The sequence below is a fragment of the Oryctolagus cuniculus genome, chromosome 6 (genome assembly GCF_051225735.1).
Source record: "Oryctolagus cuniculus isolate XC-2025 breed Fujian yellow rabbit chromosome 6, ASM5122573v1, whole genome shotgun sequence".
Classification (NCBI taxonomy): Eukaryota; Metazoa; Chordata; class Mammalia; order Lagomorpha; family Leporidae; genus Oryctolagus; species Oryctolagus cuniculus.
Window position 1 is genome coordinate 126,537,519 of NC_142872.1, and position 60,948 is coordinate 126,598,466.

At 47.9% G+C, this 60,948-nt stretch overlaps 1 protein-coding gene, 1 long non-coding RNA gene and 1 pseudogene across 8 annotated transcripts; all 3 read right to left on the reverse strand.

The window, feature by feature from the left end:
• Positions 1 to 16,912: 16,912 nt before the first annotated feature.
• ANKRD46 (ankyrin repeat domain 46) lies at positions 16,913 to 59,706 on the reverse strand. 7 transcript variants are annotated; one of them, XR_016236536.1, is made up of 7 exons: positions 59,648 to 59,706; positions 58,961 to 59,017; positions 32,260 to 32,597; positions 30,766 to 30,924; positions 18,060 to 18,115; positions 17,656 to 17,787; positions 16,913 to 17,340 (listed from the first exon to the last, which is right to left on the reverse strand). XR_016236536.1 is itself a non-coding variant. In XM_089336400.1 (6 exons), exons 3-5 carry the CDS (start codon positions 32,568 to 32,570, stop codon positions 18,079 to 18,081), a joined length of 507 nt encoding a protein of 168 aa, XP_089192526.1. In that variant the 5' UTR covers positions 32,571 to 32,597; positions 58,961 to 59,017; positions 59,648 to 59,706; the 3' UTR covers positions 16,913 to 17,340; positions 18,060 to 18,078. The 7 variants fall into 7 exon arrangements, 6 of the variants coding, with proteins under 6 accessions (XP_089192526.1, XP_089192524.1, XP_089192525.1 ...); XM_089336400.1 differs by lacking the exon at positions 17,656 to 17,787; XM_070075370.2 differs by lacking the exons at positions 16,913 to 17,340; positions 17,656 to 17,787; positions 18,060 to 18,115 and adding exons at positions 21,932 to 23,870; positions 42,401 to 42,544.
• LOC149126287 (uncharacterized) lies at positions 25,887 to 26,967 on the reverse strand. The gene is made up of 2 exons (XR_016236537.1): positions 26,566 to 26,967; positions 25,887 to 26,082 (listed from the first exon to the last, which is right to left on the reverse strand). It is a non-coding gene; the product is annotated as an uncharacterized LOC149126287 (long non-coding RNA).
• Positions 54,704 to 56,025, reverse strand: LOC100341930 (large ribosomal subunit protein bL35m-like; annotated as a pseudogene).
• Positions 59,707 to 60,948: the final 1,242 nt, after the last annotated feature.

A 60,948-nucleotide genomic window follows, 5' to 3' on the forward strand; every position in this document is an offset into this window, starting at 1 on the left:
CCGGCCCCGCCTCGCTCCTCACCACAGCACTGGGATGGCTTGCGCCGCCCTGCGTTTTGCCAGTGGTGCCCTTTCCACCTGTCTTCCCTGGCCTGGCCTTGCTGACTTCCAGGATGCCACCCATGATCCCTTGGGGCTGGCTCAGCACTTCTTCCCTGCGCTCCCTGGGGCTGCCTGCACCCTCCTCTTCCCTAGTGCGTTCCAGGTTGGCTGGAATTTGTGTTCATCTCTTCGCTGGCCATCGGCTGGTTGAGGACGGTCATCACCACCTCCTCTGCCATATTCCCCGACGTGAGATGAATAGCAAACTGACCTGAAGGCTCCTCTGCCACCCCCGCCCCGGCCTGGCCCTTTTAACCTCCACGCACTTGAAGGAAGGGTGTAGAGCAGTAACGAAGCTCCTCACTCATGTGTTCCCAATTCAGGTCACGGCAGGTCGGGGATCCCCAAGCTTTAGGCCTGAAACCGTGGGTCTCAGATGCCGGTCGGAAACTTGGTCCCCAAGGAAAGTGGAGGCGTTTGGCAATCACAGGTGCACAAATGAATGAGTGTTTGGTGAGTGACTGTTAAACTGGAAGCATCTGGGCTTCTCCAACTTGAATGTGCCCACGAATGTCTGAAGAGCAAACACACCCCTTCGCGCTGGACACGCCCTGAATCACAGTCACTCCGGGTGGGGCCCGCGCACCAGAAGCAAAATTCCAGGTAAGGGAAGCCAGGCTCCGGGCATCGAGGACGCGAGGGAAAGCCACAGCGGGAGATGTGCCGGTGGCGGTGTCGAGGCTGACGGTCACAGCGCGTTGGTGCGCGCTGTGGGGGCTCGAGGGCCACGCCTGTGTAGGTGTGTGCGGGCAGACGTGTGTGAGGAAATAGGCCGAGACGCTCAGAGTGGCCGCGGGGGAGGATTTTCCCCTTCTCTTATTTAAAAGTAAATATTTGTGTGACTTGTCAAATAGAAAAATACATGTATTCATTTTCATACTAGCTGGATTATGAATCATTTCCCTCCTTTCTGCAATTTAAACACACATAGTTGTATGATTTATATAATAGAAAATGCATGTATTCGATTTCTAAACTCGGTTCTGATTTTACACTTTCAGGGGACAAGGGGGCTGGGCAGGGGTGGCTGCTGGTGCCGCCGAGACAGCGAGCTTAGGCCACTCTCAAACGACGTGGGGGGCCAGTAGGCAGGTGGGGTGACCATGCGGGCAGGGTGCTTACTGGAATAACATTAGTGAATGCGACCAAAACCAACCTCCAAGGGGCCTAAGCCAAAGTACATAGGAAAGAGAGAGTGAGGCAGGGGAGGGAGGGAGAGGGAGGGAGGGATAGAGGCCAGGGCGGAGGGGAAGGAAGGGACTGTTGAAAGACAGAATTATATGACATTTAATGAAATAATCTAGTTGGTTTTTATTTGTGATTCAGGAATCAGGGCTTCATCTCATAAAAATGTAGAAAACAAGCTCCAATGAGCTGACCAGAGGAGGCTGGCGTTGTAAAGGTTGGGGAGAGCGGAAGGAGGGGACACCAAGCAGACTGGTTAGCATCACATTCGTCCTGGCTACAAGCAGACTGGTCAGCGTCATGTTTGTCCAGGCTACATCTCCCCCTTCTACAGAGTGGTTGGTGGTCTCCATCCCGCCTCGTGGGGACAAGCTTGGTGCTGCAGGAAGCCGTCTGCTTCCTTGGGGGCGGTGTCCAGCAGCCCGGAAGTCACGAATCAGATCCTGCTCGCAGAGGGTGCCTCTGTAAACAGGGGCCATCGGCTTCATCCTGATGCTGCCGTCCGTCCCCATGTGCAGAGTAGTTCATCCCCTGACTTCAGGTTAGCGTGGCCTTGTGCAGTCCATGGGGGCACTGTCCACACACCGTGGTCCTTAACCTCATCCTCAGCGTGGGAGCTGGGGCCTTGCCAGGCTTCTCTGGGGTGCCACTGAAGATCAGGCAAAGAGGCCGCCATGCCCTTCGGATGCCTGGGCCCACAGCACTGCACCGCTGCCCGCCTGGCCCTGCAGCCTCGGCCCTACTGCCCGCTCCTCACGCTGGGGCTTCGCTTGGCCGCAGCCACGTCCCCTCCTTGCCTTGCGAAGCAGCTCCTGGGCTAGCTTCTTTCTCGGGAGCTGGTCTTGAGTGCTGCCAGACTCCGTCGCTTCTTCCCAGGGCATCTGGCCCTGCCGCAAGCTGCTGCTTGTCTTCTGGCACCTTCTAGGACTCAAGCCGAAAAGCGGACCTTGGGAATTTTATTTGACAAAGACAGGCGGGAGGGAGGGAGGGAGGGAGGAAGAGAGGGCCTCTGTCTATAACTGGAAGACCACTGGGTAAGGGAGCCTCAGGGCTGGGTCTGTTCTCTGGCGGGCCCTGTCCCACCCTCCAGTCTAGCACACAGACAGAGGCCAGCAGAGCCGCTGTGGCTGGAGGGAAACTGAGGACCGGGAAGCTCGGCAGAGCGCACAGTGACCGCATCTCTCTGGTCAGTCGGGTGTCGGGGCGAAGAGTCTGGCAACACCCAGGGTCTCGGCCGTGCAGGAGCGAAGCTGCCGTGGGAAGCGTGGGGCCCCCGTGCACTGCTCTCCGTGGCAGTGGGATTTCCCCACGGTGGGCTCCCTCCCCTGTGTAGTGAATGACTCTCTTGAGAAACCCGTGGGCAGCTGCTGGAGAGAGGGGTGTTCTCTGAATGACAGGGAGCTTGCCACCTTTCTTCCAATGGTGAGTGTTTTGCTGGTGTCGCCGCAGGGTAGGGGCTGACTCAGACACAAACAGACCCCACACTGCTGCGTGCCCGGGAATCATCTCTGTCACTCAGCATGACGTCACTAATGTCACAGCCATGCTCTCCGCCATCACCTCCTGGTGAGACTCCCTGTGTGGTAGGGGTTGGAGAGGCTGGGAATGGGGGCCAGCGACCAGCTGGCTGGTGGTGGCCAAGGTCCCAGCCCGTGTCTGTCCCAGGCTGCTCTCCTGGGCTGTCTCTTCCACCCCTGAGTTCCTGACCCGTGCCTACCAGGTCTTTAAGCTCTCGTTCCTCCTCTGCCCTGGGGGGCTTAGGGTTACCGCCTCCCTGAGCTCTCCACCCAGGACTAGAGCTCTGGCCACGGTCATGAGTTCCATCCTCCTAACAAGGGCACGGAAGAAACACAGGGCCCTCTGTTCTGGGTCCTGAGTTGGAGCCAAGGAGCTCCATCTGCTGTTTCCTTCCCTGAATTCTCCCTCAAGGACCCGCGGCCACAGCTGCCCCAGGCGCCCAGGACAGCCATCCGGCCCTCGGCTGCCCCAGGCGCCCAGAACAGCCATCCGGCTCTCGGCTGCCCCAGGCGCCCAGGACAGCCATCCGGTTCTCGGCTGCCCGCGGGAAAACACCGGCTCTTCCGCGGCCCTGGAATTCCCCTGCAGTGCACTCCCGGGGCCCAGGGGCCGGGCAGTGTCAGGGGTGCGGGTGGGGGCAGGGGCTCTCGCTGGACGCCCAGACCTGCTGCCTAGCTCCGTGGGACTGGCCCCAAAACCCCTGTCTCGACCCCATCAGGGCCTCCGACTTCCCCCAGGACCTAAGGAAACTGAGTCATGGTGAAAAGCGGGTTTTTAAAAGGTGTGGTGGACATCTGACAGTGAAAAAAAAAGTCAACATTTGCTGAAGAAACTAAAGAAACTTTCTCACATACACACACACACACACACACCCCTTTCTGTTGGATCGTTTCCATCAACATACAACAAGCTGTTGCTTTCCCCATTTTTTAAAGCTTTCTCTATATAGATGATTCAACAAATTAATATAGGAGAAGGCAGGAATCTCCCCAACAGAATTCTAAATAGTAAATACAGTCTCCCCCTCCCCTCCAAGGACTTGGAGCCTAAATCCTGCCTCCCTGTGGCTGGGCTAGACTCAGCATGGGAAGGGAAGAATGAGATTTCTCTAGGGGAGATATCTGAGCGACGCCATCCCAGCCACGTGGCGGAGGTGAGCAGCCCCCGTGCTAAGCTGTGCTGCTACCCTCCACGCCCCCATCTGATCTAATGAGATGGTGCTGTCTTCCTGTGGCATTCCTCCTTTCTCTCAATCTAACATGATTCAAAACCCTATTAAAAAATCAGAAAACCTTCCTCTAAAATTTAAAGATTCCCAACATCAGGTGGCTGGTAGATCTGGGGAACAAATGGAACTGATACACCATGGTGAGAATTTAAAGCTATGTTATCATTTTGGCAAAGCTTACACTTGGTAGTTTCTTATGAAATGAAATATACATTATTACGTGACCCCAAAATTCTACCCCTTGCCATCAACCCAACAGCAAATCTATGTAAAGACTTGAATACAAATGTTCACTGCATCTTTAATCATAATAGACACAAACTGGAAGCACCTTGAACGTTCAAGAAGTACTGGGTAGTTAAATTGTGGTATATCCACACAAAGGAATACAACTCAGAACTAGGAGGGGAGAAACCACTGGTACTTACAGCACCATGAATATATCTCAAAAATACGTTGATCGTACATCCTATGATTCTACTTGGATGGAGTTTTACAAGAGGCAAACTAACATCACAGACAAAAAGTAGCTCCGTGGGGTGATGGTAACAGGGGAGACTATCAAGAGGCAAAAGGGAGCTTTTTGGGGTGGTGTCAGTGATACATATCTTGGTTGTTGTGCTGGTTACATGGATGCATACATTTGTCAAAACTCATTGGACTCAATTCAAATACTCCACATGTTAAGTGTGCCTCACTAAAGTTGGTTTTTAAGCACTTTTTATTTTTTTATTTTTTAGTTATTTGAAAGGTAGAGAGGCAGTGAGAGAGACAGAGACAGACTGAGGGATCTTACATTTATTTTTATTTTTATTTATTTATTTATTTTTTGACAGGCAGAGTGGACAGTGAGAGAGAGAGACAGAGAGAAAGGTCTTCCTTTTGCCGTTGGTTCACCCTCCAATGGCCGCCATGGCTGGCGCGCTGTGGCCGGCGCGCTGTGGCCGGCGCACCGCGCTGATCCGATGGCAGGAGCCAGGTACTTTTCCTGGTCTCCCATGGGGTGCAGGGCCCAAGCACTTGGGCCATCCTCCACTGCACTCCCTGGCCACAGCAGAGAGCTGGCCTGGAAGAGGGGCAACCGGGACAGAATCCGGCGCCCCGACCGGGACTAGAACCCGGTGTGCCGGTGCCGCAAGGCAGAGGATTAGCCTAGTGAGCCGCGGTGCCGGCCTACAGGGATCTTACATTTGCTGGCTTACTCCTCAGATGCCTGCAGCCAGGACTGGGCTGGCCACAGCCAGGAGCCTGGAACTCACTCGGGGGCTCCTCTGTGGGCGGCAGAGACTCAGCTGCTTGAGTCACCAACTGCTGCCCCAGGGCGCACATCAGCAGGAAGCTGGCATCAGGAGCCAGTACGCACACCCGGACACTCCAATACGGGACGTGGGGGTCCCAGACAGCACCTTAACTGTTGTGCCAAACGCCCCCTCCAAGGAAGCTGATTTTTCTAAGGTTTCTCCGTGCCTCCACTAACTCTGCCAGCAGCCCCTCTGTGAGACTCCTGAAGGAGCTGTCTACACTCACTGCCTCCACTTTCACCCAGTGCATTCCCTCTGAAGCCCACCTGGGCCAGGCCTTTGTTCCCATTGCGCTCTCGGGAGGAGAGGAGGTGACCTCTGTGTGCTAAGTCCAGGGCTGAATTCTCGTTTCTCAGACACATACTTGACCCATCAGGAGCATTCCAAGAGGTTCACCCCTCTCCCTTTGGCTTCTCCACACAGCAGTCCTGCGGTTTTCCTTGTACGGGATTCTTCTTTGTAAAACTCCATCTAAGTAGAATCATAGGATGTACGATCAACGTATTTTTGAGATATATTCATGGTGCTGTAAGTACCTTGGTCTCCTTATCCCCCCAACCTCGTATTGTCGGAGTGCCACGGGATTCTCGTCTCAGCACCCACTCCTCCATGAGTTTACTGAGGCCCAGAGCTCTGAATTCTACGGACGTGTGCACACGCTGAGAGCCCTCCAAATCCCTCTCCAATTCTCAACTCCTGATTCCAGTGATCTCCTTGACATTTATTTCTCTATGGATGTTGAATAGGCGCCTTAAACCCGACATTCCCAAAACCAACTCCTGGTTTTCTCCCATAAGCCTGTTCCAGCTGTCGGCTTTCTGTCCGTAGACACCCCTGACATCTTACCATTGGTTCCAAAAAAAAAAAAAAATCCTTGATTTTTCACATACAACTGACTTGACTTCAAAATATATCCACAAGCTGTCTGCTCTTTACCACCTGTGCTGGCCCTGCATCCTGCTGCAGTCGATTGTCACCATGGACTTCTAACTGGTCCCCTCCTCTACCGTCACCGTCCTCTGTTCTCAGCACAGCAGGGGGGAATCCTGTGAAAATCTGCCAGGCCACGACATTCGGAATTCTGCGGCACTTCTTCAGTTCTCTCACTAAAGCCGAGTCCTCGCGAGGGGCCCAAGGTGGGTCACCATCCCCCACCCTGTCTGACCACTATCATGCCATTTCCCTGTGCCCTATCTCCAGACACACCCGTCTTTCCCAGGGGTGTCCTGGGCCTCTGCACTAGCTATTGTGTAGGGAATGCTCTTCTGGCCAACTGCCTCACCCCCATCAACCCTTGGGACACAGACCTGTTCAAATCTGTCTTCCACGACAGGCCGGCTCTGATCACAAAACATAATGTCACCTGCCCCACCCCCAGGTCCCCCCTTATTTCCTTACCAGGCCCTATTTTTCCCTCTTTTCCACAGCACTTGCCACTTTCTAATATACCACTCGGTCTACTCGCTTGCTGTCTACATTTTCTGTCTATTGAAGGGCAAGAATCTGTCTTGTTCACTGCTGCATTCCAAGTCCTAGAACAGCGCCTGGCACTTTGCAGCTGTCCGGTATTACTGAATGAATTAACGAAACTATACCAGAGAGAGTCCACTTCTACCTCTGGCCTGTTAACCCAGGTCTCACCAGACTGACTCAAAGACAACAGAGAACTAGAAGATCTGGAGGAATGCTCTCCGACCTCAGGGCTGAAGACACCGGGAGGCACTCTGGCCGCCTCCTGCATTGTTTTTGTTGTGCCTATGACCTCAGACAGGGCTGCAGCTGTGTGCGCAGAGCCACTGCCCACTTCCCGGAGTCCTGTCTCACAGGACAGTATTACAGGAATACACCCATAGATGACATCTGTCTAAAACAGCACGGTCCAGGGTACCAGGCACCAGTCTCACGTGGCTACTGAACGCTTGAAATTGTAGTCAGTTTGAATTGAGATGCACTGAAAGGGTAAAATTTCAAAACTCAGCACAAAAAAAAGAATGTTAAACAGATCCCTGGGGCCGGCGCTGTGGTGTAGCGGGTAAAGCCGCCGTTTGTAATGCCGGCTCTCGTATGGGCACCGATCCAAGTCCTGGATGCTCCACTTCCGATCCAGCTCTCTGCTGTGGCCTGGGAAAGACCTTGGTCCCTTGCACCTGCGTGGGAGATCCGGAAGAAGCTCCTAGCTCCTGGCTCCAGGCTTCAGATGGGCACAGCTCCAGCTGTTGTGGCCAACTAAGGAGTGAACCAGTAGATGGAAGACCTCTCTCTCTCTCTGCCTTTCCTTCTCTCTCTGTGTAACTCTGACCCTCAAATAAATAAATAAATCTTTTAAAAATAGATAATTAATAATTCTAATATTTATTGTATATTGAGATATTATTTTGCATATACTGGGTCAAAATACACTGTTAAGTTTACTCATTTCATATTACTTTTTAAAACTCTAGAGCCTATAGTCCAGCTTTTTTAGTTTTAATTTATTTATTTGAAAGGCAGAGAGACAGACGTACAGAGATCTTCCACCTGCCGGTTCACTTCTCTAATGCCTGCAAGGACCCAGCAGCCTAGGCTAGGCCAAAGTCAGGAGCCAGAACCCGATCTAGGTCTCCTACCTAGACGGCAAAGGCCCAAGTACTTCAGCCATCACCTGCTGCGCCCAGGCCCGAGTGCATTAGTAGGAAGCTGGAAGCAGAAGCCGAGTTGGACCTCAAACCCAGGAATTCTGAGATGGGGAGTGGGCATCCCAAGAGGTATCTTTTTCTTCTATTTTTTTTTAAAGATCTATTATTTATTTGATAGGCAGAGTTACAGACAGAGAGGGAGAAAGAGAGAGAGAGGTCTTTCACTCCATGGTTCACTCCCCAAATGGCTGCAATAGCTGGAGCTGGGCTGATCTGAAGCCAGGAGCCCGAAGCTTCCTCCAGGTCTCCCACATGAGTGCAGGGGTCCAAGAACGTGGGCCATCTTTTACTGCTTTCCCAGGCCACAGTAGAGAGCTAGAATGGAAGAGGAGCAGCCGGACAGGAACCAGTGCCCATATGGGATGCCGGTGCTGCATGTGGAGATTTAACCTACTACGCCACGGTGCCAGGCCCCACCAAGAGGTATCTTAGCTGTTGAGTCAAATGGCCATCCCTCTTATTACTATTTTAATGCGACTCTTAGAAAACTCAAGTGGCTTGCACTATATACTGACATCTAGGAATCAAATCCCAAGACTTTGGAAATTCACAATTCCTAAATCCAACTGGCGGCTCCTTTATTTCAAGTCATACCGAGTTACAGTTCAAATTCCATTAAGACAACAGCCCCTTTGGGATTTGACTAATTGGGTTAATGGAGACTTTTAAAAAAGCTTTGGCTTTGCTTTTATGCTTATATCATCTTGCACGCTTTGCGTGGGGGGTAGAAAGCCTAATCCTCTCCACGGGCTGTCCCACACACACTGAACTCCCACGGTCTGCCAGGCGCTGGGTTAGGAGTGGAGGACCCAGGGCTAAATGAGGCCAGCTCCTGCCTTGCTCTGCCCAGCACACTGCAGCGCTGGGTCACCTACGCAGGCTCTAAGCGGGCAGCCGCACCGTGCCCGGGGCAGGGCCACTGCAGGCGTGGAAGTGGAGCAGGAAGCCCTGAACTCGGGCCTTGGGCTGGCCAGTGGACTCGTGGACATCTAGAGCGCTGTGGGGGGTTCCAGCGGGAACCTTGTGCCGTGAGGGGGTTCAGGACAAGCCACGGGGCCCCTAGGGCTACGCTGAGCTGAAGGCACTGAGAACCAACAGCTGCGGGAAGAGGGGTATTTTTCTGAGCTCCTTTTATTTTCCTAGAAGCAAAGGTTCCCAAAAGAAATCACACTATATTATAGAACCCATCCCTGGAAGTTTCACAATCAGAGAAGACTGACTCTTACCACTGAGAGGAAGTCAACACAAGCCAGTGCCTGGATAAGAAATCACCCAAACAAGACAATGTCTGAAAACTATCTTATCTCCATCTACTCTCCGAAGGGTGCATTGACTTTTTCCTGAGTCATGTGTTCTCCCGGAAGTGCACGCTGGCCTTCCCTGCTCCATACTGAGACGGATTTAAGTCTCAGATTCTAAATGCCTCCTTGATCACCTACAGGCATACGTATAATAAAAGATCCGTCTTTTCTTTTGCCAATTTGTCTTTTTTTCAGTTTAATTTACAGGGCCCTGTCCGCAGAACTTAACAGGGTGGAGGAGAAGTCTTTTTTTCTGCACCGAAGTTGCACGAGGGCTGCCCAGAGACCAGCAGGTGCTGTAGGCCCAGAGGAAGGGGCTTGGCATTCAGGACTAAATGCAAGCGGCCTGTTGACTCTAGGAACTGATTTTGGGGGGTGAAAATAAGAGGCGAAGGCAAGGTTCCAGGGAGGATCCAGAGCCTGTGGCGCTCTGTGGCGCTGTGACAAGGGGAGGAGGGTGCCGTCCCCCAGTGGAACAGGGAGGACAGAACAAGGGGCTCCATGACTCAGCTGGTCCGGGCACCTGGAGGACACACTCTAGAAAGAGGGACCGGGTTAGGAAGACTTTTGTCCATTTTCCAGAATGCTGTAATCTTGCCAATATTGTTTTGATGTTATAAGGGAAAAACAAGCGTGGAAGGGAACCCAACATGAAAAGTTGCTCCCTGGACGTAAGCTGTTTGTCCCTGGGCCTTCCTAGCCCTGGCCAGGGGCTGCTCCTTCCTGACTCGGGGCTCAAGATCTGCACTTGGCACTATACTCCCAAGTCTGGATAAAATTTACCCCTGGTCTTCTGTGTTTTTCTCATCAGAGGGACCAAAGGAAAGAATAAGAAAAGCGAAAGGGATTCACAAGAGACTGCAAGGCTAGAAGAAAGGAAAACAACAAAATAAAATGCTATTTTTCATTTGCTCTAAGAGCCACTCAGAAATACGGGCCAACCCTAGCCAGGAGGGAAGTGGGCGGGGCTGAGCAGGATGCTCCCGAGTGGGTGGGGCTCCGGGCTGGAGAGCGGTGAGGGGTCGAACCTGGGCGAGGCAAGACCTGGCCAGGGCTGACCCTGGTGTCTGCTGGGGAAGGGAAGCCGGCGGTGGAGGTGTGTGCGGGCGAAGGGGCCCAGCCTCTGGGACCAGAACTGCCTTTATCTGCGCGGGGCCGCTGTCTGCCTGCGAGCCCGCTTTCAGCAGCTGCAAACTGTATTCATGGCTTTGCGGAATTTTCCGCATGAAGTAACTATTTTCCCCAGACCATTTTCTTCACCACTGAAATCGGATCCCCACAGTCCATGGAGACAAACAAAACAGCGTGACATCACCCGCCTGGGAGCTGTCGTTTCAGACACCATCGCAGCCTTTTGTTCAAGTTCAAATGGATGTGATTTGCCTAGTGAGGGAGAAGAGGGTGGTGCTCTGAGCCTAAGGACCTGGGAGGCCGGCTGGGAGGGCAGCTGGTGCTGGGGTTGCCTGCAGGGCGGGACTGGACAAGGTGCCCCTGCTTCTTCCCCAACTGCAGAGCTTAGAAGTTCAGAGGTGAGAATGGTGAAGGTGAATCTCCTAACCCCCAGGCCTGCCCTCGGGGACTCTTATCTCTTGGGCTCCATGATGGCTGCAGGAAACACTGACCTGATTAGGCAGCCTGGATTCAGCTCTGTCTTGCCTTGTGAGGCTTCCACGCCTGTGTCCTTTGCTCTAAAGATGGAGAAGGTAAAAAAATTCCACTTCTGCTACCCTCCCGAGATACACGCCAGGACAAGTGAGACCTGGAATGAACACAACTAGGAAGCACAGTCTTGCACACCCCCTTCTGGCCCCAGCTCGCTCTCAGCACTCACAGGACAAATGTCCCTGGCTTCCTGTGGGAGGCGCTGGGGAAGGCAGGCAGGGCCTGTGCCCAACATCCTCTCGCCCTAATGACTGAGGTATTATCTAGTGAAAGTTCGAGAAAGAGCTGAAGCTGTCCGGGACCCTGACCACTGATAGAACGGGGTTGTCCTGCCTTGCAGCACACAAATCCCTCCTACTGGGGCATGGGGGGTTTCAGGAGTTCTGGGTGGTGCCTGGTGTGGGGAGCAAACCGGACTGGACTGAGTTACTGGAATTAAGACTTATTCTATGCATCTGCTCTCCCACAATATGGCGCTGGGAGAGAAGTAAACAGCTTCCGCACAGCTGCCTCCAGTTCAACCAATAAACTGTAGGACTTGCTCCTGATTGGAGAGCAGCGTACTCGGCGTGTGGGCAGCCGAGTTGGGATTGGCGGAGGAGGACTATAAAGGAGGAGAGAGACGGCATGCACAGGGAACATTTAAGGGGAACACCTGTGCAGCCCCCCAGAGAACCGGCCGGCGGTGTGCCGCTCCCCTGCGGAAGTGGGGAATGTGGCCAGGGGGAACTGCCCTTCCACGGAGGTGGAGGGGATAGTAGCCAACCCGGGAAGAACCAGCAGCAAACCCGGGGAGGGCCGAGCAGACGAAAGAACAGCGCAGGGTCCTGTGTCGTTCCTCCATGAAGACGGGGAGCGACATAATGGTGCCGTGACTCGGATATGAAGCCTAGGCAGGGCTTAGTGTCGTTCCTCCACGAAGAGGGGGAGCGACACCTGGTCTAAAGCGGACGTACTCATAATTATACTGTTCCAATGGAAAGCCACTGTGTCCCCAGCCTGGCACCGAACATTTCAGGTGTACATTTTACCTGGTTGGATCCTCTGATTGGCGTGACTACGCCCATTTAATAGACAATGAACCTGAAGCCGGGTGAGAAGGGATAGGTCGCCTGTTCAAGGCCACTCCAGCATAGCTGGAGACTTGGGATCCGAACTCAGGTCTGCCTGGCTGGAAGGCCCCGGGCTCACCACCCCACCATGCTGCCCCGCGGACACAAACAAGGGTGTCTGTGGGGATGTATGGCTCGTTCGCTTAATTTCACACGAGTCCCATAGACGGGGAGGTGGGGAGATGTGGTCCTGTGGCTCCCTTGGGTACCGAAGGGGAAGCGTCGGCTCCTGGGGCTCAGAAGCACCACACTGCTCCTCTGTCACAAACTCATTCTACCCAAACTAAGTGATCAAGAACTGTACGTCCGTACATACTTTTTTTTTTTTAAATTTATTTATTTATTTGAAAGTCAGAGTTACACAGAGAAAGAAGGAGAGGCAGAGAGAGGCATCGTCCATCCACTGGTTCACTCCTCAGTTGGCCACAACAGCCGGCGCTGTGCCGATCCGAAGCCAGGAGCCAGGAGCCCCTCAGGGTCTCCCATGCAAATACAGGGGCCCAAGGACTTGGGCCATCTTCTACTGCTTTCCCAGGCCATAGCAGAAAGCTGGGTCAGAAGTGGAGTAGCCGGGACTCAAACTGGTGTCCCAATGGGATGCCGGCACTGCAGACGGCAGCTTTACCCGCTACGCCACAGCGCCGGCCTCCATACATACTTTGGAAGGCTGTCATTGAAATTGGCTGCGTCTATTCCACAGCTGGGAATGCTGCCGGAGCAGCCAGAAACCAATGCATCGGTCAGGCTGCTGTCGGAGTCACTAGGAGCCCACTGAAGACGATAAAGGATTTCAATCAGCAGGAGAAAAGGGGCTCGGCCGTGCAAGGCCAGGACCGGGATCATGAGCAGGGGCTGTGTTCTGGGCAGGGCTGGGGTTTACTCTGCAGTCTCGGGGGACGGGGGCTCCAGGACTCCTGCTCACGGCACCAGGGTAACTGCTCACCTCCCAAGTCTCTCTTCCAACTGCAGCCCAGAGCTAGCCCAGGGCAGGTCTTGGAAAGGTGTATGCTTTGTCACAGGGGAAACAGGATAGGACAGAGTTTGTCAGTATTGGGCACTGGGCTGCCACTTTGCAGAATGGGGACTGGACCACGGCTGAAGTTTTGGTGACTGAGGATTTCCTGTGACTAACGCATAACTGTGAAAATCGTAAGGAAGTACAGCAGGTGTCTGCGCTCAGCCATTAAAACATTCTTGTATAGGCAAGACGATGATGCCACCACAGCGCTGGGATCCTGCAGTGCCAACATAACTGCAGACAGAAAAATAATAAGCAAAGGCTTCATGCTTGCTAAGCAGAAAACTCCTCCAGAGAGCAGACACAAGCTCCTATCATTCTCACGTGCTCTGTTAGCTCTAGCAGTGGTTCACGGCGAAGGTCACTGCTAATGTCTGAACCCTTTCTCTTAGAACTCAACTGAAATCACCCTCTAGGGTCTCACAGGATATGAATTTGGCATTCCAAAACTTTACAAATGGTTAACACACACACACACACACACACACACGCAAACCAGTATGCACTCTCTGGCTCACAAACCCACGCTTGGCCGGCTCAAAGGTTCGGAGCTTGGGCACTTTCCTTCTGCCAGCAAAGAGGTCTGCAGGCTCCACTCACGGGTGCGGAGCTCCCATGTTGAGTTGGGGCTGCTAGAGTTAATGAGACGACGATGGAAGGCTCTGTGGGGTTTTCCCCCATGGATAAGAAAGGCCATTGCCATGAAAAATCAAGGACAGGGTCTGTAATTAATAAAGTGGCTAATAACATGTCCTTACCAAGTCAGAGATTCTGTAACACTAGGTAGATGAAGTTGAGCATAAAAAGCTAGAGTGGTAAAGCACATAATTTATTCTGCCATGAGTGGGTACCCGGCGGGCGTCCCTATAAAGTCCCAGGTACTTTTAGGTGCAGGAGGGGCACGGTAGCCTGATGATGGGGAAGCATGTCACTGGAGGGGGTCAGACCGCCTCCAGATGCATGTAGCTTTTTAAGCCTCATTTTCCTCACGAGGACGAGAACAGGATCAACCCTTGTAGGGCCTGGTATACGAACAGCTCTGAAAAGAGGTAGTTATTAATTTAGTTGCAGGTGGAGTATCTCTTATCTGAAATGCTTGAGGCCAGAAGTGCTTCCAATTTCAGAGTTTTCCCACAGATTTTGCCAGTGAAGATCTGAAAGAGGTTCAGGTTTAGGAGCATTTTAGATTTGGATTTCTAGGGTGGCGGGGAGACTGTCCTCATCCTGTAAGTTTAACAAGGCTGTGACGTCACCGTTTTTTTTTTTTTTTTTTTTTTGACAGGCAGAGTGGACAGTGTGAGAGAGAGACAGAGAGAAAGGTCTTCCTTTGGCCATTGGTTCACCCTCCAATGGCCGCTGCGGCCGGCGCACTGCGGCCAGCACACCGCATTGATCTGATGGCAGGAGCCAGGTGCTTCTCCTGGTCTCCCATGCGGGTGCAGGGCCCAAGCACTTGGGCCATCCTCCACTGCACTCCCTGGCCACAGCAGAGAGCTGGCCTGGAAGAGGGGCAACCGGGACAGAATCCGGCGCCCCGACCGGGACTAGAACCCGGTGTGCCGGTGCCGCAAGGCGGAGGATTAGCCTAGTGAGCTGGGGCGCTGGCCGTTGTTTCTGCTTTACACATGGAAACAGAGGTGCAGAAAGCTTCATTTTTTGACCAAGGTCAGTTCATACTAAACAGAGGTGGGATCTGTCAGCCTGCAGTCCCATGTTCTCCAGTATAACCACAGCCTCTACTGTGTGACCCAAAAATAGGAACTTACTTAAAATAACTAATAAATGTGGACTGCTCAGCACCACGAATTACAGAACAGCCTGCGTGTGCCTCTCCTCTCCCCGAGTCAGGGGACCCGCTGGAACAGAGGAGCACTGCCCGTGCCCAGGCTGACCCAGCAGGAAGGAGCAGGGCCGTTCAGGCCACGATGACTCCTGAGGGTCCCCTCGTCTCGTTCTCTCCTGAGCCTGAACCCCCGTCTCAGGACACAGCCTGTGTGGGTGGAACTGTACTGACTACCACTATTCACAGTGAGGTGTAGTTGCTCGCCAGCTTTCTGTGCCAGTGACCTAGAAACTTATTTTTATTTCTTAGGGACTGAAATTTCAGCAAAACACAATCCAGCCAACTGTGGCCCAGCATCTTCAAATTTAGCAATTAATTCCCAAAGAAAGGGAGTGACTTGCTGTGCCAGAGGATGACCTTCTCCTAGCCCAGTTAGAGGAATAACTAACTCTGCAATGCCACACTTCGAAATATTTGCAATTCACAGGGTGAAGATTCAAGAGATTTAGCTAGCAATTATTCTTGAACCTCCAAAAGGAATGTGGCCTATGGACACAAACACGTAAGCATTCTGTACAGCTCACGTTGCATGGCATAAAATTTTAACACAAATAAAAGGGTACCATGAAAGAGAAGAAAACAGATATTTGCTGAAGTGAATCTATTCACAGAATAATACATGTATACATCACTTTACAAATTCCACAAAAATATAATGGATCTTTAAAAAAAACTCAGACTTAACCAGTGCGCCTTTCAAATAGGAATTTCACTAGGTCAGAGGTTATTAGCTTGATTCTTTAATTCAGACATGAAAAAAACATCTCAGGTTAAAAACAAAAAGTACTAACAATAAATGCTGAAGGAGAAAAAAAAGGGGGGGAGGGACGAGGAGAATTTATCACACAACTCCAAACAAGTGATCCCCAGGCAGAGAGATGACAGCTCTACCCGGGGTGGGGGCGCGTCCAGCTGCACACACGTCTCACTGCCTTTTCAGATGTGCAGGTTAGGGCCTACGGGAAGGCACGCTGCAGAGCTCCCTTGCCCACGGGATGTCTCTGGCACACGGGAGAACAAGGCAGTGAACAGCTGTTCTTAAAATGCAATCAGGCTGGGCATTTTGTAACCCCAGGGCTGAAGTTGCCGAATGCTTCTGCAACCACTGGTCTCCAGTCTGAAGCGAAAGGATGCAGCCGGGAGCTGGACGGAACCCTTGCTCTTCACGTCAGCAGAGTCCTGTCACTCACCAGTGAACCACGTGCCAACAGCATCCTTGCTGTTACCACGCCCGAGGTCAGCGTCCTCAAAGCATGTCCATGCTGCAAGGCGCTCCTCAGAAGAGCATGCTATGTGGTCTGGATTTTACTTCGAGAAGTGGGAAGATTTCTGAAGAGAAACTGTTTATCAAGACAAGATGACGGGCTTATGGTGATTCTCCTGTGATTAAACCAATGAGGCTGGATTACAGGACTCTCCATCCTTGGCTTATGACACTATCAGTCCGATGAAAAGGTTAGCGCTTGCTTTCATTATTAAAGTGCACAGGCCATCAAAGAAGGCAGTACCTTCCTCTGAAGGGAGGAGAGAACTTCCACTTTGACTATGGCCTTGTCTAAATAAGATCGGAGTTGGTGAACTCAAGAGGCTTCCATAGCCTTGGCAGCTCATGACAAGGGCCTCGGGTGATTACTGATGTCATAAATAAGTGTCAATTGTTAAGTCAACAACGGGAGTCACTCTGCACTCTGCACCTACTCCCCGTGTAGGACCTCTATTCTTCATGTGTTGTACTATGAGAATTAATGGTAAAACTACTACTCAAACAGTACTCTATACTCTGTGTGTCTTTGTGGGTGCAGTCTGTTGAAATCTTTACTTAGTATATACTAAGTTGATCTTCTATATATAAAGATAATTGAAAGTGAATCATGATGAAGAATGGGATGGGAGAGGGAGTGGGAGATGGGATGGCTGCAGGTGGGAGGGAGGTTATGGGGGGAAAAGCTGCTATAATTCAAAAGTTGTACTTTGGAAATTCCTATTTATTAAATAAAAGTTGAAAAAAAAAATAAAGCGCACAGAACACACAGGCAAAAAAGTCTATCTCTGTGTATCTAACACCAGACACGTGTATTTTAAAATAAAACTCAGAACGACGTATGGTGGCAGAGAGTGACGGAGCTTTGTCCAGTGCTGTACGGAGGAGGTCAGAGCAAAGGACAGTGTCTGGGTTCGGATGACAGGTGTGCCCTCTCCGGGAGCTCCTGGGCTGCCCATTCCCTCGCCGGCTGAGTCCTCTTGTGCCTCTGCCACTCTATGGCTGCAGTAAGTTACTGTCTACTTTTCAGGCTTCACCCAAATGAGCATGAGGATGCTAGAACAGAGCCTCCTGGGACATTGGATTTCCATAGCAGAGAACGCCACCGGCCAATCTAGCCAAACGTGGACGCTTCTGCAACAGACACATAGGTAAGATAAACTGACACAAGTCTGCCAGAAAGCATAATTGCATTTTGAATAGGAGGCAACAAAGTACTGGTTCCAACGGTCAAATAGGACCACGGGTCTGTGTATTTCCTGTTGTTAGGATCCAGAAATCAAGAGGCAGCTATGTGATGGTCCTTAATGCTAAAAAGAGTATGCGTCTGTCCATCCATCATCATGATCTAAAAATGGTTTAAGGAGGCCTAAATAGTGTAGAATAGCATAAATAAAAAGTGACTATTTAGAACAGGAAAACAAAGCTAAAGATGAAGATGTCACATACACCGGAAATGAAGCTCTAGGACATCACCCTAATCATCTCTATTGCAGCCGTTTCCGGTGGATCCGAGGTTGGCATGGAGCGTTTCAGCAGGCAGTGTGGGAGAGGGATTGTGCCTGCTCGATGTCACAAGTCCTGGGAACACAGATGAAGGCAGAGGAACGGCTCGGCACGGACACAGCTGTCTGTGGTCACGAGAGGCACAAGCTGCCACCCAGGGTCCCTGAGAAAGCACTGTGTCATCGGCACCCTCAGAACTTTCCTTGCAATCAATGCAACGAGCAGAGGCACGGGGCGGCAGGGCACGCTCACTCCCAGACAACGGTGTCACAACAGAGCACAGCCACCACAGCCAGACGGCCGGAGACCCAGACGGCCGGAGTTCAAATCCCAGCTGTGCCACTTACCAGCGGTGGGACCTCGATGCTATCCGAACTTGCCTAAGGTGCCTTGGTTTCCCAACCTGTGAGAAGGGGGCAATAGAACTGTGTACACTAAGAGAATTAACAAGCACTGTGTGAGGATACTTCAAAAAGTTTGTGGAAAAAATGGAATTAAGAGACAAGTCTATTTTGGTACAAGTAATGTGGAATTCAGCTTTTTCATACTATGCATTTTCCATGAACTCTTAAAAAAGATTCCTCATACTCATGAATTTAAAACATTTTTGCACCAAAATATACTTGTTTTCACATTCTATTTTCCAGGCCTTTTTTTAACTACTCTCATATTATGTTACCATTTATCAACGAAGAATTTGGTAAAAGTAAATGGAGGGGCAGGCATCTGGCAAAGTAATTAAGATTTTGCTTGGGATGTTGATGTCTTACATCAGTGCCTGGGTGTGAGTCCCAGCTCCACTCCCAATTTCAGCTTCCTGGTGATGTGCACCATGGGATGGGAGGGGGGCAGCAGGTGAGGGCTCAAGTAGTTGAGTTCCTGCCACCCAGGTAGGAAACCTGGAGTAAGCTCCTGGCTCCCGGCTTCAGCCTGACCCAGCCCTGGCTGTTGCAGGCATTTGGGGAGTGAATCAGCAGGTGGGAGATCTCTGTCAAATAAATGTGTAAATAAAAATTTTATAAAAGTACTTGGTGGGCCAGCGCTGAGGCGCAGCGAGTTAAAGCCCTGGCCTGCAGCGCTGGCATCCCATATGGGTTCCGGTTTGAAGACCTCTCTCTGTCTCTACCTCTCTCTCTCTCTCTCTCTCAAACAAATAATTTTTTAAAATAAAGAATGCAATGTTAGTATCTTTATGCTGACCTGACTTATATCCAAGGTAGATTTCAGAACAGTATGGTCCAAAAGAACTTCCTGCAAAAACAGGAATGTTTTACATCTGTGCTGTCCTATCAAGCACTAGAAATGTGGCTGGTATTAATGAAACCTCAGTTTCTAATTTAAACAGCCATAGGTGGCTAGTGGCTACTGCACTAAGTAAAGAGAAAACTTCCTCCCTGCAGCTTGATTGGTCAATGCTGACCTGAAATACCCGTTCTCTCTAAACACTGTTATCAGCTACATTTCTTATGAAAACTGGGTAACAAGGAATTCAGACTGCAGTCCCTGGCATGTAACTGGGGTGCTGACAAATCTCTATTCCCAGGTCAATGGAGAGCCCACAGTCCCTGGCTGTGATGTGAAAAGCCCAGAGGAGGAACAGCTGAGCAGAACACCAGCCCGTGTGCTTTGAAGGAAGTCAAGGGCGTATCCACAGCAAGGCCAAGATCTTCCCTAGGAAACTGTGTTGGACCCACTCTGCAGCACAGAGGAACGGGCTTCTGCCAAAGTCCCACTTCACCTAGCACAGCTCAGACTGCTCTGGCCTGAACAGCTTTTCCAGGCGGTTTTTGCCAGATGCCTGCCACGTACCACTAACCTTGGGATCAGCTACTTCCTGGTATACCTTCCGAGGTAAACCATTTGGGAAAGGTACATCAAGATGGCTGAATAAGATAAGCTGTAGTATGGGTCATAGATAAGAGGGAGTCAATCAAATGACGTGTCATCGTAAGGCAAGGCAAAGTGACAGCAATGCATGATGAAATGCCTTTCAATATGTAATTGTTCGAACACAACAGAAGAATTATGAAGTCACCAACACCTACAATAGAATTATGTTGGTGACAATGATCACTGGTAGCACTGCTGTTACTAACAAGAATTCTTAAAACAAGTATACTTTCTTGGTCAAGTTTTGATCAAGATAAAATCAAACAGAATGGGGGCCAGTGCACTGTTGGTGTAGTGGGTGAAGCTGCTGCCTGCAGTGCTGGCATCCCATACGGGCACCAGTTCTAGTCCCAGCTGCTCCACTTCTGATCCAGCTCTCTGCTTTGGCCTGGGAAAATAGTAGAAGATGGCCCAAGTCCTTGGGCCCCTGCACCCGCATGGGAGACCCAGAAGAAGCTCCAGGCTCCTAGCTTTGGATCATCATAGTTCCAGCCATTGCAGCCATCTGGGGAGTGAACCTGCGGGAGACCTCTTTCTCTTTCTCTGCCTCACTCTAACTCTGCCTTTCAAATAATAAATAAATCTAAAAAAAAAAAAAAAAAAAAAAAAAAAAAAAAAAGGGCAAACAGAATCTTCCCTTAATTATCCAGTAGTGGTATTCTTGGAAAATTCGTGACACATTAAAACTATACCCCAAAGTTTTTAACACAAGAATGACGAATAGGACATTCGGAAATCATACAAGACATGTAACACTACTGTGCTGTGTTAAACTGTCCCCCCCCACTGATTGCCAGTGGTGGCCTCAATCATTTTGAAAACATCAGTCAAGTCAATCAGATGAATTCTACCCATCTCACTGCTGCAACGGACTGGCTCAGCAATCCACGTGGAAGTCAGCCAGTGTACGGCATTGGTTCAAGACTAAGGTATGGGACACGTGGTCCAAGAAACAGGAGTTTCCTGGAGACTTAACAGCAAAATCTCCTCGGCTGGAGTCATGGTGAAGTCCGCCTCGCCATCTCTGCGCAGTTACAAATGGACGTGATGCCTGCAAATTCTGTACTCACGCCAGTACCAGCTGCAGGACACAGTCAGCCGAGCAGGAACGCAGGGCCAAACGCAAGGAGACCTGAACTAGAGACTTCGTGCTGCCTTCCTTGGGACCTCTCCTACCTCTGGACTTCCAGAGATGAACGTCAACAGATTTCCTGCTGTTGGAGCGGCTCTGAGTCTGGATTTCGGTTCTTGCAGTTAAAAGCACCTTGACATACATGTAAACCCCTTCACAAGTCACAGATTGAGGCCTATTTAAAAAAAAAAATCACCCTCACTAACCAAGGTGAACAGTGTTCCTCTGCACAGCGCATGTGTCAAGCGGCAGGCAAACTGTGGGAGAAAGACCAGCAGAGTTCACATGGGCAGTTTGCAGAGAATAAGGCCACTGAATCCGGAGACCAAATGCAGCTACAGGTAAAAAAAGTCAACAATGCTACCGGTATTTCTACACAAGGACCTCCGCAGGATGCACTGTGGATACAAAGTGCTGGAAACACAGTCAGTCCCTGCTCTCAGAAAATTTCTAATTAGAGACAAATGGGGAAAAAAATACATGTTTGTGTAGGAACAGACCAAGAGACGCACAATAAATATCATAAAACAGTATGATAAGCTCTGGGAACTGACAGAGAGGCGGGCAGCCAGACCTGGGTACCTGCGGGAGGTTTCCTGAACACGCTAGGGTTTGAGCTCGCATGGTGAAGGCAGTAACACTGGGAGGATGGCACTACGGTGCACCGGAGGAAGAGGGGGAAATGCGCACAGAGGAATGAGCGAGGAGACCTCAGTCGCAGCCTGCTGGCAGGGCAGCGGGCCAGGCTCTGGATAAACACGGTCCCACTGCCGGATTCCCGCCAGCCAGAGGGCAGCAGGAAACAGCAGGCTTACACAACTGGGACAGAGGCTGGATCGGGACTGCTGCTCCCCCACGACCCAGCTGTCTGACCTTGGGGGAGTCACTTCACTTCCCTGCGTCAGTTTTCTCATCTTATGAAATGGGGCCATGCAGGGCCCAAGGGAGGGCCAGGATGAAATGAGATGGGGCGTGCCAAGTGACCTGCGTAACTGCGAGCTGCTGGATCGTAGTAGTTACTGTCACCCAAATTTGCTTCAGAGCACTTTCAAGGCAAACGTGTAGGAAAAGTCAATACACCCATTACAACAGGTTTGGAAAAAACTTCGTTTTTTTTTTTAAACAACCTATTTTGATCCATCACAAAATCCCCAAATCAAAAGAAAAACCATGACACACTAAGAAAATGAATTGTGATTAAGGGATTCATAAATATATTTATTGGTTTTATTATTGAAAGATGAATGCAGAGAACAGACTTCAAGAAAATCAGCACTTAAAAGGAAACGTTAATCGTAAAAAACGTAATACATTTACATAATTCACCAGCTGTGCATATCTGCTTAGATTTATTAAAAAGAAACAAAAAAGTCATGCGAATCCCAAAGCTTTCACTCTGAACTCTCTGCATCTGAGTTCTAGTGTTCTCCATTCTAAAGCCAGCTGTTTTTGCAACATACGGCGGCAGGCTAATCCTGAGGCTACAGCTCTCTAACAGAGAATAAAGCCGCATGAAAGAAAAACCCTTAATATCAGATACACAAATACAAAAGAGAAAATATCAAGAAGCAAAAGAATCACAGAAATACCAATTCTATTCTAAACTTAACCTCTAACTCTAGCAACAGCTCACTTAGCAGTAGCTTAGGTGCCTCTGTCTTAAAAAATAAAAGCATTAATTCTTTGATTACAATTTCCTGATTCAAGGAGCACCGATCAAGCTTTCATATGTTTCCCCTAATAACCCAAGACTATGATTTACATACTACGAACCTCAAACAAAAGAGGCCTCCAAGCTCACTGCTGAGACCTGCGCCCAGGCAGGCAGCCAGATTCTCCCTGTGCACGATGTGACTGCACGGAGCGTCTAAGACCCCCAGTGCCATATGGCTCAGCACCATTAACTCATTCTCATCAGCAGAGAATTACTGATACGGAAGGCACTGCTAACCGACAGGGCCTCCCAACAGGGTTGCACATGAAACAGTTACGAAGTACGATAAAACTGTGACAACACAGCTAGCTTAGAGCACTGCATTTTTTTTTCACTGTAGTAACACTATGTAATTATAGTGGCAGTTCAAAATCAGAATTATTTTCCCCTGCTAACTCTTCAGTTAACAAAAGGGAGGTGGTTCTGACTGGTTTTGATGAGCAGGATACCTTTAAAACAAACACGAAGGGAAACTAAAACAGATATCAAAATGACTCCCTCAAGCTTTTCTTTCTCAGATATTAACAAGCACAGCAGTTTACAAAACAATCACAATTATCCCCAAAACAAATGAATATAATACCAAATCAATCATTTTTGAAGAAAACATAGCTCATTTTCTGAAGTTCTGTTTGGCTTGTGGCTAGTCTTGAAAATATTAAAATACACCAGCCAGATTCTAACAATACTAATTAGCTGTACAGGACTTGAAAACAGCACTTTAAGTTTTAATCTGAAATGTTTCACTTCCTCTCCATCCCCAGAGAAAGTAAACAGAAGGAGAAAAGGGAAAACATCACACAAATAAACACAATCAAAATCAAAGCCTCCAAGGAAAAGTAGCCACGTAAGAGCCCTCATCTTTCTCCACACTTCAGCTGGCCCTCTCTCGGGGGAAGCTCCCAGCCCAAGGTCGTCCTCCACTCTTCCTTTACCTTCCATTCTCTGGTCACGTCCAAGCTCTCATCACACAAGGCCATGTGCAGGTATGTCCTTAGATGCCAGGTTGAGTCAGAGGTAGTGCTGGGATGCAGGGTATTTGAGTATGGTATGTAGGTAGGTTGAATGAACACATCGTTCTTCTACAAGGATTTACAACGGGGGAGGATGCAAAAGGAAAGATGTACAGCCCTCACTGCCTTGCACTAAGAACTCTGAGAAACTGAGAACACACACGCGCTTGCCTCCCGTCTCCCTCAAGCGCCTTAGTGTACCAGTTCAGGCTGGTTCTCCACAAACGGCAGCACCCCACTCACATAGTAGGCAATGCCCAGAGACAGCAAGGCAATGACAAAGATCAACAGCAGCACCCTCCAGAAGCCCAGGTCCTCTACAAACTCCTGCCATGTGGTGCGAAAGCTGGACAGGACTCCTTCGCCTTGCTGTAGGTTGGGATTGAGGAGAGAATGGCTTTCCATGGCACTAGGAAAGGAGGGAAAAGAGAGGGGCATGAAATAGCACACTCCACCCAGTTCAAAAGCAAAAAAACAACAGGGACTGTATAATGTGGAAAAGACCAATCTTATAACACAGCACTTGCAAGGAGAAAGCTGACTTACATATTATCTCCACACTTCTGGATTGACCTACAGATCCCTTTGTGTCTGGACAGTCACCAGACAGTAAGCTGGTACATTGCAGCCATTACACTTGTGGGTTAGCAGCTGGTCTTCAAACAGGTAAAATGAGTTGTTCCACCAAGACATTAAGCCAAAACGTATTTTGGCTATTTTAAATTTAGAGGATTCAAAATGAAGATCTGAAACTGGAGATTTCAGGTTAACGAAAATAGGTAAAGATGGGTAAAACTGGTATGAATCTTGGTGGCAAGTGGGATTTTTTATTAATTTACTGCAATGATCAGACCTGTCTCCCTGCTTTAACTGTAAGCCTTGGACAAAGGCAGCTTATTCCTCAGTCTACGGCACATATGGGCTGGCCTAGTCACTGACTTTTTTATTTTTAATTTTTTTTGGACAGGCAGAGTCAGACAGTGAGAGAGAGAGACAGAGAGAAAGGTCTTCCTTTTCCGTTGGTTCACCCTCCAAATGACCAGCACGCTGTGCCAATCCGAAGCCAGGAGCCAGGCGCTTCCTCCTGGTCTCCCATGCGGGTGCAGGGCCCAAGCATTTGGGCCATCCTCCACTGCCTTCCCAGGCCACAGCAGAGAGCTGGACTGGAAGAGGAGCGACCGGGACAGAATCTGGAGCTCCAACTGGGACTAGAACCCAGGGTACCGGCACCGCAGGCGAAGGATTAGCCTAGTGAGTTGTGGCGCCAGCCCTGAAATTCTTAATTTCCTTCTACTGGCTTTGGTTCTATCTTGTAGCATAAGACAGAATACATTTATTTCTCTTCTGCATAAAGGCCAAGTGTAGGTGAAAGCAATGTAGTACAAATACTACAAAAACACTGATTCTGGTTTTCAAAACTATAGCAATGAGAAATACAACCACCACAAAGGGAAAACAGGACATCTGACTTGAGCAGGCTACACTGTGATGAATGGAAAGCTCTGGGGATTAGTACTCGCAGTCATGTCACATCAGGCAGGCCCAGGAACAGGGTGTCATTTAGATTAAAACCACAATGACCATAATCATATGTCTCGAGCATCTACTGGCTACACAAGGCCGCTACTGCTCCTCCTAACCCCTTCTCTTCCCTTCTCCCAGCCATCCGCACAGAACAGTGAAAGCAGCAGAAAACGTCTTAGCGTCTTGTTCTCTATGAACCACATAGGAACTGGCAGTTTTTATGACCTACAACTTTATTTACTTCTTGACCCAAAGGTCCTGTGGCCTTTCTCAGCGTCCAGGGCTCCTCTGAACCATGGAGGCTGACTCACTCATGGGCTGGTCTGTCTGACATTCAAAAAGAATATTTTTCATATTAACAGATGTTTATTTCCTGAGTAAGAGAAGATTATTTTCAGTGGGAATCTACAATACAGAAACTTCAAAAAATTCAATAAGCTCGAAACTAAGATTAGAACTTTGAGAAGGCCTAACTCACAAACAGACACAAGTTCAGAAGAGGCTGTCTGACCCCTGGTCTTGACCTGACAAGCCCTCATACTCAAAGGCACCAGACTCAACATGAGAACTCAATGTACATCCCCTGACAGAGCTGGGGAACATCTGGCCCATTGGCCAGGCCCTGCCAAGGCAACCACAAGCGGGACTCGAAATTCAGTAAATCCATAGCAGGCTGATTTTTAAAGAATATTTATTTATTTTATTTGAAATGCAGAGTTACAGAGAAAGAGGGAGTGAGAGAGAGATCTTCCATCTGCTAGTTCACTCCCCAAGTGCCCACAACAGTCAGGGCTGGGCCAGACCGAAGCCAGGAGCCCAGAACTCCATCTGGGTCTCTCACGTGGGTGCAGGGGTCCAAGCACTAGGGCCATCTGCTGCTGCTTTCTCAGGTGCATTAGCCGGGAACTGGTTTGGAAGTGGAGCAGCTGGGCCTCAAATGGGTGCCCATACGGCATGTCAGCATTGCAGGCAGCAGATTAATTTGCCATGCCACAATGCTGGCCCCAGCAGGCTAATTTTTTGGTTGATAATTTTGTATGGCCCATGAATGATGCTATAAATACCCAAATGGCCCTTGGCAGAAAAAAGGTCCCCACCTGTGGGGAGCAGCCGGACTAGACTGAGTTACTGGAATTAAGACTTATTCTATGCATCTGCTCTCCCACAATATGGCGCTGGGAGAGAAGTAAACAGCTTCCGCACAGCTGCCTCCAGTTCAACTAATAAACTGTAGGACTTGCTCCTGATTGGAGGAGAGCAGCGTACTCGGCGTGTGGGCAGCCGAGTTAGGATTGGCGGAGGAGGACTATAAAGGAGGAGAGAGACGGCATGCACCAGGAACATCTATGGGGAACATCTAAGGGAACCCGTGCAGCCCCCGAGAAGAGCCGGCCGGCGGTGTGCCACTCCCCTGCGGAAGTGGGGAATGTGGCCAGGGGGAACTGCCCTTCCACGGAGGTGGAAGGGATAGTAGCCAACCCGGGAAGAACCAGCAGCAAACCCGGGGAGGGCCGAGCAGACGAAAGAACAGCGCAGGGGCTTAGTGTCGTTCCTCCACGAAGAGGGGGAGCGACACCCACCCCTGCTCTAGAAGCTCATGAAGCTCTGCCAATCAGTAATTTCTAAAGAACCTTTCTCAGGCTGGCGCCGTGGCTCACTAGGCTAATCCTCCGCATTGCGGCGCCGGCACACCAGGTTCTAGTCCCGGTCGGGGCACCGGATTCTGTCCCGGTTGCCCCTCTTCCAGGCCAGCTCTCTGCTGTGGCCCGGGAAGGCAGTGGAGGATGGCCCAAGTCTTTGGGCCCTGCACCCGCATGGGAGACCAGGAAAAGTGCCTGGCTCCTGGCTTCGGATCAGCGCAATGCGTGGGCCGCAGCGTGCTGGCCGCGGCGGCCATTGGAGGGTGAACCAACAGCAAAAGGAAGACCGTTCTCTCTGTCTCTCTCTCTCACTGTCCACTCTGCCTGTCAAAAAAAAAAAAAGAACCTTTCTCCAACGGAAAAGCTTTCTACTTTCTGATTCCAGCAAAATAAAATGGTCTGAGTGTGGATAATCTTTTCCTTCATTTTTAAAACACATATTTCACCTATATTGTGTTATTCCATTTCTACAAAGTAAGAGAAAGAACTTAAACTTCAGAAAATATAAAGGAGTGGGGAAATATTTTTCATTAATTTGATTTAAAGGCCTTTGCAAGGCTGACAGATATTATGCTGTATCTCAAGGAATCCTAAGGGAAATGGAAAATCTTAGAGTAAAAGCATTTGAAACTGCTTTATGGTCTGCTCTAGGAAAGTAATATTCTAGCCAATCCCTTTAAATGCTTTCCTACTTTTTATTGAGATATAATCCATATACCACAAAATTTACCTTTTAAAACTATAATTCGCCTGCTGTAGTGCAGTAGGTTAATCCTCCGCCTGCAGCACCGGCTTCCCATATGGGCACCGGTTCTAGTCCTGGCTGCTCCTCTTCCAGTCCAGCTCTCTGCTATGGCCTGGGAAAGCAGTAGAAGATGGCCCAAGTGTGTGGGCCCCTGCACTCCCATGGGAGACCCGGAAGTTCCTGGCTCCTAGCTTTGGATAGGTTCAGCTCCGGCCACTGTGGCCATTTGGGGAGTGAACCAGCAGAAGGAAGACCACTCTATCTCTCCCTCTCACTGTCTGTAATTCTACCTCTCAAATAAATTAAGAAAAAACCTATAATTCAGTGGGTTTTAGCATTTTCACAAACTTGTACAACCGTCTCCACTACCGAATTCCTCTTTCATCTCCTACGTAAGAAACTCTGCCTGCAGCAGTCACTCCTCACTGCCCTGCCCCTCTGTTCCAGGTAACCACTGAACTACTGGCTCTTTGGATTTGCCCATTCTGGACATTTTACATAAATGGAACCATATAGCACGTGGCCCTTGTGCCGGGCTTCTCCCAAGTCACATGTTTTCAGAATTCATCCTTATGGAGGCATGCACCATTACTTCACTCCTTTTTGTGGCACAGTAACACCCCACTGGGCGGAGAGATGATGCTCTGTTCATTCATTCACTCCTCAGCTGGAGTTTCAGGTGGTTTCCATGTTTTGGCTTCTGTGAATATGGCTACTATGAACATGCCTGTCTAAGTTTCTATATGGACATATGGTTTCAATTTTCTTTGGTATACACCTTGAAGTGGAATTGCTGGGTCAGATAGTAACTCTATGTGTAACTTTTAGAGAAACTGCCAGCCAGTTTTCCACCATGGGTGAATGACTTTCTATACCCACCAGCAATATCTGAGGGTTCTTAATTTCTCCATGTTCTCAATAACAGCTGTCATGGTCTGCCTTTTTGATTAAAGCCACACTGGGGGCTGTGAGCTGGTACTTCATTGGCTTTAATCTGCATTTTCTTAATGGCACTGCTGTTAAACTTCTAAATTAAATTTTCAAGTACTGCATTCTACCAAGATAGTGAACTTGTGGTGAAGTAAGTTCCTACCTTATGCCTCATGACAGGCATAAGATAGCGTAACTAGGTAATAAAAATATTAATAATTTAATTTTGAAGAAGTGGTTTTATATAATGCTGTAAATAATGTGCATTCTCACCCTGAAGCAAAATGCCAAGAAACAGGAATCAATATTCCCTTGAGCTCCTTAAACAACTTATGACTTCTAAGTTAATAAGTAACTACAAAACAAAGCCAAAAATGTGTTTCTATAAAGAAGTGCTGAGAAACTGGTTATGAATAAAATAAGGGGGGCCAGCATGGTGGGTAAAGCCGCTGCCTGCAATGCCAGCATCCCATTTGGCGCCAGTTTGAGTCCTAGTTGCTTCACTTCCCATCCAGCTTCCTGCTAACGTGCCTGAGAAAGCACTGGAAGACAGTCCGAGTGCTTGGGCCCCCGCATCCATGTGGGAGACCAGGAAGAAGCTCCTGGCTCCTGGCTTTGGTCTGGACCAGCCCATTGCAACCATTTGGGGAATGAACCAGTGGATGGAATCTCTCTATATATATCTCTGATTTTCAAATAAATCTTTTTTAAAAAAATATTTATTTTATTAATTTGAAAGACAGAGTTACAGAGAGAGTAGATTGAGAGAGAGAAAGAGCTCTTCCAACCGCTGGTTCACTCCCCAAATAATTGCAACAGCCAGAGCTGAGCTGATCCAAAGCTAGGAGCCAGGAGGAGCCTCCTCCAGGTCGCTCACACAGCTGCAGGGGCCCAAGTACCTGGCCTGTCTTCTACTGCTTTCCCAGGCCACAGCAGAGAGCTGGATCGGAAGAAGAGCAATCGGGACTCGAACCGGCACCCATATGGGATGCTGGCACTGCAGGCTGGGCTTTTACCTACTGCGCCATAGAGCCGGCCCCTCAAATAAATCTTTTTGAAAAATAAATAAATAAAGATAGAGCAAGAAAAAATATATTCTTGAACATTTTTTATGGTAAAGCTTAATGTAATTTAGTATTACTTTCCATTTTATAGAAAAATGAAAATAAATGTCAATTTATTTTGGAGAAACATGAATTTATTTGCAACAGTTCAATATTACTAAAATGCTTACAGGTATCCTGTCGACCCCAGGTACACCGTGAGGAAGGAGGGCCTGCAAGTGCATCTCTGACTTCCTGCTCATTTTATTTCTCTGCCAACTGTCAGTGATCACTCATGAGAAGCAAGCCATTTTAGCAATAAATTTAGCAATAAAATTCTAGATTTCTTTAGGACAGGAACAATGCTTCAAAGTATCCAAACAAATAGGCCTGTCCTTGAAAGTACAATTCATGGCGCCCAACAAGCACACCAGCCAGCATACAAAGGAGGAGAGAAGCAACCACGGTACAAAGCAATCAAATGAAACAAGAGCAATGAAAAGCAGCGGATTTGGAGCTCATAAAAACAAGGATCCCAACGAGGATCCTCAACTCCTCAACAGTCTACGTGATCCTGAATTCACGTGAGGGTCAATCAGCTACCGGGTCGTCACCTGATGCGGGCCCCTGTTTGTTCTACTCATCTGCCACCTGAAGCTTCGGGAAGAGATGATAGTAGCCTTCCTGCCTCGCTTGTATAATCTGGAAGGCTGAAGCTCACGGCGGTCCACCACGCCCAGTGCTCTAAAACTAGTCCGGCCTACTGACGTCACCTGTTGAGCCATGGAGGCCGCGAGAAAAGATGGCCTGCCACCTTTTCCGAATTGCCTGAACTGTGTTCCCCACCGCTCCTGGACGAAAATGGATAAGGGACTTCAGACCCCGTCAGCCCTGACATCTTCGCCTCCGTTACTCACAGGAGCCCAAATTCCTTCCGTTCCAACCCGTGGGAAAGTCACTTTCCCTTATGTTACCAACAGTGTCTGTGCTAATCCTTATGTTACCAATAGTGTCTGTGCTAATCCTGTTTCTCAGCACTTGAGACCATCTTTCTGGTCATTTCTGTATTGTCCAAGTTTCCAGTCTTACTTGCATTCGATTCATTTTTTGAAACTCCTTTCTTCCTGTGGTCTGTACTTAAACTTCTCTAACTCCGTTTCCCTCCCCCAGACTCAGCTCTGAGGCCCATACAGCCGGTGGCTAACAGAACATTATGTGGATGTGGGGACGCAGTATTTTCTGCTAACAGCTTCTCAACTGTGATCTCTCAATTGTGCTCTAAAGCCATAAGGACCTTTCTATCAAGTTCAAAGGCCATCAGAAACCTGCACTTGAGAGCAAACGAGCACAAAGTTCACAGGGCCAGCACAGAGGACCCGGCCGGGACAAGCAGCATGCTCCTTAACATTCCGTCTCAGGTACCTTTCGCTCTCCGCGGTCTGCATGGTCTCCAGTTTTGAGTGTGTTCCTCTGTTAAATCCTTTCACTTCCTGTTCTTCCAAAGACTCCAGCAATCGGATGACATCTTTATTCACTCCTCTGCGCTTTGCCAGAACTAAGGGAGTAGCACCTTGATGGTTGCTAAAACAAAAGTAAGAATAGAGAGGCCATGATAGCAGTTACACCATATTGTTAGTACCTGTTTGTATAGATCTCAGCCAAACAGGGACGGGCCTGCTACCTCAGAGTAAAACACAAAGCAGAGCCAAAGTCCAAGCCAGAAGTTGAAATTTTCATTAATTTTTTTCCTTCCAAGGAAAAGGGAAAAGAGAATATGCAGGTAAAAGAGTGGACAAAGGGCAGTAAACAGAAGAGCAGATTAATTGGAAAGTCCAGTTCTGGATTCACTCTTATCTGACATTTATATTTTATGGGAAAGTATATGTAAACAAAGGCCAAGAATTTAAAAAAGAAAGAAAGAAAGAACCAAAGGAGCCTCTTTGGTTCACTGTTATTTAACACGAATCACAGAAGAAAACCCAAATCACGCTGAATCTTGCAGAAAACTCCAGCCACATTTTGTCCTGTGGCAACAGAACCATTCACAGGCTGAGTACCGCTTCTCTGAAGTGCTGGGGACAGAACTGCCTTGGCTTTTGGGACATTTGCATACACTTTACTGGTGGAGCAGACCTGATCCTAAAATTCAAAATGTGAATGCTTCAAAAATGTGAAACGTGGGCACCATGTTGGCCCTATAATCTGGAGCATTTCAGACTTCTGCGTGCAGCCTATCTTGTCTTATCGGATCCAGGGGCACTGCGGCGCTACAATAAATGAGGACGGCACATAGCGGTAACCGAAAGGCCGAGCTCAGTTTTAGAGACGACCTGAACCTTTCCCACTCAAGGACTGTGTATCACCAACACAAACAAACAAACAAAAACCCCATGACTTCCTCAGATTGTCCAGTCTAAAAAGGACTCTGGACCCCAGAGGGTTATGAACCTGGTATATTATGTGACAGAAGGCACGCAAGCTTTGGAGTCCTGGAACCAGTTTCAAATTCCAGTCTGTCACCTACAAGCTGTGTGAGCTTTGTGACACTAACTCTTCTTGTGTGGACTAACTCCTCTGTCAAAGGAAGGTAACACCTACCACAAGAGTACTCATTCTGGAGGCTAAGTGAGTTGACATAGCAAACACAGTCCCGTCCATGGGGTTCCAACAAACCTGAGCTTGGATCTGCCCTTTCCCTAGCCTTACGCTACACCTTTAATGAGCAGAAACTGGCTACTGTCTTCATAGAAAAATCTGTGCCTAAAATCAGTGCCTTGTTCACCTGCCTAACAAGGTTTCACCATCTTCAATGCCTTTTGGAGCTTGTCAGTACAACAGATCAGTGAGGAAACACAGTCAATGGACTCCGAGATTAGACAACAGTTGAGGGACTGAGGGGAACCACAGAGGACTTACCAAATATCAATTTTGAGTCCATTGGAAACTAAGAACTGGATGGTATCCACATGGCCACAGAGGTGCAGCGCTGTGTTTCCTTGGTAATCTGTGGCCAGAAGGTCAGCACCGAATTTATGCAACAACTGGCAGATGTCCACGTTGCCCCGGGCTGCTGCGAGGTGCAGGCCTGTTCGGCCCCTGCTGTCACGGATATTTGGGTCAAAGCCACTTTCCAGAAGCCTCTTGGAATAATTGAAGTCTCCATCAATACACGCTTGTAGCAAAGGTACATTCGTCTGAGAAGAGTCATTTACAAAAACGTAGGACATGGTTCTGATGTGGCAGATGGACTATGCCTGTAATGGAACAGGAGGTGAGTGAGAGCTGAGGAAGCCGAGCTAAGCCCGGAGAGTACAGCACTACAAAAGCACGACCTCTTATCCTTCTTGGCCTCCTGCCTCTAATAAATTATGTTACCAAAACCAGATAGTTTCATGTATTTTATTTTCCATTAAAGTGTTTTATTTTCGTCACATCTGCTAAGTCAAAATTGCAAGTAAATTTACTGTAAAGCTCTCTTTTGTTTTTCACCATGTCAAACGATCAGATAGTTTTAAATGGGAGTGGGTATCTGGGGCTGTGGTTATGTCCCTGGCTGAGATGCCCACATGTTGTGGACCAGCAGGCTGAAGATCTCGCTCGCTCTCTCTCTGCCTTTCAAATAAAATAATAGGATAAATTTTAAAACAGGTTAGCACTGCTTAGATAAGTTTACAGTACTGTCAGAAGACACATAACCTGTTCTTTAAACTTCAAAGAATTACATTTATATAAACGCTAGTGCTCACAGGAATTCCTGTTTAACACAAAGTCATTCCTTTTCACATATTTGCTTCTCCTTGTTCGTAAGCTATTCTGCATGGTAAACAGAACTACCTGCATGGAAAAAATCAAACAGCTTGCTGTCAGTACGGACCCGCCAGAACACTGTGTGTGCAGCCTAAATTTCAAGTGCTCATAGAAAGAGGAAAGCCAAGCAAAGTAACAAACTGAATTTAAAACTTAGAAATATTAAGAAGCCAATTCAGATTATCCTTCTTTTTACAATATTAATCCTATTGTGCATTGCCTGTGCCTATCTCATTATATGGTTTTGCCAAGACGTGAGAGGTGAAGTCTGAAGACGAGCGATGAGGAAAGGTAGTTAGTTATGCCTGGGAAGACAGAGGTAGGACATGAGCAGCAGCCTCAGCTGTGTCACCGTGAGGCCTCCTGTCGCCCACCAAGCAGGCTCGCCAGTCTGCCCGCACCTCTCGCTGATACCACTTGGCCCACTGGCATGCCTGAACTCTCAGAACACTGCTTACCACAGGGCAAACAACTGGACCTCTCTCTTCTCTTGGTTCATTAAAGAACAAGTCAAAATTTGTCAAGACAAACTTTATTAGGAAATTGGAAAGAAAGAAAATAGGCAAAGAGAAGGGCAGAGACTGACGCAGTTTGAGGGATGGCTCCCTCTCCCTAGGAATGCAAAAGCATGGTCACAGCTGGGGGGGCCCGCACAGCTCATCGGGAAAGTTTGCTTCTTGGGAACACGGCTGAAAGCGGACGCCTGACCAAGGCCCTCTGGCGTCTGACCTCCAGGGGCTTCAGGAAGGCGTGTCTGCAGAGTCTGCTGAGATCCCCGGCCCCTGGTCCTCTCCGCCTGGCTTCTCAGCAGAGCTGCTGTCCCTGTGTCCTTGGCTGCTTTCACTGCACTATGAGGCTGCCATGGGCCTCTGTGGGAAGCAGGGGCACGGCGCTGTTAATGGACTTTATTCCCTCTCCGTACACTTGACTGTCAGTGAGAGGCACCGAAGGACTGTACGCCAAGGACGCAGCACAGTCTTACAAGTCATTAGATGGCCGGCTGCACAGAGGGGCGAGACGGGAGGCAGGGAGGCGCATCAGCAGGCAGTGTCACAGCCTAGGCGAGAAATGCCGAGGCTGAGCCCAGGCAGTGGCAGGCAGAAGGGGGCCGCTGGCCGGTAACACAGAAGACACACTGAGCGCAGCGTCAGAGTCAGCGGCTGCGGAGGGTGAGGAGCTGTTAAGGATGATTCCAAATAAGGGAAAAATCTGCTTATGATTACGGGTTACAGAGCTCATGGTAAAAATAAACTGCGGATTAGGATGTTACACAACGATCACAGAGCGAAGTCACTGAGGAGGATCTGCACGCCGAAATAACGACTGCTTGGTTGAGGGCAGTCTCCCCATTTCCCCTCCAGAAGTTGCTGGCTTGGCTCGTGAGAAAGACAAAGCTCTCGCAAACCTTTTCACGGAGAAGATACCAGCTATCAAGCGCTTTCCAAGAGACAGTGTGTTCTGCGAGAACAGATAACGATTCACACACAGCTACGAGTGCCTGTGGTTTGCAGGCCGGTCTCTGACTGCGGGCTCAGGGAGAACACAGGCCTGCCTGTCTGTTTTTCAGGTGAGAAGCGGCGCAGTGTTTCTGTCAGCTGCTTTGTGTCCTTGAGAAACTGCTGACCTTACCCTCACATCTAACGAGCCCGGCGACAGACGACGTTCTGCATCCTGATCAAGCACTGAATCTGCAAACCACAGTGCACTGAAGGTCTCACGCGCTGCGAGGAAGCCCACGGCAGAGAACACTCGCGTCAGCCTGGAGATTAGATCTTTCCTCCAGCGGTCGCCCGCCCGGCAGTTTCTCTGAATTCTTAAGAAGCCTCCACGAAAACACCCAGCAACGGGCCGGCAGGAAGTGCAGTGCCAACAGGGGGCGGGGAGGGGGGCGTGAAGAACCTGTCGCTCTGTGGAGCTGAGACAGACGCTCAGCAGGGCACCCGTGGGTGAGGCCCAGTCAGGCACCCACAAGCGCTGCAGCGGCAGGCGGGCGAGCAGAGGGGCTCCCTGAGGAGCTGCTCGCGGGCCAGCACGGCACGGGCACACAGACCAAGGGGAAAGGATCAACCGCGTGCCATCCGGGGAGCACAGCCCGGACTCTGAAACTCGCTCACTGTTTGGAATTCAGAACGCATAGTTTTCACATTATGAATGGAGGCTAGATTCCAGACTAGTCCACAGAAGCACTTTTTAGAAATGAAATACTATTCATAACGGGGGAAGAAGTAAAAGCAGCCAAGACTTCTATTTAAACCACTTAGGGTACAGTTAGGAAAGACTATTTCTAATCTATCTCGGATGCTGGCATTTAAATCTGAGACTGTCCCCTCCTTTTCCACATGCAGGAACGTCAAGCCCCAGGCCAGCCGCGGTCCTCTCCGCGGTGCTGCCCCTGCCTGCTTTCGCTGGGCCTGCTCAGGCCACACCTCTGTGCACAGGCAGAGCCCACAAGTACCCTGTGTGCCCTCCCGGCTCTTTCCCAGAGGGACCCAACCACTCGAGCCATCACCTGCTGGCTAATGTACTTCCCAGGAAGTACAACTACCTGAGCCATTACCTGCTGCCTCCTGGGTGTGCAGCAGCAGGAAGTTGGAACTGGCAGCAGAGCTGGGACTTGAACCCGGTTCTCTAGTATGGGATGTGAGTGTTCCAAGCGGCATCCTAACCACTTACCAAATGCCCACCCCAGGATTTTTTAAGTTAAACTGGAGATAACTGCAGATTCCCATGTACTGGTAGGAAATAATACACAGAGATCCTGTGTACCCTTCACCCAGCCGCCCCCAATGCAGAACTAAGGTTCAACATCACAACCAGAATACTGACATCAAGATACCGACGGTCACCACAGCCAGAAGGAGCGCTCGTAAGTTACCCTTTTATAGCCACGCCCACTTCCTTCCAACCCCACCTTTTATCCCCAGAATCCACTACTTTCTCTTCCATGTCTGCAATTCTGTCACTTCAACACTGTTGTATAAATGGAACCTTTGGGATTGGCTTTTTTTACTCACCATAATTCTTTGGAGACCCACCCAGGTGGTCATGGGTAGCATAATCTGTCCTTTTTATGGCTGAGCAATATTCCACAGTATGGAACACCTACTAAAGGACATCTGGCTGTCTCCAGGTTTTGTGTGCAGATTTTTATGTGAGTTTAAGTGCTCGCTTTCCTGGGACAAATGGTCAGGAGTGAACGGCTGAGTTTTCTGAAGATTCTGCAGTAGGAGAGTGAGCTTGAAGGGGCCTACTGTCTCCCCCGGGCCGAAAAGCACGCACGACCACCTCTGGAGTCATCGTGTGGTGTCAAGTTATTCATGGAAGAGCTTGTAGGGCCAGGCGTTTGGAAAGGGACCAGCAGACGCCCTGGAATCCACCAAAGTGACTGTTTAATGAGAACCATTCCACGAGCAGAGTGAGACGCACCGTAGGAATGCGAGCAGTGAACCAGTAGCTGTCAAGACTCACAGGGGGCTGGATCCCCTCCCCAGTGAAGGCTGCTTTTAGAGGTGGGGAGGAGATGTGACAGAGACGGACCCCCCTGCCCCGGGAGGTGACTTTCCCACTGCTGACAGCCCTTAGGAGGGTGTGGCTACTGCACCCAGATGCGTCTGCAGCTGCACCCCCTGGGTCTGTGCCCCAGCTCACCTACTTACTATCCGTGTAACAGGCACCCAGTAAGTAACAATTCTCACCCTTCCCAGGTTGAGCCCTGTCCCCTGCTGTTCTCAACAGAGCCTGAATGAAGCACGGCTCGCCCTGGTTAACAGAGCCATTCCTGGCAGTGAGGTGACACCTAGTGGGCGGAGAAGACTTTCAGGAAAGAGAAAGAACCGGTTCCTGGAGGAGGGAAAAACCCACGGGGCCCAGGGCTTGCACAGTCCATTGTGAGTACAGCCACGCCCCAGCTGGCACGCTGGCGGCTCAGCAGCGCCTGCCTCTTGAGAGACAGCGCCTGCCTCTTGAGAGACAGCGTCTGCAGTGGTGTGTCCACGGAGTGCACAGTCCGCCGTGGGTACAGCCACGCCCCAGCTGGCACGCTGGCGGCTCAGCAGCGCCTGCCTCTTGAGAGACAGCGCCTGCAGTGGAGCGTCCACGGAGTGCACAGTCCGCCGTGGGTACAGCCACGCCCCAGCTGGCACGCTGGCGGCTCAGCATCGCCTGCCTCCTGAGAGACAGCGTCTGCAGTGGAGCGTCCACGGAGCGGCTCGGAGGCTGACTCACTGGGACTGTTGAAAACACACCTCTGGGGCTCAGGGCTCAGGGAGCTGGCGCAGCCTAACATCCAAAGTCCTCACTCACCCACTCACCACATGCTCCGTGGCACTGCCCGAGACACTCCACGAGGAGGGGTCGTCACTCTTTGGGGTGAAGCACTGAGATCTCAGCAGCAAGCGCTTCTACCACCAACCTGCGATTGTCTCAGCCCAGACGACACAACGAGGGTTCGGTGGGAGCCTGTCTCGCTGACTTGATGGGAAGTTCTAATATTCTTTTACATTTGTCTCTCAAACTCTGCATCCTCAAACTTAGGTCACTCTATCAAAACAGCATTCTTGATGGTTAAGAACTAATACAAGGCCGGTGCCGCGGCTCAATAGGCTAATCCTCCGCCTGTGGCGCCGGCACACCGGGTTCTAGTCCCGGTCGGGGTGCCGGATTCTGTCCCGGTTGCCCCTCTTCCAGGCCAGCTCTCTGCTGTGGCCCGGGAGTGCAGTGGAGGATGGCCCAAGTCCTTGGGCCCTGCACCCCATGGGAGACCAGGAGAGGCACCTGGCTCCTGCCATCGGATCAGCACGGTGCGCCGGCCGTGGCGGCCATTGGAGGGTGAACCAACGGCAAAAGGAAGACCTTTCTCTCTGTCTCTCTCTCACTGTCCACTCTGCCTGTCAAAAAAAAAAAAAAAAAAAAAAAAGAAAAGAAAAGAAAAACAGAGAGAGAGATTGTACAATTAAAAAAAAAAAAAAGAACTAATACAAATGGAGAGAGGGTGTCACCATGGCACAGCGGGGTTATGGCACCGGCATCCCACATCTAGCACCGGTTTGGGAAAGTGGCAGAAGATGGTACTTGGGCACTTGCCACACATGTGGGAGACCCTGATAAAGTTCCAGATTCCTGGCTTCAGCCTGGCCCAGCCCTGGCCATTGTGGCCATTTGGGGAGCAAATCAGCAGATAGAAGATCTCTCTACCTTCTCCCCACCCTGTCAATTTGCCTTTCAAATAAATAAATAAATCTTCAAAAAACATACACTTATATACTGTACTTATAATTTTAAATTAGTTTTATAGATCTAATATCAATAACCATACACAATAATTACTATTTTTGAATAATTATTATTTATTTGAGAGGCAGAGACACAGAAAGAGCCGAAGAGAGTTCTTCATCTTCTGGTTTACTCCCTAAATGACCACAGCAGCTGAGGCTGAGACAGGAGGAAGCCAGGAGCCTGCAACTCCATCTGGGTCTCCCACCTGGATGGCAGGGGCCCAAGCACGTGGACCATATTCAGCTGCTTCCCCAGGCACATTAGCAGGGAGCTGGATTGGAAGTGCAGCAGCCAGGACCTGCACTGACTCTCAGATACGGGATGCTGGCGTCACAAGTAGCAGCTTGACCTGCTGCAGCACTACACCAGCCCCATGATGTACTGTTTTTCATTGTGAAAGATGATTGTGAAAAGTAAGACTAAGTGCTATATTCTTGGTTCAAATGGATGACTACTCTATGGCTACGTAGCAATTCTGCTCAGACAGCAATGCACCATACACTTCAGCAAAATGCAAGGAGAGACACTCTGTCAAATCTTTTTTGCCTATACTCTCCACTGTCAAAGACAAACTAAACCAAGAAAATGAATGATGCACAGTAAATGGAACCTCTAAATCTGGATTCTCTAGACCTCATTTGGTTATTCTTATCCATCTAAAAGCATACAGTTGCAAGACACAAAATAATCTCAAAGAACCAAAAGCAAGAACTTCCAATTAAGTCGTTAACTGTTAACTGCCAGTACTTTAGAATTACTGCTCTAAAACCTAAGCTCTGAACACATGCTCAAATGTTGGGCAAGGAAAAAGGCCAAGGACAAAAGGAATCTAGCTGTGAGAAAGAACATTAACAACAACTTAAGATCTTTCCCAAACATTAATAATACTTTTCAAAAAATATTTGAAGGCAGAGTTACAGAAAGAGAGAAGGAAGGGGGGAGGGGAGATCTTCCATCTGGTTCACTCCCCAATGGCAGCAATGGCTGGGCAGCACAAGCTGAAGCCAGGAGCCAGAAGCTTCTTCCAGGTCTCCCATGTGGGTAGAAGGGCCCAAGCACTTGAGCCATCTTCCACTGCTTTCCCAAGCCATAGCAGGGAGCTGGATGGGAAATGGAGCAGCCAGGACTCGAACAGGTGCCCACATGGATGCAGGCACTGCAGGCAGAGGCTTAACCTTCTATGCCACAACACTGGCCCTAATAATACATTTTTTCAGTTTGCTGGTCTTCAGCAGAGGCAGAGGCTCAGCGAGGTCACCCTGCGGTACGTGGCAGAGGTCTGTAGTATTCCTAGCGAGCCCTCAGCTTCTATACAGGTCCCGAGACAATCAGGAGAAACGTCTCAGACAACGGTCCTGCCTGCCCCTGCAGACTGCACGGTGCCAGCATGTTAATGTCTCTGGAAGTCTAGACACAGGAGAATCCAATAATTCTTTCCTGAACGTACACTCAACTAAGTGCACTGTCACAGGATTTTAAAAGTAATACTTTTTCTTATATTTCTCCAGTGCTTTGAAAAAAGTTTTAGAAAATAAATGGGGGCCATCATTGTGGCATAGCAGGTAAAGCCTCTGCCTGCAATGTCAGCCTTCCATATGGGTGCCGGTTCCATTTCTGGCTGCTCCACCTCCAATCCAGCTCCTGCTAATGGCCAGGGAAAGCAGTGGAAGATGGCCCAAGTGCTTGGGCCCCCACACCAACGTGAGATGCCCGGATGAAACGCCTGGTTCCTGGCTTCAACCTGGCCTAGCCTTGGTTGTTGTGGCCATTTGGGAATGAACCAGCAAGCAGATGGAAGATCTGCCTCTGTCTCTCCCCCACCCCTGTAACTTTCAAATAAATAAATTTTTAAAAAAGAAGATAAATATGAACAAAAGAAGAAAATAAAATTATAAATAATCCCACCAACTACAATTAACTATTAATAATATTTTGGTGCTATGTACCGCTAGCTTTCTCCCCCCATAATAAATACTATATTTAATCCATACCATATGTATCAATGTTAAGTTTTCTCATCTACTACACGGCAAACACCCTTCCAAGTTACCAGCATTATATAACGATTTTCAACGGTTGTAGAGTATGCCTTCTTTGCACATATGTACCAGTTGGTTTTTTTTTTGCTGAATTCCTTAGCACATTAAAATGAATGTGTCCTATATTTTTCCTATTACATAAATTCAAACTCATTGACATTTTAAGCCAATCAAAATGTAGACAATCTAGGGGAATTTTAAAAACTATTTTTGGCTAGATTCTGACTATTAGAATGGGATCTTCAGCAGTGTGCCTGAAATATCTGACATGGATGAAACCGACTGTAACATAGGGCTATGGAGCGGGTCCCATTTCCTCATGGGTGAACGAACAGTTTTGCTGTGGTGGCAATCTTGATGCAATGTCATTTTTGCTCACTATAAAACTTCCAAGATTCTGGTTTACAATTCAACTTAAACTGAGCCGGATTTAAGATTCTTTTAAACATATTTTTGAGAAGGGCCAAGGAAGTAAATTCTCAATGATTACATGGCTAGGATGCCATTTTAACCTTTGAATCATCTGTCCTAACTGAAACAAATGTAAATTGTGAATTTTACTTAGGGTTCTTCAGAAAGCATTGCAGCAGCGAAATAAAAGGGGAATTGAGAGTATCACCCTTGCAGGGTATCCCTGTACTACGAAAAACTCTGGTGGGAGAAAGTTTTTAAGTAGACCCTTCTGATTTTTACTTCCAAGGCTCAAGCATAATATTAGGTGAAAAAGAGTAGTTTTTAGGAAGATCTGGATCCAACACAGATAGATTTTTACTTTATATCTCAATTTGTAGGGAATTCACATTCTGTGGTATTTGTTTAATTTGGCTGTGTCTAAAAATCTTTTGTCTATCAATCTATTTCTCTATGAGACAGAAAGAGTTCCTACCCAAATGTCCATGATGGCTGAGACTGGGCTGAGTCAAAGCTGGGAGCCGGAAACTCAATACAAGTGTCCCTGGTGGGTGGCAGGGACCCACCCACTGCCACCGAGGGTGTGAGTGAGCAGGAAGCTGGAGACAGGAACCCGGGCTGGGTTACCAAATCCAGGTCTTCTGATGGGGGAGGTGGGGGTAACTAGTGTCTCAGCTGCCAGGCCAAATGCCCACCCTTAGAATTCTTCACTTTGTCATTTCTTCAATGCCCAGCTAGCAATTACATCAAAATTAAAACTTCATTAACGCGGCAAAGATGAGGTTAACCTGGAATGTGTAAACGTGAAACAGGGAACAACCCTTCCAGAAGGCCCGGGTCATTGCATTTAAGCTCACGTAACAATTAAAACCAGGCTAACCCAGATGACTCGGGAGGTCTTAGGGTACTACCAAGCTCACCAAGGAGAAAGAGGAGTTCTTGTCTGCAGGTCTGCTCTTAGCCCGCAGCCACGGCTCAGTAACATGTGCGACAGCTGTCAAGTTTTCCTGTAATAACTTACTCCTCACAGAAACCCTATGAGGCAAGTACTGTCATTACCCTCATTTTATGAGTGAGAAAACCAAATTCATCCCCTAAGACTCTTTTCTTGCATAATAAATTACATGGAAGATTAAATGAGGAGAGGCGCTGATCTAGCATGCACATGATGATCTCCAAATTCAAAGTGAAATTTTTTAAACTGCAAAAGAGTAAATATCTAGATGGGTTTCTTACTGCCCAGAAGATAGTCCAGAACACATATTCTGACTTCACTCCTTGTAATCACCTCAAAGTAAGCTTTTCAAAGTGGATGAAAACAACAAAGTATTTGTAAACATCTTCTGCCGTACAGGAAGTGACTAGTTCATTCTCAGGGATTTCTTACTGGCTGGGATACCAGCAAACACCCAAGTTTTTCTTCCTCCATCATGAAATCAAAAAATACCAAACAGGATTTTGGATATATTTCCAACAATATTATACTACTTAATGATTATTTATTTGTATTATTAAAGCTTACTTACAATTCAAAGATATTGGTTTAAAAGAAATCAAAATCAATTGTTCACCAGTGCTTTGGACACTTGTTTTTGGATGTCTTTCAGCAGTTTCCAAAATCTTCAGGGGCTTCCTTGCCAGGAAGTTTCCATTTTACACTCAGTAATTCCCTGATAAAGACACCAAAGTAAGCAGGGGTCGTCCTGCAGTCTTTATACACACGCATGGCTTTTGAAATAAAGTGATTTGTTTTTTAAAGTGACTTTTTTTTCCCAGCAACAACAGCACTTTACATGGGTACTTGGTCTAACAGTGCCACCTCGTGGCCTATCTAGACTTCAAGTTCAAGCCCAGTGTCTGGCACAGGTATAAAAAAAGAGGACCAAATTTTAATTTCTCTTTATTTCGTTTCACAGTAATTATTCTAACTATGAATCTGTAGGAAATCCTGAGTTGCGATGAACTTAAGTTTCATTTCAAAAAAGTTTATCAAGAAAATTAGCGGCATAAATATGATTCCAGATATCTAAACTTAAACTCACCTCAGCACTTAATTTACATAAAGGTACACAATTACTCTTAGGTGTTTAATTAATGCTATAACTAGTACTCAAATAGTATTTTACACTTTGTGTTTCTGTGTGGGTGCAAACTGTTGAAATCTTTACTTAATATACGCTAAATTGATCTTCTGTATATAAAGAAAATTGAAAATTAATCTTGATGTGAATGTAAGGGGAGAGGGAGTGGGGGAGGGGACTGTTGTGGGTGGGAGGGAAGTTATGGGGGGGGAGCTATTGTAATCCATAAGCTGTACTTTGGAAATTTATGTTCATTAAATAAAATAAAATAAAAAAAAATTTACATAAAGGGCTACTTAATTCGCATTCTTGTTCACCTATTCAGCATTGGTTCAAAATACCAGAACTACCATTTTTTCCCAAAATATTCCTTATTTTCTAAATTGTTTACAAAGTTTAAACTGGATCACTTCAAAGAGTATGAAGGCACGAAATTAACTGAGTTATTAGGAAAAAAAAAAAACAACTTTTTCCATGAAGAAGCACCTGGCTCCTGGCTTCGGATTGGCACAGCACCGGCTGAAGCGGCCATTTGGGGGGTGAACCAACAGAAGGAAGACCTTTCTCTCTGTCTCTGTCTCTGTCTCTCTCTCTCTCACTATCTGTCAAATAAATAAAATAATTAAAAATAAATAAAAAAATAAAATGCTATCTGGGGCCAGCCAGTGCTGTGGTGTAGCGGCTAAAGCCACCTCCTGCAGTGCTGGCAAGCATATGGGTACCGATTTCATTTCTGGCTGCTCCACTTCCCATCCAGCTCTCTGCTATGGTCTGGGAGATGGCCCAAGTGCTTGGGCCCCTGCACCCACGTGGGAGACCCGGAAGAAGCTCCTGGCTCCCGGCTTTGGATCGGCACAGTTCCGGCCGTTGCGGCCATTTGGGGAGTGAATCAGTGGATGGAAGACTTTCTCTCTCTCTCCCTCTGTAACTCTGCCTTTCAAATAAAAATAAATAAATCTTTTTTAAAAAATGTTATCAAAAATGACTTCACAGACTTGAAACAATAGAACGCTTTTTGATATTTAAATAAGTGAAACAAGTTATACTTTTGAAATTCACAAGCTTTGCATTTGGAAAAATGATCTGCAATATGGAATTTTTAGCATCTTACACTCTACAGTAGTATAAAATCAGACAGAAAAAGAAATTAAAGGGAAATTCAGGCTCAGTAACTATTAAATTTACTACCAATATTTTAGTATGTCTCCCTCAATGATACTAAACCAAATAAATCTAAAATACTTTTATCTAATACACTTTTTAAAATACACCTTCTCTTTTCTCTCCTCTGGCCCAAATTTTAATTTTTTTAACAAAATATTTATTTGAAAGGCAGAGAATAAGAGAAAGAGAGGGACAGACAGAGAGCAATTTTCCATCCAGTGGTTCACTCTTCAGATGGCCACAACAGTCAGGGCTGGGCCAGGCTGAAGCCAGGAACCAGGAATCCCATCCAGGTCTTCTGAGCGGTACAGGGGCCCAAGCACTCAGGCCATCTTCAGCTGCCTTACCAGGTGCATTAGCAAGGAGCTGGATTGGAAGTGAAGCAGCCGGGACTCGAACCAGTGCTCCTGTAAGGGACGCTGACAGCACAAGCAGCAGCTTAACCCCTTCGCCACAAGGCTGGTCCCACCAAATGCTAATTTTTAATTATACTTCACTGGATGGCTTCCCTGATGTAACCTGTCACATGAAAAGCCTGTCAAATTGCCTCTGCTTTACCGCCCTGCCTGGCCTTGGGCAGTACACACTTGGAACATAGTTCCACCCACCATGGTTTTGACTCACAGCTACTGCAGGACCTTCTACCTTTTCCACACCCTCACCCTTCATGAAATACTTCTCTGTTACATCTCTCAAGCTCTCCTTTAGCCCCTCTCTGGCTACACAAGGCAGGAAGAAATCTGTCTACATGGCCATCCCTAACTTTCTCTGGCTGGTTTCTGATTCCCAGGCTGAGGCAGACTCCCCCTCTCACCAGGGTGAAAATTCCTTGCCTGTGCAGGCCCATGAGCACAGGGTCAGTAGGTGTACAGCTTCAAGTGAAGTTCAAGCATTAGAAATGAATCCCCAATTCAGCAGTGGTGTAAAGACTGCCAAACTGTCCTCCTAAGTGGCCGTGTCATTTTGCATCCCCACCAGCAGTGGATAATTCCTGGTGACTCACATTCCTGTGGACATGTGGTGTTGTCCACATGCTAGATCCTAGCCAATCTAAAGATGTGTGGTGGTATCGCACTGCTGTTTCAATTTGCATTTTCTTGGTAACACACGATGTGAAGCACCTTTGTCATCTGTGAATCTTCTTTGGTGAGATGCTTGGTAAGCTCTTTGGCCTATTTTTTGTATGAAGTTGTTTTCTTATTGCTCAGTTTTAGGAGTTCCCGGTAATTTTTGGGTAACTGACACCTTTATCAGATTTGTTTTTTAAAAAAGTATATTTTATTTATTTGAAAGGCAGAGTTGAGAGAGAGAGAGAGAGCGAGAGAGAGCGAGAGATCATCCATCTAATTTCACTCCCCAAATAGCCACAGTGGTCAGGGCTGGGCCAGGCTGAATGAAGAAGCCAGGAACTCCATCAGGGTTGCTCACATAGTGGTAGGGGCTCAAGTACCTGGGCCATATTCTGCTGCTTTCCCAAATGCTTTTAAATATATATATATATGTATATATATATATATGTGTGTGTGTATATATATATATATTTTTTTTTTACTTGAAAAAGTTAAAGAGAGACAGGGAGAGACAGAAAGGTCTTTCATCCACTGGTTCACTCCCCAAGTGGCTGCAATGGCCAGGGCTGAGCCAGGCCAAAGGCAGGAGCCCAGAGCTTTATCAGGTATCCCATGTGGGTAGCGGGGACCTAAACATGTGGGCTTTCCCCAGGCCATTAGCAGGCAGCTGGATTGGAAGTGGAGCAGCTGGCACATGGTGCCATGGGCAGTGGCCTTGCTGCACCAGCTGGCCTCACTCCCAGACACATTAGCAGGGAGCTGGATCAGAACCTTGTGCTCCAACATGGGACCCTAGCACTGCAGTGGCAGCTTCATCTGCTGCACATGGTGCCAGCCCCTCAGATAGGCCTTTTGCAAATATTTTCTCCCAGTCTATGGCTTAACTTTTCATTATCCTGATGGCATCTTTCATAGGGTAGATTTTAATCTCAGTGGAGCCCAACTCCTCAATCCCTTCTTTCATAGATGCTCCTTTAGTGTCGTATCTAAAAGTCACTGCCAAATCCCAGGTTACCTAGATACCCCTATGGCATCTGGCAGGAGTTTTGTGTTTTTTTGACATTTAGGTCTGTGACCCACAGTGAGCTCATTTTTGTGCAGGCTGTAAGCTCTGTGTCTATATTAGCTTATTTGCATATAGATATCCAGTGTTCCAGCACCATGTTGAGAAAAACTATCTTTGCTCCATTGTGCCGACTTTGCTTCTTTGTCAGAGCCCAGTAACATTTGTGCAGGTTTCTTTCTAGGCCTTCTATTCTGTATCTATTTTGTCACCAGTGCCATGCTGTCTTGAATACTACGGCTTTACAGTAAGTCTTGAAGTCAGTCCTACAATTCCGTAGTCTTTCAATATTATGCTGGCTCTTTTTCTCTCTCCTCATGAAAACATTATAGCTAGTTTGTTGATATCCACAGAATAGTCTGCTGGGAGAAGGGGGGAGGATAGCACTGTGGCATAGCAGGTTAAGCCACCGCCTGTGACACTGGCATCCCATATTGGTAACAGTCTGTGTCCTGCCTACTCCACTTCAAATCCACCTGTCTGCTAATGAGCTGAGAAGGCAGTGGAAGATGGTCCAAGTGCTTGGGCTCCTGCCACCTGAGTAGGAGTCCTGGAAGAAGCTGCTAGCTCCTGGCTTTAGCCTGGACCACTCCTAGCCATTTGTGGTCATTTGGGGAGTGAACCAGCAGATGGGAGATCTCTTTCTTGCTCTCTGTCCCTTCCTCTCTCTGTAACTCTGCCTTTCAAATAAATAACTCCAGGAGCTGGCACTGTGGTGCCAGCCTGCAGTGCTGGCACCCCATATGGGCGCTGGTTCAAGTCGCAGCTGCTCCTCTTCCAATCCAGCTCTCTGCTATGGCCTGGGAAAGCAGTGGAAGATGGCCCAAGTCCTTGGGCCCCTGCACCTGTGGGAGACCTGGAATAAGCTCCTGGCTTCAGATCAGCTCAGCTCTGGCTGTTGCAGTCACTTGGAGAGTGAACCAGCGGAATGAAAGACCTCCCCCCCCCCCCCGCCTCTCCTCTCTGTGTAACTCTGACTTTCAAACAAATAAAATAATTGTTTAAAAAAATCTTTAAAAAAAAACTTGCTAGGATTTTGATTGAGATTTTATTGAATCTATCTAGGCATGGGAAAAACCTTTTTTGTTTGTTTGTCCCTGTATACCTAACTCTGCAAGTGACTGACAGAGCTTGAGAGTCAAGTGTGTGTGTGTGTGTGTTTGTGTGTGTGTATTTTTTTTTTTTTCATTTTAACTAAAAGGTAGAGACAGACAGAGATCTTCCATCTGCTGGTTCACTCCCCATATACCCGGAACAGCCAGGGGGCAGGCCAGGCAAAAGTCAGGGAAATTAATCTGGTCTCCACTTGGGTGGCAGGGACCCAGCTACTTGAGTCCTCACCTGTTGCTTCTCTGGGTATACATTAGCGTAAGGTGAGAGTTGGGAACAGAATCGGGACTCGAGCCCAGGTGCTCCAGTATAGGATGCAGGTGTCCCAAGTGGTGTCTTGAACACTTGCCCCTGTGTGAAGCACTTTTAATCCCTGCTCACATGTTGGAAGCCTGGTCCCCAGTGTGGCAGTGCTGAGGTGGTGGTTCCTGGTGGAAGGTGCCAAGGTCATGGGAACACACCCTCAGATCTCACAGGACTGGGTAATCAGAGAAGAGTGATCTACCCTTCCCAGCACATGAGCCCTCCTTCCCTCTCGTACTCTCATCGTGTGATGACATCCGCCACGGCATGAGAGTGAGAAGGCCCTCACCAGAGGATGAACGGAGGGAGCTGTCCAGTCTTTCAGCCTCCCAAACTGTGAGCTAAGTAACTCTCTTCTTTACACATTACCCAGTGTCAGGTGTTTGTTACAGCAACACAAAACACACCAAGACAATCTCTAGCATCTGGCAGGAATCAAATTAAAAAAAAAAAAAAGGAAGATTTGTTTTTTATTTATTTGAAAGGCAGAACAACAGATACAGAGAAAGCCAGAGACAGTGAGAGCTCTCCTATCCACTGATTCACTCCCCAAATGGCCTGAGCAGCCAGGGCTGGGCCAGGCTGAAGCCCAAAGCCAGAAACTCCACCTGGGTCTCCCCATGTGAGTGCGGGGGCCCAAGCACTCGGGCCATCCTCCGCCCCCTTCCCAGGCGCATCAGCAGGGAGCCGATGGTTTGCAGGGGAGAGGCCAGACAGAGAGATTTCAAGAAGCAATGCCATCTGGCTACTGGAAAAAACTGTTATTAGGACTAAAAATGTCACCAAAGGTCAAATGCCTAGATAAGTTACTGCAATAATGTCATATTCATAACATTAAAAAAAATTAAACAGGCTAAAGGAAAAAAAAAAAAGAAGACATCATAATGTAATGAGAAAAAACACAGATTATTTGGCCAAGTTTTAATATGGTGAGTTTAAGAAGTAAATCTAGGGGCTGACGCTGTGGCATCCCCTAAGGGCGCCAGCTCTAGTCCTGGCTGCTTCTCTTCTGATCCAGCTCTCTGCTGTGGCCCAGGAGGACAGTGGAAGATGGTTCAAGTCCTTGGGCCCCTGGACCCACGTGGGAGACCCAGAAGAAGCTCCTGGCTCCTGGCTTCGGATAGGCGCAGCTCCAGCTGTTGCAGCCATCTGGGGAATGAACCACTGGATGGAAGACCTCTCTTTCTGTCTCTACCTCTCCCTGAAACTCTTTCAAATAAATAAAATAAATATATAAAAAAAGAAGTAAATCCTGCTACCCAATCTGATAAAAACTCAAAGTGGAAAAGATAGCTGAATAGATCATTTGTATTCTTGCATTTGTTCCTAATTGACTTGGTAACATATTGATCATAATGATAGGACTAAGAGCCAAAGGGATCACATAAACAAGACTAGTGTCTGCAAATATTAACTGATAGAATAAAAAAGGGAGAGAATGATCCAACATGGGAAGCAAGATACACAGCAGACTCATAGAATGGCAGATGTCCTAAACAGCACTCTGGCCTCAGAATCAGCCCTTAAGGCATGTGGATCCAGCTGAAAAGCCCATGAGAGTATTTCAGGCATGGAAAGCCAAGACACTCTGGCAAAAAAAAAAAAAAAAACAAAAAACAAAAAAAAACAAAAAAAAACAAACAACCCTAAATGAAAGATCTCTGTGAGTGAGATCCCAGTGGGAAGAACAGGTCATCAAAGAAGGAGGTACCTTTCTCTGAAGGGAGGAGAGAACTTCCATTCTGACTACGACCTTGTCTAAATATGATCAGAGTCAGTGAACTCAAAAGGCTTCCATAGCCTTGGCAACTCATGACAAGAGCCTAGGGTGATTACTGATGCCATAAACAAGAGTGTCAATTTGTTAAGTCAACAACAGGAGTCACTGTGCACTTACTCCTCATGTAGGATCTCTGTCCTTAGTGTGCTGTACAGTGTGATTTAATGCTATAACTAGTACTCAAACAGTATTTTTCACTTTATGTTTCTATGTGGGTGCAAACTGTTGAAATCTTTACTTACTATATGCTAAACTGATCTTCTGTATATAAAGAGAATTGAAAATGAATCTTGATGTCAATGGAAGGGGAGAGGGAGCGGGAAAGGGGACGGTTGCGGGTGGGAGCAAAGTTATTGGGGGGAAGCCATTGTAATCCATAAGCTGTACTTTGGAAATTTATATTCATTAAATAAAAGTTAAAAAAAAGAAAAGAAATAATAATGTATAATTATCTTTTAATCAATTAAATTCATGAATGTATTAAAATACTGCATATTAGATACTCTATTAGGTACATAAAATATCTGTGTTTTATTTCTGTGGCATATGTGTGTTCAGGGCCACATGACAGGGAGCTAGGTGTGAGGAAATTGTCCATTTTTTAATCAATGGGCTTGTATCTCATGTATTGAACACAGACTGGCCTTGGAATTGATCTGTTTCTCTAGTAATGTAATGGCAAGTTAGAAGTTAAATTCACTACGGTTTCTAACCACTGGTTTGCAGGAAGCACCAAGCATTCTAGTGAAGAACAGTAAGCTTCAGAAAAACCGAACAACACCAAAAACAAGAACCTGCTTCTATTTAATCTGGAAATAAGCTGTTTCTTTCTAGATGATTTTTATAAAGTTTAAGTTGAGAATTCTTTGTCTGTTTACCAGGCTGGAAAAAAAGGATCTTATCACAAAGATACAAGCATAAACGTAAGTTCTTATTGAAAATCATTTTTTAGAATAGGTAGATCTTTTATAAACATACAACACAGTATTTATGGACTGCCTATACAAAATACAATTCCCTATTTTCCTTATAAGAAATCTAGAAAAGATATTTAATAGAATGTTATTAGTATGATAAACTCAAAATTATAGTGACAATGTCAAATGTTCTTTCATTTCTAGAGAATAAATAACAAAAGAAAGTCAACATGGAATCACTGAAAAAATTCTATACCATAAGAAAAGAGGTATATTAGTTCTACTGGAAAAAAGTACAGCACTGAAAATTACTTACAATAAAAAAAAATTAGAAAAAAAGCCAATATTCTGATCTCAGGAACATACAAAAAAATCAGAATGGGGCCGGTGCTGTGGTATAGTGGATAAAGCCGCAGACTGCAGTGCCAGGATCCCATTGGACACCAGTTTGAGTGCCAGCTGCTCCACTTCCAATCTGTCTCCCTGCTAATGTGCCTGGGAAAGCAGCAGAAGATGGTCCAAGTCCTTGAGCCCTTGCACCCACTTAGGAGACCTGGAAGAGACTCTTGGCTCTTGGCTTCAGACTGGCTCAGCTCCAGCTGTTGCAGCCATTTGGGGAATGAGCCAGCATATAGACCTCTCTTTCCCTCTCTCTCTCTCTGCCTCTGCTTCTAAGTAACTCTGCCTTTTGAATAAACAAATCTAAAAAATTCAGAACTCAGAGGAAGTAAAAAATTTTAAAAAGTAGATTAGACATTCCCTGGAGAAAGGCTAGTCTCTTCAACAAATGGTGTTCTGAAAATTGCATTTCCACACGCAGAAATTTGAAACAAGACCTCTATCTTATGGATCAAGGATTTAAACTTAAGACCTGAAACTATTACACTACAGGAGAAAAACAAAGGAGAAATGCTGATGCAAGACCTTGGCTTACAGAAAGACTTTTTAGGTAAGACTGCAAAAGAACAGGCAAAAATAGACAAACAGGATTGTATCAGGCTAAGAAGCTTCTGCACAGCAAAGGAAACAAAGTGAAAAGGCAACCAACAGAATGGGAGAAAATACTTGCAAACTGTATGTCTGATAAATGATTAATATCCAGAACATACATATAAAGAGATCAAGAACAAAACAAACAATCCAGCTAAGAAATGAGCAAACGATATGCACAGATATTTTTCAAAGAAACATAAATGGCCAACAGACACAAGAAAAATGCTCAGGATCACTAGATATCAGAGAAATGCAAATAAACAATCAAGTATCTCACTCCAGTTCGAATGGTATTATCCATGGCCGGCGCCGCGGCTCAATAGGCTAATCCTCTGCCTTGCGGCGCCGGCACACTGGGTTCTAGTCCCGGTCGGGGCACCGGATTCTGTTCCGGTTGCCCCTCTTCCAGGCCAGCTCTCTGCTATGGCCCGGGAGTGCAGTGGAGGATGGCCCAAGTACTTGGGCCCTGCACCCCATGGGAGACCAAGAGAAGCACCTGGCTCCTGCCTTCGGATCAGCGCGATGCACCAGCTGCAGCGCGCCGGCCACGGCGGCCATTGGAGGGTGAACCAACGGCAAAGGAAGACCTTTCTCTCTGTCTCTCTCTCTCTCACTGTCCACTCTGCCTGTCAAAAAAGAAAAAGAAAAAAAAAAAAAAAGAATGGTATTATCCAAAAATAAAAAAATAGCAAATACCACTGAGGTTGTGGAGAAAATGGTACCCTAATCTACTGCTGGTGGGAAAGCAAATTTGTACAACCATTATGGAAAACAGTATGGAGATTCCTCCAAAAACTAAAAACAGATTTACCATGATGCAGCTATCCCACTTCTAGGAATGTATCTAAAGAAAATGAAATCAGCATATGAAAGAGATACCTGCATGTCTATGTTTATAGCAGTCCAATTCACAATAGTAAAAGATACAGAATCAACCTAGATGTCCACCAGCTGGTGACTGGATAAAGAAAATGCCATACACACACATACACACACACACATACACACAGCAGAATATTAAGCACAAAAAAAAGAATGAAATCCTGACATTTGCAACAAAATAGATGGAACTTGAGATCATTCTGCTAAGTGAAATGAGGCAGACCCAGAAAGACAAATATCAAGTTTTCTCTTTGTTATGTAAGTTAATATACAGAGAGAGAACAACACTCAATGTTTTTTGTACAAGAGTTATAAATACTGCTTCACTCAATTACACCATGTTTATGACTACATACTCTTCTCTCCCTACTTTATGATCACTGTCAGGAATTCCATTTTGTGATATTAATTTCCTGTTTTCAAATAGAAAATGCTATATATGTGGATGTATAGAAAAATGTTAAACATTATTAAATCTTAAAATTTAAAAACTCCCCATCTGCTCTTTCATCTTTTTTTTTTTAAGAACTGTAAGTTAAATAAAAACGGAACAGAAATTTAAAATCCAAGTTGTAAACAGTACGGAACAGAACAAATACTGTAGAAAATCATATCTGTGACCAAAGCACCTAGCTGAAGGAGGTATGTAGAGGGAGGAGAGGACATAAGACACGACAGCTGTGACATCTGGAGGGTAGGGCCAACCCACAAAAACCGCCCCCCACAAACAGACAAGAACGAAAGGCACAAACTTCAGGAAATGCCTTCCTCAGCTGAAAATTAAATCTACAGATTTACAGATCGAAGAACTTCTCATCTTCCAGATAAAATTCATGAATTTTAAAAAAATCAACAGACACTGGGATCAGCGCTGTGACACAGTAGGTGAGGCCGCCACCTGCAGTGCTGGCATCCCATATGGGTGCTGGGTTCGAGTCCCGGCTGCTCCACTTCCGATCCAGCTCTCTGCTATGGCCTGGAAAAGCAGTAGAGGATGACTAAAGTCCTTGGGCCCCTGCACCTGCGTGGGAGACCCGTAAGAAGCTCCTGGCTCCTGGCTTCAGATTGGCACAGCTCCAGCCATTGTGGCCAACTGGGGAGTGAACCATTGGATGGAAGACCTCTCCTCTCTCTCTCTCTCTGCCTGTCCTCTTTCTGTGTAACTCTGACTTTCAAATAAATAAATAAATCTTTAAAAAAATCAGCAGACACAACTCTACACTTGGAAGTATTTTATGACTTTAACTCTTCACAGTGCAACAGAAGACTGTATCCGCCTCGGAGAAGGCAAAGGTGGGGTTAGTCTGGTGGTCACTGTGCACCTTGAGTCACTCTGTATGTGGGGTAACGTGCGGAAGAAAGGAACCTCAACTCACTAAGCTCAGGTATTCAGAATGAAATCATGCTTTTTTTATACACTTTACCACCTTCTTAAACCATACTATCTATGTAAGCCTTATTTTTTATTTTCAATGTAGTATCTTTTTTTTTCACCTCCAAACAAACATCTATTCTTTATTAACTGGTCCCATACATAGACACACACTTGGGCCTTCTGGTTTTAGAATATTCTATTATTACTCCTTCTCCCTTTAATGAGCACACATTGGTTTCAAGGACACCCTCCTAGTAAAAGGGGCGGTTTGCCTTATCGTCAAGTGCCGTAGTACAGGATTCAAACATCACTGCTCCTGGCGCTGCTTTTCAACCAGGAGAGTGCCTGTGCTTTGTAAACGCTTCCCGAGGCTTCTGACGGGGGAGCTGACAGCCAGCGCCCTCCTCTGCCCCCTTCAAGAGGCTCCGCTCTTGTGTCATTTCCAAAATGACGGGCAGGACTTTTCCCCCGTAGTTTCTGCAATGGCTGGAAAACGCTTATTCTTACAAATACAAATACCAAGTCTCAAGTGGACAAACTATTAAGAAATACAGTAGCTTTCAAAGCCTGGGTGAACAGTGCTTGTCTTGTACCGTTTCCCGTGCCTCAAGAAGGGGGTGTACTGGCTGGAAGGCTATTTCATTTACCCTTCTATGAAAAACACCGGTTCCAATGCACGACACAAGAACTGCTGTTGAGGACAATGAAGTCAGGAGAGCAGACACCAAGAGGGCCGTCACCCTATGCTCTCCTGAGGGAAAATGCTCCTTCTGTTCCACCTGAGTCTGCTAACAATGAAATCAGCTGAGGGACAGCCAGTCCCCACACTGGGTGCTGACACCAACCCCTTGGGCCCCTCTGCCCGTGTGGGAGACTCAGATGAACCTCCAGGCTCTTGGCTTCAGATCAGATCAGATCAGCTCTAGCTGTTTCAGCCATTGGAGGAGCGAACCAGCAGGTGGAAGACCTCTCTTTCCCTGTAACTCTGCCTTTAAAATTAATAAATAAATCTTTAAAGACAATGCAGTTTTAGACTTCTGATTCTCTGTCATTTCTGGGAGTGCTTAATCTATTCAGTCTTAAAACTCTCAGAAGTTGTGTAAACTGGTGTTTTATGTTTACACAATAGTTTTTTTAAAAGGTCACTTTTATACTTCTTCATTTTTGCAGAGACATAATATGTACACCAATACACACAAGCGATGCCTGGGGAGCCGGGACATTTCTGACCTACATTTTCAGGGTCATAGGATCCTGGTACTTCTGATAGGAATCGACGGCACACCAGTTCCGCCTCTTCCAGAAAGCTGGTGTCATTTTATCTAGGCATTTACTCTGGGTTTTACTGCAGAACACAAATTCCCTCAAGCATCTTTTTCTTGCAGTGATCTTTTTCCATAATTTCTTTTTTTAAGGATTTTATTTATTTTTATTTGACAGGTGAAGTTAGACAGGGAGAGGGAGACAGAGAGAGAAAGGTCTTTCTTCCATTGGTTCTCTCCAAATGGCCACAATGGCCAAAACTGAGCTGATCCAAAGCCAGGAGCCAGGAGCTTCTTCCGGGTCTCCCACGTGGGTGCAGGGGCCCAAGGACTTGGGCCATCTTCCACTGCTTTCCCAGGCCACAGCAGAGAGCTGGACTGGAAAAGGGGCAGCTGAGACTAGAACCGGTGCCGCACCCATATGGGATGCTGGCGCCACAGGCAGAGGATTAACCTACTGCGCCATGGCGCCAGCCTGCATAATTTCTTCTTGTAACCAGACTTTCTGATTTAGCCGAAGGCCGAAGGCCAGAGTGAAGTCTAGGAAACCTGTGGATGACGGCTCTCAGTTTTTCTCTTGCCTTTTCGTGAACTGAAGTATGTGACCGTTCTGACCGGCAGCTTCAGGACACTTGGAAGCGAGGGAGCCCCTCTGTCCGGAATGGCTGTAGGATGCCCACATGTGAGGTTTGCAACAGAGGACTCTGTTTCCGACAGTCTGAATGTGGACAGTGCAGGAAGAAGACAGGCACTCTTGGCAGTTTTGATACGCTGGAGATGCCAAAACATCCAGGGGCCGTAAGATTCCTGACGCAGCTCTCAGGATACTGGCAAAAGCAAAAGCTGCCATCACGTCACACTCGCCTGGGCGGCCACAGTTAGGATCTTCATGGTTATAGGTGCAACAGCCAGAGCTGAGCCAATCCAAAGCCGGGAGCCAGGAGTTTCCTCCAGGTCTCCCACATGTGTGCCGGGGCCCAAGGACTTGGGCCATCCTTTGCTGCTTTCCCAGGTGCATTAGCAGGGAGCTGGATCATAAGTGGAACAGCCAAGACTTGAATCAGCGCCCATATGGGATGCTGGTGCTGCAGTCCGGGGCTTTAACCCGCTGCACCACAGCGCCGGCCCCCTGTCAGTTCTTAATACAACTGAGAAAGCATATTTCAAAATAAGTCCTGTTCCTCATTCTCTGTGTGTTTTGTATTTATATATGCATTTTGCAGGACCTCTAAGTGAATATTTAACCTAAGGTAAGAACAAAGATTAATCTTAAAGGTACATGGTCCACCCAAGTGTTTTTATGAGCCCTGAAATGTACTGTGAAAAAAGGACACCCTTCATTTGGAAAATTAATTGCATACTATTACTAGCAATACTACAGTTATTTCCCTCAGTCGTTGATAAAATAATCCAAGTGTAACTGATAAGTAGCTAAGTTGGAAATAAAGATAATCAGGCCCAGCGCTGTGGCACAGAGGGGTAAGCCTCTGCCTGCAACGCTGGCATCTTGTATGGGCACTTGTTGGAGACCCAGCTGCTCCACTTCCGATCAGCTCTCTGCTGTGGCCTGGGAAAGCAGCAGAAGATGGCCCAGGTGCTTGGGACCCTGCTCCCACGTGGGAGACCTGGAGGAAACTCTGGGCTCCTGGCTTCACCTGGGCCTAGCTCTAGCTGTTGCGGTAGTTTTGGGGGTGAACCAACAGATGGAAGAGTTCGCTCTCTGCCTTTCAAGTAAATAAAAAATAAATCTTTATAAAAAACAAACAAAGATGATATTCTGTGGGAATGACTCCAGTGCTTTCAAATATTTCATACAAGAGGAGCAGCGCTGAGACACAGTGGTTTAGGCCACCACCTGTGACACCAGCATTCCATAGCAGAGTGCTAGTTTGAGTCCCAGCTACTGGCTGCTGATCCAGCCCCATGCTGATGTGCCTGGGGAAGCAGTGGATGATGGTCCAAGTTCTTTGGTCTCAGCCACTTAAGTGAGAGACCTGGATGGATGGAGTCTGGTCTGGCTGTTGTGACCATCTGAAGAGTGGACCAGTATGTGAATTTGTCTCTCTGTCTCTCCCTCCTTCTCCATCACTCTGCCTTTCAAATGAATAAATAAATCCTTAAATAAAAAAATATATTTATACACATATATTATATATACGAGTAAGTTATGCTAACTCCCTGCAAAGTGCTGTCCATGCATCTCCAAGTCCTCTGCCAGTAGTTACTCTTGAAACCACACCAACCAGGTGTTTTCCCTCATTCTCTCCTCGAAGTGTTCTTGTGAGTACCAATGGCCTTGGTAGCACAGGAGGTTACTTTAATTGTCCTATTTTATGAGCAGTCACTGCTGCTAACCTCTTACTGTGCCTAATTCATAAATTAAATGTCATCATAGGTATTACGGATAGGAAAAACACAGACTCCTGTATGTAGGGTTTGGGACTGTGTTTTCAGGCATCTATCTACTGGGTACTTGGTACACAGTCCCCAGAGACAAATGGGGGCTGCTGTGCCTCTACCACGACCACCTGTTCTACGTCACCATCATCTCTCACTTGGATCAGTGCACCCACCTCCTAACTGGTCTCCCAGCTTCCGCCCTTGCCCTCATAGTCCACTCTGAACAGAGTAGCCTCGGTGATTGTTGAAAAACATCAAGCCAGGGTCCCTTACCCCTCTGAACAACACCCTCCAACCACCTCCTGCTACTACACTCAGTGTACAAAGCTCCCTCCCTCCCTCTGCTGCTCCTCCAAGAAGACGGAGGATTTCTGGGCTTCTGCACCTGCCCGCTGTGTTCTTCCCTGGGAGCTGCCCCGCTGTCCCATGTTCCCTCGGTTCTGCTCAGCGGTGTTCTCCACGGCAAGGTTCCTCAGGTTAGAGGTGTGCCTGTTCCCTCCCGGTACTTCCTGTGCCCGTTCACTGCTCCATCTTTCTTCTTAGTAACTGTCACCATTTGACTGGATATGTTTTGATTGATTTTTAAAAAAAAACAAGATTTATATGTTTAGTTGAAAAGTGGAGCAACAGAGAGGGAGGGAGACACACAGAGAGATCTTCCACCAGCTGGTTCACTCCCCAAATGGCCACAATAGCCAGATCTGGGCCAGACTAAAGCCAAGTGTGGAACTCCATCTGGATTCCCCACATGGGTGACAGGGGCCCAGGGACTTGTTCCAACTCCTGTTGCCTTCTCAGGCATATTAGCAGCGAGCTGGATCAGAAGCAGAGCCAAGACTTGAACCAGCACTCAGATATGGGATGATGGCTTTGCAAGCAGAGGCTTAACCTACTGTACCAACGCCAGGTGGTGATTCGATTTTTTTTAAAAGTTATTCTGTTTACTGCCCCCACCTCCAGCACCTCCAGCGAAATCAGGACGACTCTGTTTGGCTCACTCTTACAATCCCAGTGTTCAGGGCAGCGCCTGGTTACAGAAGGAAGTCAATGTAAATCTGCTATATAAATGCTGACCTATGCAAATAAAGAAATCCTGACAGTACTAAGAGATCCGGGACACTCTAACAGCCAACAATGGGAAATAAAACTTCCATCCTAACAATGATGGAACTCTGCAAATCCTGTACCTCCCTCAGTATGTTACTCAATCTGCTCTAAATAACAGGCTACCAACTCTCGTCCTTGCTCTTCACCTCACAGCCTCTCCCCACTGCCCTTCCTAAACCCTGAAAATAGCAACTTACTCTCACTGAAACATCTCCCACCCCCTCTGATGCTGCTATCCTAAGACTGAAAAGGCAGGAGGGAGCTTGTTACAACGGTAAGAAATCACACGGTGTTGGAAAGCCACGTACGCTGTTCACATCCAAACTCATCTCTATTTCGAATCCATCATACCGAGCAGTGAGGGCTTTATTAATCTCTATAACCCCTAATGAGGGAAGTTTTATTAGACTCCCGTTAAACTGGGGAGGAGCTGGAACGTGTACAGCCGCAACCATAAACCTTGAAAGACGTCGTTCAGGCTATAAATCACACACACACACACACACACACAGCCCGGAGAACACGAACACGTGTGCACAGGCAACACTCGCAAGCAGCCGAGGCTCAGCTCTCACTCACCCTCCGCCAGCCGTCAAGTCTCGGACAAGTCCACGCTCCTTGCCTCAGTTTCCCTCTCTGCAAAACAGAAACGGCGGCTGAAGGTTGCTGTCGGGATGCAGTAAAGGTCCCCGGGGCTGTCAGTACTGGTGTACACGCTGAGCACCCCTAAACCGCAACCCCCTGAGGGTGTGCGAGCAGAGACACGGGGCGCCACAGCCGCAAAACTCCACGCCTGACGCCCCGTCCCGCCGCAGTCAAAACGCGGGCACGCCACAAAGACCTTCGGGCTCTGTGCACAGGGGCTGCACGGAACACAAACGCATTGCAGTGCTCAGCCCAGGGTCCCCTCCCCGGGATGCCGCAGCCTGCGTAGCAAATATTCCACACTCCGCACACACTTCTGGCCCCCAGCTCTCCGAATAAGGCACACTCGGCCTGTAATGTTAACACGATCCCCCCCCCCCGTCGACCACCACCCCGGGGTGTCAACGCGAACCCGCGCGGGCCGCCTTCCGGCCCGCACCACCACCACTCGGCCGCGCCTCGGTCTCCCCGGCCTCAGCGCAAGGTGCGAGACCCAGGCGCCCGCGCCCCGCAGGCCCCTCTGCCAGGCCCAGGACCCGGGCTCTCCGGGCCTTCGGGGCCAGCCGGGGAGGCAGCAGTGGCTCCTGCCCAGGCGCTGCCCGTGGGGCCCGGCCCAGGTACCTGCGACTCGGACGAGCAACAGCGGCGACAGCGGCAGCACCTTGTCCGTGACGGAGGCCGGCGGAGGAGGGGACCGGCCAGCCACAGAGGCAGGACGAGCCCCCTCCGCTGGACCAGAGCGGCCTCGCGCCGCCGCGGCGGGCGCGCCCCCTGCAGGTGGGAGGCCCGCACAGCTGCTGGGCACGCGCTGGGTCCGAGACACACAGGTGAGCCCTCTCTGTAGGTCGGATTCCGAAAGGAAAGGCGTTGCCTTCCTCCATCTGCGTCCTGGACGTTCTGCACTTTTCACAGCCCTTTCTGGATATGCATCCCAACCCCTCGGCTAAATGGAGGCCTCAAGGGCAAGGACGGTTTTATTAGTTTGCTATTAAGCATCAATTAATCATAGTTGCTCACTGCTACGGTGGAACTACAGAACCCAAGTGACCTCACCTTAACCCATAACCCTGAGTTTTAAATTTTACAAAAATATGGGGTTTTTTTTGAGTGATTTACATTCCGCTTTGTAGGATTCCTTGCCTTTTTGCAACATGTGCTCAAAGCTAACAATGGGGAAGTTCGTTTACTGAGACCTCCCCCCACCCCCCATACCTTTTCTTAGCTTATCAGCTCCCACCCTGCAGCCAGGGTGACGACCCCTGCATGGTAACAGTCTCTCCTCTGGATTCTGGCACCACTCACCCATCCATTCAAGGGCCATCCACTCAGGCTGAGAGCTTGTTATCAATGATGTCATGTCTATGATTAGGGTTACTGTCAAATCTAAGGAATGCACGACCACATTTCTTCTGTATAACAATTGGGAGATCCCAGGATATTTCACATTTTCTTGTGCAGTAACTAATCGAACATTACTCTTTGGATTGATGACATTTATTAGCCAATTTGTCATTGATGTCTTCCAAAGGATCATGTATTGAGTTTTTTATCGCCTCCAAGGATGCATGAAAATTATGTCAAATCAGCAAGGCAATTAAGCCTTGTCCTAGTGTTCACCTGAGGGCCCGTCCACTACTTGTATTCAAGCTCACCCCTCTCAAGAATTGCTTCATTTTGTTCAATCTGCAAAATTTAGCTTTTATTCATCTGATGAGATTAAGGGGATGAGCTGCAAGCCAAGCGTGTTCTATGACTCCTTGGCGTCACCACACCTGGGGACTCTGACACATTAGCTGTTAGGAGCCTGCACGGAAGCTCTTCCTAGACTCCAGCAATAACTTACTGCTGCATGACGGTGACCATGAGCTACGTGAGTAGATCCCACTAAATGCAAACCAAAGTATACCCAGTGTATTCCTGTT

Excerpts from the sequence above, each read along its gene's own strand:
- ANKRD46 (XM_002710715.6), bottom strand. The coding sequence starts at position 32,570 with ATGTCCTACGTTTTTGTAAATGACTCTTCTCAGACGAATGTACCTTTG. Across the intron at positions 30,925-32,259 it reads GGACTCAAAATTGATATTTG|CAACCATCAAGGTGCTACTC; the intron begins GTAAGTCCTCTG and ends CTTTTGTTTTAG. Across the intron at positions 23,871-30,765 it reads CAGACCGCGGAGAGCGAAAG|TGCCATGGAAAGCCATTCTC; the intron begins GTACCTGAGACG and ends CTCCTTTCCTAG.